Below are 72,089 nucleotides of genomic sequence, written 5' to 3'. Positions count from 1 at the left end.
AAGCCCATTTGGGCTTAAAAACATTGGACGTTTCTTGGCTGAATCAGGTGTGTTGGCATGATTGGTTGTACTACCACTGCCTCTTCCTTCTGCGCACAATGGTCTATTATATTGCCACAGCCTCTCTTGCCAGTCCTGTATTGTTGGTTTGTTGCCCCTGCCTCCCTTTCCACTGCCCTCCACAGTCTGTTGCACTGCCACTGCCCTTCTTGCCTGCCCAGTGTGGTCAAATTGTTGCCTCTACAACCTCTTACCTGCCTTCAATTTTCAGAGTCTGTGCCCCTGGCCTCTGCCTCGCAACAGTATCCTAATACATAACTTAACTGCTAGCATTCTATATTTATTACAAAAATCTGGAACGCCTGACGTCATCTTGATGTAATCAAAACTGTAATACCTAGAGCATTTCCTTCAGAAATTACATATATGAGAGGGTCTTATGTGCATCAAAATTATGGTTAGTGCTCTAAAAAACTAAAATGAGGACATATTTTCTGAGTTCTCAAATAGCGACAATGCACTTTTAAATTATTTGGTCTCTTTATTTTTTTATTCAGTTGACCACTTGATTAAATGTTGCACTTAGGGGAGAGGATGTGGTGTTACTTCCAAAGCTGCAGACTTTGCAACTGGGGAACCAGGTTGGAGTTTCTGCTTCACCTCGACATTCTGTGATTCTGGTCAAATCACTTAATCTCCCTGTGTCTACAACCAAAATGAATGTTTTCTTGTGATGTAACTAATGCTTATGTAAAGCACTCCAATACCTGACAAGTCTGCACTATATAAAACTGCAAAAACACAAAAAATAAAAAGTGTTTTGCACACTTCTGTCATTGGGCTACACGTGGGCTACATCTGGGTAATATTTGTGCTACATTTGGGCTCTTTTGTCTCTGCTGGCCATCTTGGGAGATTTATTTGTTATGAAGTTTACTAATTTCCTCATTTACTGCAGTCTCCTCAATAGGAAATGCTTTCAGTTTTGTACTTTGATTCCCTCAAGAAGGTATTCAGATATGTCATACATTTGCCATACATTCTTAATGTTCACACTCTAGTTGCTCATTAGATCACTGTAGTAAAGCTACTGCTCATGATGGACGTCTGCAGCTGGTAAGCTGGTATTAAAGGTGCATGTTTCAGTCTGCATGTCAGAATTTTTTAATGAAATAGAAGAGGATTTGAGAAGTCACTCAAAATGTCTACCCTAATTTTCCTTTCTTCAGCACTAATCATAATTTCTGTGGCAAAATGAACCCCCTCATTGTGTTACTTTTTAAATTACATGTTTTAAGTGTTGCCAGTTTATTCCATTCAAGATGGCTTCAGGTGTGCCATACTTTTGTCATAAGTAAGACAGTAAGTGCTCTAGTTGTTCTTAAGAACACTCTGGGACATTCTGTCATTGAGCTATACGTGGACTACATCTGGATTATATTTGTGCTACATGTGGGCTCTTTTGTCTCTGGTGGCCATCTCGGGAGACTTATTTGTTATGAAGTTTCCTAATTTCCTCATTTACTGCAGTCTCCTCAGTAGGAAATACTTTCAGTTTTTTACTTTGATACCATCAAGAAGGCTTTCAGATGTGTCACACATTTGCCACAAATTCAGAATGATAGCACTCTAGTTGCTTACTCTATCACTGTAGTAAAGCTACTGCCCACCAGGGAAGTCTGCTGCTGATATTGAAAGTGCATGTTTCAGACTGCATGTCATAATTGTTTTATGAAATAGAAGAGGATTTGAGAAATCACTCCTAATTTTTCTTTCTGCAGCACTAATTATACTTTCTATTGCAAAATGAACCCCCTCATTTTGTCCTTTTTAAATTAAATGTTTTAAGAGTTATCACTTTATTCCGATCAAGATGGCTTTAGGTGTGCAATCATTTGTCATAAGTAGGACTGTTATCGCTCTAGTTGTTCTTTAGAACACTCTGGGAAGCTGCAGTAGAACACAAAGGAATCAACTGACAGTCTATGCCCTTAATGGATGTACATGTTTTACTGAGAATGTCAGACTTCATTCTCACATGACTGAGAAAGATAATGTGAATTAGTTTAGCTTATAAATCAACTTCCAAACCTCTGTGAGAAAAGCATGACTCATAGTAGCCCAGCAGAAGGCTTTTTCACATGGTAAAATCACCTTAGAACACACCACAATTCCTAAAATGAGTATGGTACTGATAGAGCACGCAGGGACCAACTAGCTCAGTTTTACAATACTTACATTGGGCTACTACAGCATTCACACTTTGAACTAGTAGTCCTTGCCTAACTAATTTAATAATCACTCTATCACTTTGCCCAGAGGTCACGATTTAGGACTTATACCTGTAAACCATGAATTACCAATCCTTGTCACTTTACTTATAAGTCCTGGGGATCAGAGAGTTAGCCTAAACAGATAGTATTTAAACACATTTATTTTTCTTATAATAACTACAGACTGGGGGAAAGTTTTAAAACATTAATCTATGATAGATTTTCTGAGTCAAATGGGAAAATGCCACAATCTCGTGACCATAAATTTTACAAGCAAAAATATAACCAGCAGCACATAAAGTTTGTAAGAAATCACAGTAACACCTTTCGAGATTGGTACCTAGGAAGGGTGAGAAAGGGAAATATCACGAGGACGTATCACATTGATAATATTTACCTAGAATGGTGCAACGACCAATCCTGGCCACGGGCTGGGGCAAAAAAAGGCCCAGGACCAGGCTCCCGACTAATCAGGTGCCCACGGGAAAAGACAGGTGCAGAACAGGACACTTGACCTCAGCTAAGTGCAACACCAGCGTCATACCCCTCTCTCCAGATTAGGTAATCAATTATTCTGACAGAGTGCTCCAGCCGGCACCTCTGCTCTCGATCGCCTATTGAGTGCGTTGGGTCAGTGAAAGGTCAGCTATTCGGACAAGTCAGACAATTTCTCTATCTGAGCCTACCTTAGTTATACCATTTCGAGGGCAATGTACCACCCCTAGATGTTGCAAATCTATGTGTTCCCCTTCAGTGTTTGGTTGGAAAGACGAGGAGAGGTCATCACACCATACTAAGATGATGTATTTTCAATTCCAATCATATTGATTGAATCCCCACCCATAATTTACTTTCCCATGACTTTATTCCGCCCAACAATATTGGCATGCAAATCAAATACATTGTATTTATTTGAGTCTCTTTGCTTCCTCTTTAGAGGTCAGTAGAGCAGGTTCCCAGGAACATCGTGGGTAAGAAGGGTGTTGGCAATCACTCAATGCCAATGCTTCAGCAATTTCAGTGCCTGGGTGCGCGTGCGCAGCATTGTTCAAGATGGAAGATATAACAGTAGTCAGGCCCAAAGTACAAGCTAGTAGCAAAGTCAAAAATTAACATATCAGAATACAGAAATACATGAATGTACTGTATACCACTTATCTCTACTCTATCCCCATTACTTTAGTTGAACTTGTGCGTTAATGATTAAGCACAATGAGCAAGTTTAGTATGAGCTGCAGCACAAGCATTAGCATGTGAAATTTAAAGCAGCCATTTCTGGCACTAGTGCGTAGAAGCAAAGTTTTCCCACCAAGAAGAGAGGTATGTCATACCACATGAGTGTGGTAGACGCATGCGCAGAAGGTTTCCCGCGTTTTTGGCGGCCATTTTAATGCATTAGAGTTACTGTTAGTAAAAGCACATTAAAAAGCTTCCCCTAGATACTAGAAATGTCGTGAAATGTAAATATTAGTAAACAAAACATGTTGATTAATATTTTATACGTTATTTAGAGAGGGTTGAGTACAAGCAAGTTTCAGGATATGTGAATCCTTTCTCCATCGGTACCATCAACAAATAATTTATAATGTAACTAAAGTCTTACAACCTTCTCTTAATTGCCATGATTTTAATGAGGTGCTATTATGTATATTGATCTCAAGATGGCTCCCAACACTTCTTGGATGAAGTGCTGACAGCCAATCAGATCTCACGATGAGATGTGTGGTTAGGCTCAGCCCATATACATATATATATTTATTTTTCCATTAATATTTTAAAAACTACTGAACAGATTTACACCATTTAACAAAAAGGGCTCTTTATGAACCAAAGGCTACCTTTTTGCCAAATTTGGTGTAATTTCGTTCTGCAGTTTGGGCTGTAGCCGTGTCTAAATTTTCCTAACAAAAATTGCATGGAGAAAACACATTTTTGGACCCCTCTTTTTTTCTCGGCCCCTGCTTGCTCAATCACCCCGAAACTTTCAGGATAGAAGCGGACCAGAGCGGGCCATAAATTTTGAAAATTTTGCGAAGATTCATCAATCGGTGCCAAAGGTATTGGGAATAGAATGTTGCGATTTTCCTATGGTAACTAGGTCCTAACTATATATATATATATATATATATATATATATATATATATATATATATATATATACATAGTTAGGACCTAGTTACCATAGGAAAATATATATATATTGTATATATATATATATATATATTCACTGAAAAAACCATAGGTTATAGACCATATATAGTTAGGAATTAGCATTTACAAAACCTTGAAAATTCACTGAAAAAACCATAGGTTATAGACCATATATAGTTAGGAATTAGCATTTAAAAAACCTTATTTTACTCACACAAAACCATTGAAATTCCATATATAGTTAGTTGCACTAACTATATATCGCGCACCCGCAATCCACTGCTGATCATGTCACATATTACATCATTCATGACATGGTCAGTGACATCACTGATGACATCACTGATGACATCTCAAATGACATCACTGATGACATCACTGATGACAACATCCAGTGACTGTATGTTTCTGTAAAGTTAAAATGTGTCTTACATATTGAAGAATGAGTGGAAGTATAAGTGTCTGGACAAAGGATTTAGTAGGTGCATGACTGAATGTATGAGTGAGTGATTAAATGTGTCTCACTGAGTGCATGGGTTAGTGACTAAACTGTCTTAATTTGTGCATCATTATGTCTGTTGTTCTGTAAACTGCTGCATGTGTTGATCAGTAGCTATATGAGTAACTATATGGGTTATTGATTGGTTGCCCAAGTATTTGTATGGGAGACTGAGTGTGTGTGTGGGTGGCTGGGAGGTGTATGACTCTGTGCATAGATGTGTGAGCAGTTGATTCACTAGATGTATGGGTTCAAAAGTGCATGTGGAAACAGCTGTATGGGCGGTTGACTGTGTGCATGAGTGTATTGGTGAGTGAATGGATATCTCAGTGCTGCATGTCAAAGTAAGTACATATGTAAAACACAGTACATGTGAGAGTTGACATATATAAATAACTGTGCATAAGAGCCAGTGAATGTGTGAGTGGCTGTATGGATCACTGTGAACTTGTATCAGGGATTGTATAATAGAGTAAATATGTGTTAGTATATGTTTGAATAAGTAAGGTGTGTATAACTGTATAGTTGAGGAAATGGAGGTGTGATTGATTCTTTGCATGACTGACTAGGTGTGTGAGTAACTCCATGGATGAGTGACAGTCTGTGAGTGTCTGTTTACACTGAGTGTATCTAAGGTTATATTAGAGTCTGAAGAGGTTCATCGTATTATCACATGAATGATGTCATCAGTGATGTGATCAGTAATGTCAAATGAGATGTCATCAGTGATGTCATCAGTGATGTCATTTGAGATGTCATCAGTGATGTCATCAGTGATGTCATTTGAGATGTCATCAGTGATGTCATCAGTGATGTCATTTGAGATGTCATCAGTGATGTCATCAGTGATGTCACTGACCATGTCATGAATGATGTAATATGTGACATGATCAGCAGTGGATTGCGGGTGCGCGATATATAGTTAGTGCAACTAACTATATATGGAATTTCAATGGTTTTGTGTGAGTAAAATAAGGTTTTTTAAATGCTAATTCCTAACTATATATGGTCTATAACCTATGGTTTTTTCAGTGAATTTTCAAGGTTTTGTAAATGCTAATTCCTAACTATATATGGTCTATAACCTATGGTTTTTTCAGTGAATTTCAATGGTTTTTTAATAGAAAATATCATAAGCTGTCGAATGTCAAGTACGTGGTAAGTGAAAACATTTTCGTGTTTATGCACACTGATCTGCTTTGAATGGTGCCCCCCCCCTCATTTCTATTAGGAGTACTCTCTCTTTGCAGATAGTGAAAGGTAGTTAACGCAGGCCTTTGCCCCCGTTGTAATCCGTCGTGCCTGCTTCTCTCTCCATTTGATTGATTGTTATCCAAGTATTTACTGTTTTAGAATTAGTTCTCTTTGGTTCATTCTCTATTTACAAACAAACACAGAGTCGCAATACTCTGTTTAGTCTTTGCAGATAACGAAAAATCGTGTAAAAAAAAAGAAAAGGAATCGAGTAAAATCAGTAGGCCACTAATGGGATCTCTTTTTGACCTCGCTAAAATAGAAACATTAGGAACAACCCCTCATGACAAATACAAAACTAGTGAGATGAACTGAACTCCACACAATGATGGCTGCAAAACAGCTTGGCTCCGCCACCCACCCCGCCCAAAATAACGATAAAGAGCGGCTGCCATGATTGGTTGCGGAATGGCCACAACGGAGCTACGAAATGGTGCTGCTCTCATGCTAACCCCAGCTTCAGTCTGAAACATCCAGAAACACTGTAGACTACCAATTCGATCAGTTCCGGTAGCGCCCCAATGTAACCCGGTAGAGAAGAACTAGCCCTCCCCTCTTTGACTGATGGTTCTTGTTGCCTGTCCCTTCTGTTGTCATTTAACAGAACTATTTAGCCTGCTGAAAGGGGTTGTGTTCCGACCGCTGGTTGGTGGAGACATTTTGACTATATTCTGGACCTGCGTTGTCGCGTAATGCGTCATATGACGCGCCGCGTTAGCGCATCCGGAAGTCATCCGGGGCGCGCAGCGCGTAACGTAAGCATAACAAGTCATGTGACTTGTTAATAAAACTTTTCATTGGTTCATTTTACTTTTCTTATTGTAATGATGAAAGGCTTGGTCATATCACCTAAAAATTACGCTTTTCATTACTTCCGAACATTATTTTTTCTTAAATATATGTTATAATGTTCCAGGCTAATGTACTTTCCCGGAAATTTTACAACTGTCCTGCAAGTAAAATATATTCTTTTTTCGAGAAAAAGAGCGTTTCTTCGTCCCATGACGGAGCCGTTGAGCAAAAGAGGGTCGACCTGCTGTCTTAGTCGCCGATACGCCTGAATATGAGATTCTTATCGATCACTTTATGTTGCAGGAATAGAAAACACAACAGCCCTTGACCATTTATCTTTACTGCGTTCCTTCGTATTATACCTTTTACCCTTCATGTAATTGGTCTGCTTTATTTCACTTGCCTTTTAATGATTCTAAAACAGTGACTATTATTAAAAACTTTACCAATGTATATACTACTACCATGTTTTCTTTTAAAAACCTTTATTGTGAAAATTTCATTATACAAATACGAGCCTATAACCACGTGGGCCTGCCACGGAGCAAACTGTAATCGTATATGATGAATAGACATTTACACTGTAGAGGAACGTAACGGGCGGGCCATTAGGTTGCAAGAACTAAGGTGTCTAACAGTTACGGAATCGGTGGACGTACATTTTATAATTAAAATACGACAGGGCCAGTTACAATAAAATTATCTAGATATACATTTGCGGGCAAGTACCATGGGTGACGTTAATTCGAACTTTCAACAGTACAGTAATCAATAACACATCAGAACTTAATATCAATAGGGATGTCGAAATATTCAATCAATTCTCGTCCCCGCCCGCCATGTGCTTCAAAACTGCATACGTATCTCGTGATTTCAAGGTTCTGCAACCAGTACACAACAAGGAGTTACGAGTCCCATTTATTCCGGCGCCATTTTGGGCGAGGACGGGCAGGTCCAGGATATAGTAAAAATGTCTCTACCAACCATCGACTATGATGATGTTCATATGCTGTATTTATTAGAGTAACACTCATCTGTCCACATGAAATTAATTTACCACAATCTAAACATGTCATTTTAATCTTTCCAAAGTTCTTCTAAATATTTGGGACCGTTTCCCTTGCCTCTGAAGCTCTCAGTGCCACTTCTTTGATGAATGTACTAGCAGGTCAGGGGTTCTCCTCCAAATCTCTCTTTTATGCAGCACTATAATTAATTGGTGCCACCTCTCCATATGACGATGCATGGTATAGTTACCACAACTATATTTTTTTTCGGTTCCTCTGGAGAGTTCATCGTGGCAGATGAAGCGTGTAACGTACCGGGCATTTACCTTTTTTTGCATGTACAGGAAAGGAAAATAAAATCGAGCGTCCGAGTTCTAAGGTGTCCCAGGGCCATTTTAGTGGACCAGGCCCAAATCCAAAGAACAGGCCGCCATTTTGAGAGTCCTCTTGCAGCCGCCTGTCGCTGTAGCATCAACAGCAGCCGAAACTCAGCTGAATGGCAACTGAAACGGTAAAGGGGCGCCCCACTACAGCAGACGAGCCTCCACCTAGGAAGGCCCATTCACGCCGGCTCCCCCCCCCCCCTTCGGGCACCCCACGCCGTTATTCGGAGCAGTATTGTAGGATGGCCACACCAGTGCGGCAACTTGCTAGACATCACCCCGGTGGTAACCGAATCTCAACGCCTTGTGGTGTCTTCTATTCAGAAAACATTGTTATGCTGCCTTCGACCTATTCGCCGCAAGTGCGCACACAACTCAACTGCATAGCTTGCTAGACACCACCTCGGTGCCATCCGGATCTTGGAATGTCAGCGCCTTTTGGTGTCTTCTCTTCAGAAAATATTGTTGCGCTGCCTTTGGCCCCATTCGCACATCGGTCCGCAACTTAGACATCACCTCGGTGCCATCCGGATCTTGGCATCTCAGCGCCTTGTGGTGTCAGTCAGAAAATATTGTTGCGCTGCCTTTGGCCCCATTCGCACATCAGTCCGCTACTGACACCATCTCACAGGCCAACAGGGCGCCCCACGCCGACTTTTACCATTGTAGGATGGCCACACCAGTGCCACAACTTGCTAGACACCACCTCGGTGCCATCTGGAACTTGGCATCTCAGCGCCTTGTGGTGTCTTCAATTCAGAATATATTGTTGCGCTGCCTTTGGCCCCATTCGCACATCGGTCCGCTACTGACGCCATCTCACAGGCCAACGGGGCGCCCCACGCCGACTATCAGCATTGCAGGATAGCCACACCAGTACAGCAACTTGCTAGACATCACCTCGGTGCCATCTGGATCTCGGCGCCCCACTGCAGATGAAGTGCCTCTCAACTATGAAACCACCACGGTGACATCCGGATCTTGGCGCGTTGTGCTGCCTTCGGCCTATTCGCACATCGGTCCGCTACTGACGCCATCTCACAGGCTAATGGGGCGACCGACGCCGAGTTTCAGCATTGTAGGATGACCACACCAGTACAGCAACTTGCTAGACATCACCTCGGTGCCATCCGAATCTTGGCATCTCAACCCCTACTGGTATCTTCCATACAGAAAATATTGTTACGCTGCCTTTGGCCCCATTCGCACATCGGTCCGCAACTTAGACATCACCTCGGTGCCATCCGGATCTTGGCATCTCAGCGCCTTGTGGTGTATTCTCTTCAGAAAATATTGTTGCGCTGCCTTTGGCCCCATTCGCACATCGGTCCGCAACTTAGACATCACCTCGGTGCCATCCGGATCTTGGCATCTCAGCGCCTTGTGGTGTCTTCTACTCCGAAAATATTGTAGAAAATATTGTTGCGCTGCCTTTGGCCCCATTCGCACATCGGTCCGCTACTGACGCCATCTCACAGGCCAACGGGGCGCCCCACGCCGACTTTCAGCATTGTAGGATGGCCACACCAGTGCGGCAACTTACTAGACACCACCTCGGTGCCATCCGGATCTTGGCGCGTTGTGCTGCCTTCGGCCTATTCGCACATCGGTCCGCTACTGACGCAAACTCACAGGCCAACGGGGCGCCCCACGCCGACTTTCAGCATTGTTGGATGGCCACACCAGTGCGGCAACTTATTAGACACCACCTCGGTGCCATCCGGATCTTGGCGCGTTGTGCTGCCTTCGGCCTATTCGCACATCGGTCCGCTACTGACGCAAACTCACAGGCCAACGGGGCGCCCCATGCCGACTTTCAGCATTGTAGGATGGCCACACCAGTGCACCTTACTAGACACCACCTCGGTGCCATCCGGATCTTGGCGCGTAGTGAAGCTGCAGCAGCTGCAAATAAGCTTCAGACAGTGTTACAACCGCTGCTCAGAACTCTCAACTATGACACCACTTTGGTGCCATCCGGATCTTGGCGCGTTGTATTGCCTTCGGCCTATTCGCACATCGGTCCGCTACTGACGCCGCCTCACGTGCCAACGTATTTTCTCCGCATTTTATACCCTATGCCGCATAACAGGTCATGTGACTTGTTTATAAAACTTTTCATTGGTTCATTTTACTTTTGGTTTCCTAATGATGGAAGGCTTGATCATATGACCTAAAAACAACACTTTTCATTGGATGAAAACTTTTTTTTTTCCCAAACGATGAAAGCCCCACCTTGTTTCTGGATGTTTCAGACTGAAGCTGGCGTCAGCATGAGAGCACCACCATCTCGTAGCTCAGTCGTGGTCATTCCGCGAGCAATCATGGCAGCCGCTCCCCACCAGAAGCCTGCAGGAGTCGGGGCCCCCAAAACTTTTGATGAATTCTCAAGGCGGAGGGGACGCTTTCGAGAATGGGGTCCAAGACCTAGCAGACAAGCGTCCGATTTCCAAGGTGTCCCAGGGCCATTTCAGTGGACCATGCCCAAAAAGGAAACAGCCTGCCGCCATTTTGAGAGTCCTGTGACAGCCGCCTATCGCTGCACCGCAAGAGTGGGCGCAACTCAGCTGAATTGCAGCTTTTGACACAGTGGACCAAAAACGGACGGAATGGCAACTGAAACGGTAAAGGGGCGCCCCACTACAACAGATGACACTCCACCTGGAGAGGCCTGTTCACGCCGCCTCCCCCGGGGCGCCCCACGCCGTTATTCGGAGCAGCATTGTAGGATACCAAAACCAGTGCGGCAACTTACTGGACATCACCTTGGTGCCATCGTTCTGCTGCCTTGGAACTATTCGCACAACAGTTTGCTACTGATGACCCACCCCCCGCGACGCCCCACGCCGTTATTTGCTGGGTGGCAACTTACTAGACATCACTTTCGTGTCATCTAGATTTCAGCGCGTTCTGCTGCCTTGGAACTATTCGCACAACAGTTTGCTACTGATGACCCACCCCCCGCGACGCCCCACGCCGAAAATCTGGACGTTGTGCTGCGTTGGGACTATTCGCACAGCCGACCGCTACTTCGTTGTTTTCCCTAAAAATGTTTATATGTTATTACTATTTTTGTTTTCTTGTATATATTTATAAATTATTAAAGTTTTATAATCTTACTACTTTGTCGGAGTGCTATATATTTTTAATGTGACACATAATTGTAAAAACTTTGATGTACAAAGAGTCATCCCTGGAATCTTCCGCTTCAGGCTCGGTCCCCTCCCCAATCACAATACAGGATGGTTTTCAGATAATAGCAACGCTTCTGCTGTGACGGATCTCATCGAGTGTGGGCCTTGATCTACTATAACTCCTTTGAAGAGGGGTGATTCTTTACAGCTGTGGCCATAAACTACATCTGCAGGGCTAGCTGATACCCTAGGACCAGCCTGGACAATCGGACACAGAGGAAAAGGAGTGTCAGAGGGTGCGGTAGTGAATAGGGCGAAAGGGAGGTGTCGGGCGGGCACAGGGTGTGATTCTCAGGGAAGAGCAGCGCAGATGGGGGGAGGTTTATTACCCATGCATAAGACAGAGAGCGGGGGTGACCACTGCCTGGGGGAGATGCTTGCGAGGGTGGGGAGCCATGCTAAGGATCGACAGCGTGCACAGAGTGGGTCTGGTCAAGGCATCTAAAATGGCTGCCGTGCACGACAAAAGTGTGGCATTTGAAAAAAGACAAGATGGCGCAGACAATGTTTTTCAACACTTCCTGATTTCCTTCGAATCGAACGTTAACAGACGTTGGGGCATATTACCAAAGTTAAGCGATATTTATCCCTAACGATGCTTAGCAACGATTTTTTTACCGTCAGAAATTATCGCAGATAAACCTTGCTATTATCAAGGTTTATCGCAAATACGATAAAAAACGACCGCAATGCATTAATATCGCTGAAAACTCAGCGATATTCATGCATTACCGAGCTAATGCTCTTAGCCATGTTATCCACCTCCCATTGGATAACATGGCTAAGAACTGCTCAGGGCAGGTGGTAGCTTTTGGAGATATTCGCGCTTATCTCGAATATTTCCAAAAGTTGATAATAGGAGATAGCGATGTTAGCGACTGTTTCCAGTCGCTAACATCTTGGCATGCCCACTTTGCGTGTCATTAGTGATAAATATCACTCACATGCAAAGTGGGGCCCAAGATGGTCGCTATCTTCTACTAGCCGTCGCTAACTGGTGTTAGCAACAGCTAGGTAATACACATATAATTTTATCTCCGCGAAGCGGAGCGCTGTTACAGATATATATCTTGTTTTTGAACGTTAATTTCTCAAAATGCACTGAAGCACATATATTGAGACCTAGCAAAGGCACATCGGGCTACCAGTCCCTACAATTTTGCCAAGTTTCGTGCAAATCCATTCAGCTGTTCGATCCTACCGAGAGACAAGATGGCGGCCGCTACGGACTGTTTGGAATGTTTACAGACACCGGAGAGCCAATCAGCTTCGCTTCGCAAAGCTCCGTAACGCGAAAAGTACGCGAAGCGGTGCGCTGTTACAGATATATATCTTTTTTTGAACGTTAATTTCTCAAAATCCACTGGAGCACATATATTGAGATCTAGCAAAGGCACATCGGGCTACCAGTCCCTACAATTTTGCCAAGTTTCGTGCAAATCCATTCAGCTGTTCGATTATTATTATGATTTTTTTTTTTTGCCCCGCGGGGCCCTTTTAAAACCTCCACATCAAACCTAAACGGTCAGGGAGGATCTACTATGCCCCCTTATGGTCATTTGCCCCTTCGGTTTGGCCTCCGCTTGTCTCTCGATCCTACCGAGAGACAAGATGGCGGCCGCTACGGACTATTTGGAATGTTTACAGACGCCGGAGAACCAATCAGCTTCGCTTCACAAAGCTCCGTTGCGCGAAAAGTACGCGTCCTGGAGCGCTGCCCGGTCCGCTGTTACAGATATATATCTTTTTTTAAACGTTCATTTCTCAAAATCCACTGTAGCACATATATTGAGACCTACAAAAGGCACATCGGGCTACCAGTCCCTACAATTTTGCCAAGTTTCGTGCAAATCCATTCAGCCGTTCGGGCTAAAAGTGAGGCCAACCGCCCTATGGAAAACTCAATGTTAAAAACACGTTTTGGGACCCCCCTTTTTTCTCGGCCCCCCCTTGACGAACCCCCCCCAAATTTTCAAGGGCTACTCAGAAACAAAATGTGCACATTTTGTTTCTGAGCAGCCCTTGAAAATTTGGGGGGGTTCGTCAAGGGGGGGCCGAGAAAAAAGGGGGGTCCCAAAACGTGTTTTTAACATTGAGTTTTCCATAGGGCGGTTGGCCTCACTTTTAGCCCGAACGGCTGAATGGATTTGCACGAAACTTGGCAAAATTGTAGGGACTGGTAGCCCGATGTGCCTTTTGTAGGTCTCAATATATGTGCTCCAGTGGATTTTGAGAAATTAACGTTTAAAAAAAGATATATATCTGTAACAGCGGACCGGGCAGCGCTCTGGTTCGCGGACTTTTCGCGCAACGGAGCTTTGTGAAGCGAAGCTGATTGGTTCTCCGGCGTCTGTCAACATTCCAAACAGTCCGTAGCGGCCGCCATCTTGTCTCTCGGTAGGATCGTGAGACAAGAGGAGGTCAAAACAAAGGGGGAAATAACTATAAGGGGGCATAGTAGATCCTCGCTGACCCCCTAGGTTTGATGTGGAGGTTTTAAAAGGGCCCCGCGGGGCAAAAAAAAAACAAAATAATAATAATCGAACGGCTGAATGGATTTGCACGAAACTTGGCAAAATATTAGGGACTGGTAGCCCGATGTGCCTTTGCTAGGTCTCAATATATGTGCTCCAGTGGATTTTGAGAAATTAACGTTGAAAAAAAGATATATATCTGTAACAGCGCTCCGCTTCGCGTACTTTTCGCGTTACGGAGCTTTGCGAAGCTGATTGGTTCTCCGGCGTCTGTCAACATTCCAAACAGTCCGTAGCGGCCGCCATCTTGTCCCTCGGTAGGATTGAGAGACAAGAGGAGGCCAAAGCGAAGGGGGAAATGACCATAAGGGGGCATAGTAGATCCTTCCTGACCTCTTAGGTTTGATGTACCATTTTGCCAAGTTTGGTGTAATTCCGTTCAGCCATTCAGGCTGTAGACGTATGTAAATGTCCTATGGAAAATTGCATGGGGAAAACACATTTGAAAGTGTTGAAATTTAGAACCAATTAAAATGTTACTTTGGTTTTGTATTTGTGTGTGATGAAAGTTAATTGGTTATGTATATATGTCAAATGAGAGGAAACCACAGCCATTTTGTGATACTACTGTCTGAGGTACATTTGTGAGGAATTTTTGGTGGTGAATTTCTGGTGTTTGATTTACACAGTACTAACACTTCTGCTACTTTTAAAAAGGTGAGTTGTTAATTTGTATGGGGAACTATGTTGTACACTTGAAGATAATTTGAAAAATGTTTTCTGTTATTTATTTGCAGTCCTTCTGTTATACTAAATACTTGATAAAGTTAGTTTTATATTATGTATTACTAAAGACGATAAATGAAAGTGATTATTTTTTTCTGCAATTTACAGCAAGCAATTTCAAAATAAAATGGCTCACAATGAAGAGACCGTGGCAATTTCTTTTGAATTGTCCAACACATTGATTGAAATTGAGAGCACCAATAATGAAATATTGTCACAAGGAGGACATGACTTGTATGATTCCATTAGATTGATTGAAATGGACAGCACCAAGAATGAAATATTGTCACAAGGAGATGACTTGAATGATTCCACTACATTGATTGAAATTGAGAGCACCAATAATGAAATATTGTCACAAGGAGGAGATGGCTTGTATGATTCCATTAGATTGATTGAAATGGACAGCACCAATAATGAAATATTGTCACAAGGAGGAGATGACTTGAATGATTCCACTACATTGATTGAAATTGAGAGCATCAATAATGAAATATTGTCACGAGGAGATGACTTGAATGATTCCACTACATTGATTGAAATTGACAGCACCAATAATGAAATATTGTCAGAAGGAGGAGATGACTTGAATGATTTTTTTGATCAATCTCTTGATGGCGAATTTATCGAGTGTTTGGAGACCATAGAGTTACAAGAATCATCATTGGAGACTTTTAATGAGGACATTGCTGATGAGGACATGTTACTAGTTCTTTCAAATTTAGAAAATTCTGAAGAATAAATTTATATTTAGAAATCAAAAATTGTTTGAGACATTATTCATTTTTATTTTTAATTTATGAGGTTGTAGCGAAGTGATTGTAGTATAAAATGAGACTTATAGTATAGAGTGCAACATTTTTATGTTACATGGTAAGTTTACTCATATTTACTTCCCTTCTGCCACTATATTATCTCCAATGTGTATTTGACATGTCTTCTTCATCTCCGGCCTCCTTTCTCTCACTGTGTGTCTCCGATGCATCTTATCGCTGCTATTTTGTGTAATTACAGAAGAGAGTAAAATAAAATAGTTCGGAACGTGAAAAGGGGGCAAAGTAGAGTACTCCTCACCCCCTAGGCCTTTTTAGGCGGTCCCAAAAGGATCAGTTTCTGCTTTCCTGAAAGATTATGGTATGAGTTCCATATACCACAATAACTTGCATTACAACATGCAAGATATCTATCTCCTATTACCAACTTTTGGAGATATTCGCGCTAAGCGCGAATATCTCCAAAAAGTAACACCTGCCCTGAGCAGTTCTTAGCCATGTTATCCAATGGGAGGTGGATAACATGGCTAAGAGTATTAGCTCGGTAATGCATGAATATCGCTGAGTTTTTAGCGATATTCATGCATTGCGGCCGTTTATTATCGCATTTGCGATAAACCTTGATAATAGTAAGGTTTATCTTCGATAATTTCTGACGATGCTTAGTGGTAAAAAATTGGTTGGTAAGCATCGTTAGCGATAAATATCGCTTAACTTTGGTAATATGCCCCAACGTCTGTTAACGTTCGATTCGAAGGAAATGAGGAAGTGTTGAAAAACATTGTCTGCGCCATCTTGCCTTTTTTGAAATGCCACACTTTTGTCGTGCAGGGCAGCCATTTTAGATGTCTTGACCAGACCCACTCTCTGCACGCTGTCGATTCGTAGCATGGCTCCTCACCCTCGTAAGCATCTCCCCCAGGCACTGGTCACCACCGCTCTCTGTCTTATGCATGGGCAATAAACCTCCCCCCATCTGCGCTGCTCTTCCCTGAGAATCACACTCTGTGCCCGCCCGACACCTCCCTTTCGCCCTATTCACTACCGCACCCTCTGACACTCCTCTTTCTCTGTGTCCGATTGTCCAGGCTATCAGCTAGCCCTGCAGATGTAGTTTATGGCCCCAGCTGTAAAGAATCACCCCTCTTCAAAGGAGTTATAGTAGATCAAGGCCCACACTCGATGAGATCCGTCACACCACACGTGTTCCTACTATCTGAAAACCATCCTGTATTGTGATTGGGGAGGGGACCGAGCCTGAAGCGGAAGATTCCAGGAATGACTCTTTGTACATCAAAGTTTTTACAATTATGTGTCACATTAAAAATATATAGCACTCCAACAAAGTAGTAGGAATATAAAACTTTAATAACATATAAATATATACAACAAAACAAAAACAGTAAAAACATTTAAACAACGAAGAGACCGTGGCAATTTCTTTTTAATTATCCAATAGATTTATTGAAATTGACAGCACCAATAATGAAATATTCTTGTCAGTAGCGGTCTGTTGTGCGAATAGTTCCAAGGCAGCAGAACGCGCTGAAATCTAGATGGCACGAAAGTGATGTCTAGTAAGTTGCCGCCCAGCAAAAAACGGCGTGGGGCGCCGCGGGGGTGAGTGAGTCCAGTAGGCACCACAGCTATTCTTACCGGCATTGCAGAATTACTGCTGGGGACAATGCCTGTGCTGTAGCAGGGTCACAGCAGAAACAAAAAGGATTCTGTTGAAGATGTTGTTGGTTTTCAATTTGAAAACAGTTCTGGTGTCAACTGCTATGCTAATGTAGTGGTTAATGTTTTGTTTTCTCTAGAAAATGTAAAAGAGGGGGAGGCAGTCCAAAGTTCCGTTAAAAGGGCAAAGGAAAGGATCGGTGGTTTGAACTATCAGTCAAAAAGGGGAGGGGGTGCAATAATTTTTCCTACCGGGTCACACTGTGCTTTCACCGGAAGTGAGGTCTGCAGGATTGTAGTAATTCAAAGTGAGGCTGGCGCCAGCATGGGAGCGCCGACGTCCCGCGGATACAGTTTCGTCACTCCACGGGCGATCATGGCAGTCATTCCCCATCGGGGGTCGGAGACTCCCGCGGCTCCTCTAGAATCTTCAAGGTCGTGGAGGACTACGGTGGTGGAGTCAACCAGTGACCGGGCCATTTCTTTATGTTGGGCCCGCTCTTGCCAGGTCGACCGCCATTTTGAGAGTTCGGCAGCTACCGGCGATCGCGGGGTCACATGAGCGGACGGGCTCCACCCTGCCGGGCGAGACGTTGCAGCATGGCCACAGTGGAAGAACCGTTATCTAGGTCGTTCCGAAACTGTGCAGCACTGTAGTTGTTAGGATGCCACCGCCTGGAGCGCTGAGGGTGCAGCTGGAAAGTCTCCACCTGGGGAGGCGGGAGAGGCCTGTTCGCACCGTCTCTCCCTCCCAGTGCACCCCACGGCGTCTCGCTTGAGATTTGTTATGGCCGGACCAGGCGATGAGGACGAGGGGGGGGTCGGAGGCATGTGCAAGACATCCCCCCCCAGTGTTGTCGCAGCCATTATAAAAGAAAGAAGTGTCCCGTCCGTCTTCGGGCCGGGCTTCCGGTGGATGTCGGCCGGACGCCCCTGGCTCTGGCCCCATGAACGGGTTTCTTGGTTTATCGGCTGCAGCCGGATCCCGTCGGCCTCGGCCCCCCGACCGTTGGTGGTCGGACCGGAAGAGCATGTGGCGGGACTACCTGCAACTCTCAAGGGCCACCGCGGCCGGACTGGGAGAGAGAGGGGAGGGTCGAGGAGACATTCCCCCCCCCTGCAACTGTTCAGCGTTGTAAAGGCAATCCCCTGGCCGGGTCCCGCTGGTCTCGGCCTCTCCTCCGGCTACACCCTACGTTAGGATCTCCTGGCCGAGGCGTGGCAGCAGGACCTGCCTTATATGGGCTGCTCCCGGCTGGGCGTAGCCGGAACCCTGCCCCACCTTGGAAGTTTCCAGAGTGGGGGTGGATGTTCTACTGACTTGCATTTTCCCTAGTCTATCGATTTTTTTGGCGTGGCAGGCGGTGGGACAGCGAGGGGTGATTTGGTTTCTCTTACTGTTTTTCTGGTCTCTCACCACTGGCATATTTTAACGTTTTCTTGTTTCTAGGACATTAATAGGTTTTATCATTACGTTATGTTATCGTTTCTTTGTTCGTTGTTTAATAAAAGTTCATGTTCATCAGTGGCCTACTGATTTTCGTTTTCCTATTTTTTTCTTTCCAGGTTGTTTCATGGTAAAGTTTCTGTTAACAGGATACAGTGATCACTTCGTTATTATTGCATATGTCCTTTTCACTAGGGGTGCTCTCTGGTCGGGCCAGATGACGTATCTCTAGTAAATGGTCCGGGTGAAAAAGGTGCATCAATCAGTGGGGAGTAGATAGGCATGACGGATTACAACGGGGGAGAACGGTCCGCATTACTTACCCTTTCACTACTTGCAAAGATTTTCCTACGTTTATTTGCAAACAGGGAATACCTCCAAAAAGAACTAATTCCCAAACAGTCAATGTTCGGACAATCAATCAATCAATGAGGAATGAAATAGGTACGACGTGTTAAAGGCTTGCGTTACCTACCCTTCACTATCTGCAAAGGGAGATAGAATATTCCTATTCTTCCTCGTTTGCAGGTAGAGAAGATCGTTAAGAGAATTAACTTCGAACAATTCAATGCTCGATTGAAACAATCAACAAGGGGTACTGTGAACACAAATGAACGCCGCTTATATACATACGCATTGCTATTTTCAACAGGTTGTTCCTAATGTTTCTATTTTAGCGAGGTCAAAAGAGATCCCATTAGTGGCCTACTGATTTTGCTCGATTCCTTTTGTTTTTTTACACGATTTTTCGCTATCTGCAAAGACTAAACAGAGTATTGCGACTCTGTGCTTGTTTGTAAATAGAGAATGAACCAAAGAGAACAATCAATCAAATGGAGAGAGAAGCAGGCACGACGGATTACAAAGGGGGAAAGGGCTGCGTTAACTACCCTTCACTATCTGCAAAGAGAGAGTACTCCTAATAGAAATGAGGGGTGGGGGGCAGCAATCAAAGCAGATCAGTGTGCATAAACACGAAAAAAAAAATTCTTACCACGTACTTGACATTCGACAGCTTATGATATTTGCTATTAAAAAACCATTGAAATTCACTGAAAAAACCATAGGTTATAGACCATATATAGTTAGGAATTAGCATTTACAAAACCTTGAAAATTCACTGAAAAAACCATAGGTTATAGACCATATATAGTTAGGAATTAGCATTTACAAAACCTTGAAAATTCACTGAAAAAACCATAGGTTATAGACCATATATAGTTAGGAATTAGCATTTAAAAAACCTTATTTTACTCACACAAAACCATTGAAATTCCATATATAGTTAGTTGCACTAACTATATATCGCGCACCCGCAATCCACTGCTGATGATGTCACATATTACATCATTCATGACATGGTCAGTGACATCACTGATGACATCACTGATGACATCTCAAATGACATCACTGATGACATCACTGATGACATCTCATTTGACATCAATGACCACATCACTGATGATATCATTCATGTGACAATACAATGCATCTCTTCACACTTTAATATAACCTCTGTTACACCCAGTGTTAAATACAGAGTATAATTTTTGAAACCATTGACACACCAATACTAGTTACTACATACGCACTCAGTGATTCCTATGTTTACACACACATTCACTCATTTACCCATACAATCATTCATACATACAATCACTCATCTTTACAACACTATCATATGCACTCATACACCTATACAGACTCTCACACTCTGTCACTCATCCATGGAGTTACTCACACACCTAGTCAGTCCTGTAAAGAATCAATCACACTTCCATTTTCTAATCTATACAGTTAAACATAGAGCACCTTACATTTTGAAACATATACTAACACATAATTACTCTCTTATACAATCATTGATACAAGTACACATTGATCTGCACAGAGTCACACACCTCCCAGCCAGCCACACACACACTCAGTCTCCCATACAAATATTTGGGCAATCAATCAATAACCCATATAGTTACTCATATAGCTACTGATCAACACATGCAGCAGTTTACAGAACAACAGACATAATGATGCACAAATTAAGACAGTTTAGTCACTAACCCATGCACTCAGTGAGACACATTTAATCACTCACTCATACAGTCAGTCACGCACCTACTAAATCCTTCATCCAGACACTTCTACATCCACTCATTCTTCAATATGTAAAACATATTTAAACTTTACAGAAACACACAGTCACTGGATGATGTCATCAGTGATGTCATCAGTGATGTCATTTGAGATGTCATCAGTGATGTCATCAGTGATGTCACTGACCATGTCATGAATGATGTAATATGTGACATCATCAGCAGTGGATTGCGGGTGCGCGATATATAGTTAGTGCAACTAACTATATATGGAATTTCAATGGTTTTGTGTGAGTAAAATAAGGTTTTTTAAATGCTAATTCCTAACTATATATGGTCTATAACCTATGGTTTTTTCAGTGAATATATATATATATATATATATATATATATTGTTTCAGCAAATGTCCCAATACGAGAGGAGCAACTTGATGGCTGGTGCTCTCGGCGAGGTCCGGGACGCCCTCGCAGTCAATGTTTAGAACAAAAACCTTCCAATGGAAGATGCCGCACACCACTTTGTTTCTCAATCCTTATTTTATTTTCTGTAGGTTCCCCACCTACGTGTTTCGGACAGCAACTGTCCCTGATCACGGTACAAACAATTGTCCTTCATTACTGTTTACTATTTAACTGACGACACCACTTCACGTATTAGAATGCATTGTGGGCTCAGTAGTTAATATGTGGATTTCACACAATCTGGCTATTTGTTTCCACGGACTGTTGCAGTTTTCAACACAAACGGATATGTGATTATTCATGTTAGTCATATAAAGTGATTGCGCAAAATGAAGACAGGTAAATCCTTGTCGACATTTCTATCAGTTAAATGGCGCGCACGTTATACATTTATGGACTTAGTGTCCAAGTTAGAGTTACGGCTAAGTGCCTGAATAATTCGATTGTGTCGTCGGTGCCCCAATCACAGTATCAACAATGCCAGAAGAAAATTCTTTATCAATTTATACATTAGTCGCATAAGTTTCATTCTTTCATTTCGTTTTTCACCACCCATGTCTAAACTAGTTAGCATGAATACATTGCATTTCAATTGTCATTAGATTCAGTCAAAAGTTCAAAGTTATTTAATTTAACCAAAGTTTCATAAATGAACATATAGTTCTTCATCCGCGTTCAATCACCACGGGCTTCTAGTTTTAAATCTTATTATAAGCTTGGATTCCAAACGTCTCAAATTTCTAATCCGATCCCCTCCTCTTTCATTCTCACTCACCATGGCAATCCCAGCATACTTCATGTCTTTCCAAGTTTTACCTGGGTGAGTTTTTAGGTGTTGAGCAGTCGCATAGCTGAAATCATTTTTCTGAATAGCTCTTGTGTGCTCTAATATTCTCTTCTTGAGCGGACAGACTGTTGAGCCTATATATCTTTTACCACAAAAGCATTGTATCTGTTATACCACGAATTGTGAATCACAAGTTATTTTGTCTTTAATTTCGAAAATCCTGCCCTATGATCTTTTAGGGTCTTGGTGTTTTGTCCGATCTTACATACTTTGCATGTTAGGCATTTGGTAAATCCTCTTTGACCTTTCTCTAGCCATGTCACGGTTCTCACTTGTTTAAAGTGACTGTTGACTAGAGTATCCTGAATTGAGGGTGCTTTCCGATATGATATCAAAGGTCCATCACCAATTAGTGTGCCTATTTCAGTGTCTTTTTTTAGCACATTCCAGTATTTCATCAGGATTTGTCGTATTTTATGACTTTCTTTTGAATAAGTCAAGATTAATCATGGTTTGTCATCATCCATTTTTATTGAAGATCTATTTTTGGATATCAGAGTTTCTGCTCTTGATTTGGCTCTTGCTTTTTGTTCACCTCCTATTATGTCTGTATGTTTGTTTCCTCGTTTAGAGAAACGATCTTTAGTTTCATTGAATTTGTTTTCCATTTCACTTGATTCAGAACAATTGCGTTTCATGCGTATAAATTCTCCGTATGGGATGCTTTGTTTCAATGAGACAGGATGAAAGCTTGTCCCGTGAAGAACACTGTTAGTAGATGTCTTTTTTCTGAATACTGTAGTTTCCAATTTGTTATTCATTATATAGATTTTTGTATCCAGAAATTCTATCTCTTGTTTCTGAATGTTGGAGGTAAATTTCAGTCCTACCTCATTATCATTTAAGATGTCAATGTATTCGCTCAGTTTTTGTCTGGAGCCCTTCCACAGGAGAAATAGGTCATCGATAAATCTGAGCCATAACACCACGTCCGTGGTGTATGGCTCGTTTTCATCTCTCCAAGCTATGTTTTTCTCCCACCACCCCATGGTGAGATTGGCATAGCTTGGAGAGAATGAAACACTCATAGCGCAGCCGCATATTTGAGTATAGATGGACTTGTCAAAAGTAAAGACATTATTTTCAAGACAAAAGGTTATCATGTCCAATAGCATATTCGTATGCCGTAATGCTGTTAGAGGTCTTTGACTCAGAAAGTATATGATTGCAGTCAGACCTATGTTGTGTTGAATTGAAGTATACAAAGATACTACGTCTATGGTGACTAGCCAATATTCAGGTTGCCATTCTACTCCCATGATTATTCTTAAAAAGTCGCCAGTGTCTTTTATAAATGAATTCAGGGTCGGTACTATCGGGGCCTGAAAATGATCTACATAAGAAGCAACATTCTCGCACAATGATCCACAACTGGATATAATTGGTCGTGCGGGTGGTTTAACTAGAGTCTTATGTATTTTCGGCAGAAAATATATAGTTGGCATGATGGGATGTGATACTGTCAGATAGTTTTTCTCTTCCTTGCTAAGTAATCCATTTTCATGCCAAGTCTCAATGCGCTTGTGTAGAATTCTGGTCATTTCTGGAGTGGGATTTCGTTGTAACAGTTTATAATTAGTTACGTTGTTCAGTTGTCGATTTGCTTCTTCCAGATCATCAACTTTATTTTGAATGACGATATTGCTGCCCTTGTTTGCTGGCTTTATTTCTAAAATGGCATTTGACTGGAGATTTTTTAATGCTATCCGTTCTTTTTTGGATACATTTTCTTTCCCATTGATGGTATTTTTCATAGTTTCTAATTCTGTCATCACTAGGTCATGAAAGACATCTATGCAATTGCCTGGATACAAAACAGGACAACATTTTGATTTATTTTTCAAGTTTGTTTTGGGATGAGAGTCTATCACATGTCCCATTTGAGAAACTATCTGAGTGTTGGTCTGTTCTGTTTGTTCAATTTGATGTGATAATTCATAAGCAATTTGGAGACTGGTTGCATCCGCAACCAAAAATTCTTCTGATTCTCTATTGACAGTGGATTTATTTATTTATTTATTTATTACATTTATAGGGCGCACATCTGCCCAACAAAGGGTTTCCCGGCACAACAGATCCAATAATAGTGGGTTATAGCCTGCTAGATGTCAAATAGCCAGGTCTTTAAGGCTTTCCTAAACTTGACATAGCTCAACTCCAATCGTAATGTCAGCGGCATTGAATTCCAAAGTGATGGTCCAAGAAATGAAAAGGACCTGCCACCCATGTGTGACAATCTGAACTTTGGAATTTCTAAAAAAATAGCCACAGAGAATCGAAGAGATCTGGTGGGACGATAGGGACGCACTAGATTTTGCAGGTATTTGGGGGCGTTATTGGTGAAAATTTGGTGCATGAAGCATAGAGATTTAAATTTAACTCGGTTCTCGACCTTTAACCAGTGGAGCTTTCTTATGTATTTTGTAGTGGGCTTCGCAAAGGGAATTTTGCATAATAATCTTGCTGCAGCGTTCTGAATTGTCTGTAATCTACGGACTGTGATCTTATTTGCCCCCAGATACAGAACGTTTCCGTAGTCAAGCCTTGATGTTATTAGAGCATTGACAACAGACTTTTTGGTGTTTTCGGGTAGCATCCAGCAGATCTTTTTTAGCCATTTAAGTATGGTGAAACAGGTAGCCGAAGTTTTCACCGCTTGTTTGTGTAAATTGAGCGAGTCATCAATGATGACGCCCAAATTGCGAGCATGTGTAACAGGGGTGGGGGGTACCCATTTCAGATTGCCAATGTTGAGGGCCCGATAGCCCTGTGTTCTTTCCCAGCAAAATTAGTTCAGTTGTACCGCCGTTCAATTTAAAAAAAATTTGTTCATCCATTCTGAGATTTTGCTGAGTCCGAGCTGTAGCGAGGAGGAAGTGTTCGGGTCAGCTGATGAATGAGAGAAAAGCAGCTGTGAGTCGTCTGCATACGAAAACATAAGCAGTCCTGTTTCCTCCACTATTTTTGCTAAGGGGCTCATGTAAACATTAAAGAGTAACGGGCTAAGAATAGAGCCCTGTGGTACTCCATGTTTGAATGACATGATATCAGAACAGGCGGTTTGTGAAAAAATTTGAAATGTGCGGTCTTTCAGTAATGATTTTATCCATTCGGGAGCCGCGCCCCTGATGCCTATGGAATAGAGTGTCTGGGCGAGGACCACGTGCGACACGGTGTCGAACACCGCGCTGAGGTCAAGCAGCACAAGTGCTACTGTTTCGCCCTGATCAACCAAACGGCGGATGTTTTCGGTGACGCCCAACAGGTAGGTCTCGGTGGAGAATCCTGAACGGAATCCCGACTGATGGGAAGGTAGTAGGTCGTGAGTGGTGATAAAATCCGTGAGGCAACGGTGGACGTGCGTTTCTAATATTTTGGCAAAGGTGGGCAGCAATGAAATAGGGCGAAAATTGGATGGCAGATTAGGGTCAGATCCGGCTTTCTTTAAAAGAGGATGGATCATAGCGTGTTTCCATTCACTGGGTACAGTTGCTTCAGTCAGCGATGAGTTCAGAAGATCAGTGATGGTTTCAAAAACATTGCCACTGAGCAACCTTAAAACAGTGCATGGCAGCGGGTCTTTAGGTGAGCCTGATTTAATTGTCTTCATCAACTTCTGAACCATGTCAGGGTTAAAGAGAGGCCATTCTGCAAGAATAGCGATCGATGCATTTGATGAAGTGGAGCAATCTGACATATATATGTCATTGATGGGTTTGGAAAGTGCATTATTAGTTATGGCTGAAGTGACTGGAAAATGGTTATTGGGATCTTGGTTGATGTCTTGATGAATTAAGTCAACTTTATTAATAAAGAAGGTGGCCAAAAGGTCACATTGTGTTTTATTAAGTTCCGGTGGGGGTTGTGACGTGTTGGAGCCCGCCAACTCCTTCACCAATTTAAAAAGTGTTCTAGATTGGTCCAAGGCATTCGTAATTTTAGTATTGACGAAATCTGCTCTGGCTGTGCTACACATCTTTTGATATTTTGTTAGCTGTGTTTTATATTTATCCTTGTCTTCAGGAGAGTAGGTCCTTCTCCATTGTCTCTCTAGATTCTTACATCTGTTTATTTCTTGTTTTAAGGTTTCATTAAACCAGGGGGCAGGGCAACGATGTAAGTTTTGTTTTAACTTTGTTTTAGGTAAGATATGGTCAATGGCTTCTAAGAGGCATTTCTGAACTGTAGAAGAAAGCTGTTGAACTGAAGACTTGGTGCAGGGACTGTGTTCTTCTAGGAGAGCGTTGAGACTGTCCGTGTCTAATTGCTTCCATTTCCTTATGTACTCGAAAGGTGTATGCATGTTGTTTTTATTAGTTATATCACCTTGAAATGTAAATTTAACCAAGTAATGGTCTGTCCAGGGCAGGGGCAGAGCAGGGTATATAGTGATGTTGTTAAGGGAAGAAAATATGGGATCTAACAGGTGGCCTGCACGATGTGTTGGTCCTGAGTTTCTAAGAATCAGGTTCAGAGATGCTAGGTCACCAATCAGGTTTTTTGCCAGAGAACAGTCCTCATCCTCAAGATGTAAATTAGTGTCCCCCAGGATTGTGAAATTCGCAGTTTTTATAACAAGTGGTCCCATGAGGTCTAGAAGGTTAGTCAGCCATTTGGACGCTGACCCTGGGGTTCGATAAATGAGGGGTCCTGAGAAAGTAAAATTTGGTTGTTTTGTCTATTGTTTCACCACTTTTATTTTTAGAAAATAATTTTTTAAGTTTTAGCTTTCGGATGTACTTGTATACATCGATTCTTGTCTCCACTTGGTCCTGGTGTTTATCTGGACAGAAGGTTAATCCTTCTATGGTTTCAAGTCGCAATCACTTACCCGGGAGACTCCCGTCGCGGACTTCAAAGCACGAATAATTGGTGACACGCAGGCAATAATAGTCTGGTTTCTACCGGTCGATCGCCGACTGGATGTGTCGGAGGACACCTTCAGCGACGGGAGTCTCCCGGGTAAGTGTTTGCGACTTGAAACCATAGATTTAATTGCCAACACCATCTGTAAAGCTGTGGCGTGTGTCTTCTAGCTTACGACTTTGACCACCAAAATCGTATCTTTTCTGATCCTGCATTTAGTCTCAGATAGAAACTCACTTCGACTACACCTATTTTTCTGCAAAGGCTAAGAACTAATTTGTTCTGCATCAAACACGCTATTAAATTCCCACAAAACAAACTTTTGTCACAGCAGGAATTGCATAAAAGTTTCACAGCGATTGTAACCACTCTTTTGACACTTGTCAGACCTTACTACCTCTTAAGATAAACAACATGGAGCAACGAGCAGCAAAACGACTGAAAAAGGCAGAAAGTATGTTTGCCAAAAACGTGATGGGTTCAAATCCATCAACTGCGAAGGATACGACAAAAAAAAACGTCAAATTAACCACCAAACAGTTGTTTCAACAATTAGAAAAACTATTAAGAAAAGAAATTTCAAAAAGTTGGGAGATCATAACGCTAGAGAAATACATCGAACTGGGTTTAGTCCCAAGGGGACTACGTATATTCACTCTACCGAATCATCCAGACACGAGCTTGGAGATGCTTGAAGAGTGGGGACAAAATAATATGGATTGCTCACGGAGAATTATTCTCATGATCTTGAAATATGCTAAAAAAAGATGTGGAACAGTTGCATTATAAAAATAAACGAACTTGAAGACCAAATCCAAGTACAAGGAGAAAGTGAAGATACCATCAAGAATCTACGTCAAAATATGGACAAAAACCTAGATAGACATGACAGCGAGATTCAAGAGAGAAAACAACGCAAATTTAGACGTGATGAAGCAGACTTTGAGAATGGCACCATATTTACGTTTGCAAAACGCTTCGATGTTCTTAAACAACAACAACATTCAGGTCCATTAAACTGTCAACAAGACACAACCGTCAGTGAAACAGAATCAGAAGTGAGTGACGGAGAACAGAGGAGTCAGGGACCAAAAAAGCTGACTTTTTTAGAAGAGATGGAGATTCTCTACAAAGATCAACAAACTCCAAAAATAAAGGGAAGAGGACAAGGAAATGGAAGAATGAGAGGAAGTGGAAGGGGGCAAGTGGTGAACCCTACCCAAGGAGGAAGACCAGGAGAGGTGGGAAATCAAAGATATCCTCTCCGAAACAGGACAACCAAAAAATAATTAAATCAGACCCCAAATTGATCATTAATCTATCTGACTACAAATTGACAACAACTGAAGAGAACCTACTGAGAAAAGGATTAACCTTCTGTCCAGATAAACACCAGGACGAAGTGGCGGCAAGAATCGATGTATACAAGTACATCCGAAAGCTAAAACTTAAAAAGTTATTTTCTAAAAATAAAAGTGGAGAAACAAGAGACAAAACAACCGAATCCACTGTCAATAGAGAATCAGAAGAATTTTTGGTTGCGGATGCAACCAGTCTCCAAATTGCTTATGAATGATCACATCAAATTGAACAAACAGAACAGACCAACACTCAGATAGTTTCTCAAATGGGACATGTGATAGACTCTCATCCAAAAACAAACTTGAAAAATAAATCAAAATGTTGTCCTGTTTTGTATCCAGGCAATCGCATAGATGTTTTTCATGACCTAGTGGTGACACAATAAGAAACTATGAAAAATACCATCAATGGGAAAGAAAATGTATCCAAAAAAGAACGGATAGCATTAAAAAATCTCCAGTCAAATGCCATTATAGAAATAAAGCCAGCAGACAAAGGGCGGCAATATCGTCATTCAAAATAAAGTTGATTATCTGGAAGAAGCAAATCGACAACTGAATAACGTAACTAATTATAAAGTGTTACAACGAAATCCCACTCCAGAAATGACCAGAATTCTACACAAGCGCATTAAGACTTGGCATGAAAATGGATTACTTAGCAAGGAAGAGAAAAACTATCTGACAGTATCACATCCCATCATGCCAACTATATATTTTCTGCCGAAAATACATAAGACTCTAGTTAAACCACCCGCACAACCAATTATATCCAGTTGTGGATCATTGTGCGAGAATGTTGCTTCTTATGTAGATCATCTTCTGGCCCCGATAGTACCGACCCTGAATTCATTTATAAAAGACACTGGCGACTTTTTAAGAATAATCATGGGAGTAGAATGGCAATCTGAATATTGGCTAGTCACCATAGACGTAGTATGTTTGTATACTTCAATTCAACACAACATAGGTCTGACTGCAATCAAATACTTTCTGAGTCAAAGACCTCTATCAGCATTACGGCATACGAATATGCTATTGGACATGATAACCTTTTGTCTTGAAAATAATGTCTTTACTTTTGACAAGTCCATCTATACTCAAATATGCGGCTGCGCTATGGGTGTTTCATTCTCTCCAAGCTATGCCAATCTCACCATGGGGTGGTGGGAGAAAAACATAGCTTGGAGAGATGAAAACGAGCCCTACACCATGGACGTGGTGTTATGGCTCAGATTTATCGATGACCTGTTCCTCCTGTGGAAGGGCTCCAGACAAAAACTGAGCGAATACATTGACATCTTAAATGATAATGAGGTAGGACTGAAATTTACCTCCAACACTCAGAAACAAGAGATAGAATTTCTAGATACAAAAATCTATATAATGAATAACAAATTGGAAACTACAGTATTCAGAAAAAAAACATCTACTAACAGTGTTCTTCACGGGACAAGCTTTCATCCTGTCTCATTAAAACAAAGCATCCCATACGGAGAATTTATACGCATGAAACGCAATTGTTCTGATTCAAGTGAAATGGAAAACAAATTCAAAGAAACTAAAGATCGTTTCTCTAAACGAGGATACAAACATACAGACATAATAAGAGGTGAACAAAAAGCAAGAGCCAAATCAAGAGCAGAAACTCTGATATAAAAAAAGTAGAGCTTCAATAAAAATGGATGATGACAAACCACAATTAATCTTGACTTGTTCAAAAGAAAGTCATAAAATACGACAAATCCTAATGAAATACTGGAATGTGCTAAAAAACGACACTGAAATAGGCACACTAATTGGTGATGGACCTTTGATATCATATCGGAAAGCACCCTCAATTCAGGATACTCTAGTCAACAGTCACTTTAAACAAGTGAGAACCGTGACATGGCTAGAGAAACGTCAAAGAGGATTTACCAAATGCCTAACATCCAAAGCATGTAAGATCGTACAAAACATCAAGACCATAAAAGATCCAAAGGGCAGGATTTTCGAAAATAAAGACAAAATAACTTGTGATTCACAATTCGTGGTATAACAGATACAATGCTTTTGTGGTAAAAGATATATAGGCTCAACAGTCTGTCTGCTCAAGAAGAGAATATTAGAGCACACAAGAGCTATCCAGAACAATGATTTGAGCTATGCGACTGCTAAACACCTAAAAACTCACCCAGGTAAAACTTGGAAAGACATGAAGTATGCTGGGATTGCCATGGTGAGTGAGAATGAAAGAGGAGGGGATCGGATTAGAAATTTGAGACGTTTGGAATTCAAGCTTATAATAAGATTTAAAACTAGAAGCCCGTGGTGATTGAACGCGGATGAAGAACTATATGTTCATTTATGAAACTTTGGTTAATTTAATGAACTTTGAACTTTTGACTGAATCGAATGACAATTGAAATGCAATGTATTCATGCTAACTAGTTTAGACATGGGTGGTGAAAAACGAAATGAAAGAATGAAACTTATGCGACTAATGTATAAATTGATAAAGAATTTTCTTCTGGCATTGTTGATACTGTGATTGGGGCACCGACGACACAATCGAATTATTCAGGCACTTAGCCGTAACTCTAACTTGGACACTCAGTCCATAAATGTATAACGTGCGCGCCATTTAACTGATAGAAATGTCGACAAGGATTTTCCTGTCTTCATTTTGCGCAATCACTTTATATGACTAACATAAATAATCACATATCCGTTTGTGTTGAAAACTGCAACAGTCCGTTATAGCCAGATTGTGTGAAATCCACATATTAACTACTGAGCCCACAATGCATCCTAATACGTGAAGTGGTGTCGTCAGTTAAATAGTAAACAGTAATGAAGGACAATTGTTTGTACCGTGATCAGGGACAGTTGCTGTCCGAAACGCGTAGGTGGGGAACCTACAGAAAATAAAATAAGGATTGATAAACGAAGTGGTGTGCGGCGTCTTCCTTTGGAACGTTTTTGCTCTAAACAATATATATATATATCCTATGCTTAAAGACTTTGCTGTTTAAATGGCAAAAGACTTTGTCATTTTCTATCTCGGCGTGGATAGCACTGTGCTAATCCTATGCTTAAAAACTATGATAGAAAAACAGACATTTGAGGTGAGCAGATCTAGAGTGTCGCTGGTGTGGAGAGTGCTCTAACAAGAGCTGCTTTCCACCTAAACTGAGACCTACCCAGAGTTCTCTCCTTCTTTTTTGCATATATATATATATATTGCAGCACAAAACAACTTCATCAAGTTGCAAAAATGGTCAGCATGCTGGTTTCCGATTTCCAAAATTATTTATTGCAAACCCCCCCTCACCCAGACAGACGCGTTTCGCTCTACTAGCTTCGTCAGTGTCTATTCGTGTACTACCAAATTGCGCCATTTTAAACCCTGCCCACCATCATTTCATTCCACAAAATACAAAAAGGATTTCATTTGTAAAGGCGGTGGCCATCTTGCAGTGTACAAAATTTACGTAACATTTCATGGGTTTTCAATGGCGATCAATAAAGTGCTTAAGTGCTCATTTTAAAAGAAACATGAATTTTGGAACCACAAACATTTCATTTCTGAGTACATTCCATAGATATAATGTAAATGTGCATAAATCTCTGTTAGATCACAATAATATGCTTATAATGTTATTGTCGTCCCCTGCATGGGTATTCTTAACAGGTGATTCTTACCCTGTATGGGCAATGTCTACACTTTTATTCTTTGCTGAACTATTTTGTCTCATTTTGGGTATCACAGGGAGCTAAATTATATTTGTGTTGGAAGATGTTTCTGTTCTCTTGTTCCGGTAGATTGGGCTTTCATTATACATGATCCCATGTATTAAATTAAAGGTGAACCCACATCTCATCATCATTGTTCAGACCCCATGGTGTCAGTGTTTTGAGGTCAATGATGTATCTGGACTCTAAGGTTCGGAGTGCCTTGACCCTGTCTCCCCCCCATTCTGATCGGGTCACTTGGTCTATGCAATAGTAACTCAGAAGATCCCTATTACTTTGATGACATTCTAAGAAATGGCGAGCGACCGGATAGGATCTATCCTTGTTAGCGATCGCTCACATTTGTTCTAGGATCCTGAGCTTCGTGGGATTGGTGGTGCTCCCTATATAGCGCTTTTTGCAGGTACATACTAGGCAGTAGATTGTATAGTCCGAATTACAATTCAAGAGTTTAGTTATTTTCCTGTTGGGTTCACCAGTCCCCGTTCTACCTGGGTAAGAAGTGGCTTTTTTGCTGAATTTGTAAGCTTTGCAACGGAGACAAGGAAAAAATCCATTTACACCTGCCAGATTTTGGGGTTGAACTCTAGATGAAAAGTGGCTGTGGACTAGATGATCAGACAATGATTGGCATCGGTGGTATGTTATTAAAGGCCCGTCCGAAAGATGTTTCTTTAATACATTGTCTGTGGCTAAAATGTGCCAATTCTTTTTGAAACTTTGGATCAGCTCACCCGACTTGGTATTGAAGTTGGTGATCATTCTAACCTGATCTTCCTCCTTCTTGGCCTCTTTGTCCACCAAGAGGTCCCTCCTGTTCACTGTTTCTACTTTCTCTGCAGCAGATTTGAGAATGTTACTGGAGTACCCTCTGTTTTGAAATCTTTTAGTGACCTCTATTCGTGCCTGTTGGTAATCGGTGTTTGCTGAACAGTTTCTTTTTAGTCGCAGCAGTTCACCGTAGGGTATGTTTTTGATCAGACTTTTCGGGTGATAACTTGCCGAGTGTAACACGGTGTTACCCGCTGTAGGTTTTCTATACAGTCTGGTCTGTAGGGTATTATCTTGTATAAATACCTCCAAATCCAAATAACACACACTGGTTGCACTGATTGTACTAGTGAATCTCAGGTTTAAGTTATTATTGTTTAGAGTGGTGATGTATTCCTCAGCCGAGGTTTGATCCCCCCTCCACACAATAAACAGATCATCAATATATCTAGTCCACAAGAGTATTCTGTCACTCCATCTGTCATTCATTGCTCCCCATGCCTTGTGCTTCTCCCACCAGCCCACGGACAAGTTTGCGTAGCTGGGGGAGAAGCACGTGCCCATTGAGGTTCCCCTGATTTGTTTGTACAACTGTCCAGAGAAAATAAAGATATTTTTGTACAGGCAAAACCGTATCATACTTAACAACATATTGCTATGTGTCCTGTATTTCTCTGGTTTCTTATCAAGGAACCACTTCGTCGCTTTCAGGCCTTCTTCATGTGCTATACAGGTGTAAAGATTTACCACATCTAATGTTATAAGGAGCATGTCCGGTTCCCAAGAGATATTGTCCATCATCCGGAGGAAATCCTGTGTGTCCCTCACGTAGGAGGACAAGTCCCTGACAAATGGGGCCAGATAAGAGTCAATGAAGCGGGATGTGTTTTCTAAAAGACCACCAATTGCTGACACAATAGGTCTCCCTGGTGGCCTTTTGGCATTTTTGTGGATTTTCGTTTAATGATAAAATGTGGTGAGTACTGGTGATTCACATTGAAGAAAAAGAAACTCCTCTGTGCTTAGCATGTCTTTGTTTATCCATTCTATTAGCATTGCTTGGTATTGCGTCAAGCTATTGGCATACTCAGCTCTTTGTATGACCCTGTAACAGTCTGTGTCTTTTAATTGCCTGAGTGCCTCTTGTTCATAGTTTTCTTTGCTAAAAATCACTGTTTCCCCCTTTGTCCGAAGGTTTTATTTTTATGGATTTATCATTTTTGACGGATTTAATTGCCTCCCATTCCTTTCGTGTGATGTTTGACATCCTCATGTCCATCTTATCCTTTGCCATTCTTTCCAAATCAGAAAACACCACCTCACTGAAAACATCTATCGCATCATGACAAGCATTTGGCAGCCTTTTAGATTTGTTCTTAAGATGGCTGGGATCTCTTGTTTGTGTTCCTGATACTACGACATTTCCCTCATTTTGCGTTCCTCCTTCGAGGAGCTCTTGAGTGGGAGTCAACAAAACTTGTAATAAAGTATTGGATTGTTCTTCTGCTGATTCCTCCGTGGCGGATTCAGAATACGTTCCCACTTCCGTATTTTTTGGATTCAAGAGAAAGATTTTTTTGAACTTGAGTTTGCGTGTGTATCTGAACAGATCTATCTTTGTATTCACAAGGTTAAATTCACTCGCCGGACAAAAGCTTAGTCCCTTTTTCAATACCTTTATTTCATCACCCGTTAGTACTCTTTTAGACAGGTTGATGACGCTGTTATCTTCTTGTGATGTTATCTTCTCTTGCGGTTGGCCGCACTCCACGTTACTCTTGGTGAGGTGGCTGGTTGTGTGTTTGCCTTTGCCCCGCCTTGTCCTCCTTTTTGGCTTGTTGGTGGAGGGTGATTCCTTTGTTGCGGTCTTAGGCGGGTCTCCTTCATTATTTGGTATTCATCGAAAAAAGGTTGTTTAGTTGTTTTCTCTTTATTTGCCTGTGTTGGAGGTTGCTCTCCATCCGAGACTTCTACCTCCCATTCTTCAGTATCCACAGCGTTGATTGCTGCATTGCCTTGGGCAAGTCGTCTCCTTGTCGCATCAAATTTGCGAGCAAAGGTTAAGATTCTGCCTGTTATATATATATATATATATATATTCACTGAAAAAACCATAGGTTTCACACACGTTATAGTTAGGAATTAGCATTTAAAAAACCTTGCAAATTCACAGAAAAAAACCATAGGTTTCACAAACGTTATAGTTAGGAATTAGCATTTAAAAAACCTTGCAAATTCACTGAAAAAAACATAGGTTTTCAGCAGTGCATTGCGGCGCGCCAGTTATAGTCAGTACAACTAACTATAAAGTGGGAATTTCAATGGTTTTGTATGAGTAAATTGTCCGGCTAACTATAACTGATGTGAAACCTATGGTTTTTTCAATGAATTTGCAAGGTTTTTTAAATGCTAATTCCTAACTATAACGTGTGTGAAACCTATTGGTTTTTTCGGTGAATATTATATATATACAAATCAACATTTTGTACAACTATATTTTTAACATTAATATTTTTAGGGGGGTATTTTTTTTACCTGTTTAAGTATATAGAGTCAATTTTTCTGCATTTTTTATTTTTTTTATCAATATTTTGTACTTCTATATTTTTAACATTAATATTTTGTCAGTGAACCTATAGTAATCTACTCACTTTTGGACCACCAGGAATTCTCAAAAGGTCAGAATCTCCCTATGCTTTGTGTTCATGTCATACAGTGAGTCAATCCTCTTAATATTGTGGGGAACAAGCTTCATTTTTCATTATCAATAATACCAAACTTTCAATGCTTAACATTCATCACGGATTTAGCTTCTGCAGCCATGCAATTATGTTCAATTACATTCTATCTTAATCAATGATGTACCCCTAATAATGAGACAAGGGAAATGTAATTTGGTTTTATGTTCCACCTTTGTTACCTTAACCTTGTATAATCTGTGGTTATCAATGATATATCAGTGATCAACTTATAATGTAACCTTGGTTTGGATTCTGCAATCACATACGTGATTTAGCTGAAGGGGTTCTTATATTTCACATAACTGCAACTGATTTTCAAACACTCATCTTTTGAACAGATGCTGACCAAAAATAAATCTGAATTCAAAATGTGCCCTTAAGAAAACTTTCTGAAGAGCCATCTTCACATCCTTATTTCGTAGACTGTAGATAATGGGGTTGAGCATTGGTGGAGTCACAGTGTAAAACACAGAGATCAATTTATCCCAATCTTCAGAGTTTTTAGACACTGGTTTCATGTACATGTAGATGGCGGTGCTGTAGAACATGGTGACAATGATCAGATGAGGGGTACATGTAGAGAAGACTTTTAATCTGGCTTTGGAGGAGCGTATTCTCATAACTGTGATAATGATTCGGATGTAGGAGATTGCAGTGAAGAAGCTCGGTATCAAAAGTACAAAGATTCCTAAACAGAAGATGATCTTCTCTGTGACATATATATCCACACATGCCATCTTCAGAAGAGCAGTGGACTCACAATAAAAGTGATTAATTTTAGACCCACATATAGGCAATCGCAGTATAACAAATGTGGCTGTGAATGCTATTACACCGCCACATACCCAACAGCATGATGCTAATGTAATACAAATAGATCTGCGCATGTTGACTGTATAGTGCAGGGGAAATGCGATGGCTACATAACGATCATATGCCATAAGTGCAAGGAGCACACATTCTGTACCACCGAAAATCAATGAAGTGAACATCTGAGCGGCACAGCCAGTGAAGCTGATCCTACTTCTAACAAGAAGTTGGGCCAACATGTTAGGAACCGTCACAGATGCATAACAAATGTCCACCAATGAAAGGTTTCCCAGTAAGAAGTACATTGGAGTATGAAGCCGACGGTCACTGATACAGGCTATGGTAAGGCTTATATTTCCAATGAGAGTCAAAGTGTATACCATCAAAAATAAAAGAAAGAGAAAAATCCTTACAGTCGGGTCCTGAGATAGGCCACTGAGTAGAAACTCTGTAATCAAGCTTTCATTTTTCATTTTCATTGACTCCAATTTTTTATCAGCTATGAAAAAGAACACATACATTGTGAATAAAAGTGGCATGTGATCAGATAGAATGCATACAGTAGTAACACATCTTATGGACACACACACCACGCACACTTCAACCTGCACTCATCAATGCACACTCTTTAGTACTCCATTCTACATACTCCAGACTTACCAATATTTATCACTTATTACAACAACAATGCATTTTTTTAAATCACTGAAACATGGATCATCCTAATGTCCTTGTACATCATAATAATCCTCATTCCCACAGGTTACATCATTCAACATGTGGACCATGGTCAAAAGAAAGAATGTGGCCCTCACAATCCTCAAACTTCGGCTAAAATACAAATATCTTTATATTTCGGAGAGGTAGAGATGCAGAATCTGCAGAGGTCCAAAAATGTACAACCATCCAGCGTTCCGGCCATTCTCCTGATAAAAGTTGTATCCTATTTGTGTGAAAGGGACTAATATGTGCAACAGGAGAGGGTCCAAATCACAACATGTACACATCAAGATATTCTACTCAAAACCACGCAGTGGATTAGGGGCCCTAGCTCAACCAGCACCCAGGGAAACCTATCAAGCCTGCATGTTTCTGAAAACTATACTCGTGGAGAGTCTAGGGGGGTGTAATTTTGTCTGAATGTCAGCAGGTTTTCTCACCCAGAAGCATTTGTAAACCTCAAACTTTAATGGAAAAATAACTATCAATAGACCGAACACCAGGACATTTGACTGCCAAATTGTTTTCCCTTGACCGCAGATCATGCCCTCCTTGTGGGCATGATCACACCCCATAGGGGAAAACAACCATGCAAAAAAGTCCCCCAAAGGGTTCAGCTTTTATGCTACAAGGGCCAAGGCCCTAAAAATATATTTCTCATTTTGACTTCTGCAGGGGAAAACAAATATGCTGCAGAAATGGTATGTACCATCCAGGGGGTGACCTCGTATTCCAGAGGGCCATTCATTATGGTATAATGGGGTGACCGTACTAGTCCACGGACCTGGGTAATAATCGGTATAGGAAACAATGATCCTAGACTGCCTTATGACTTTGATTCTGTGTTGAAAAACAATCATTAGTCGAAAAACATAAATGTACCAACATTTACATGTAAATAGCAATATCCTCAGAAACCTCAAAAGGCACACAAATATCGCTACAAATAGTGACTGTTTATTATTCAAATTCTCTTATGACAGGTCACTATATTCAATATTCAATCTAAAGTAAAAGGTTGCTCCAAAGGGGAAAAGTGCTTGTGAAGTAGGATAGGTAAAAATAGAGGAGGGAAATCCAAATGGTAGATTCAATAATCATTCAATGTGTACATTGTAGAACTGGTCATAGTTTATAGTGGTGCCAGTTTATACATATCAGCCTGTCCATTGTGGATTCACAAAATATTATTATTTATGGTTTTCCGCTGTGATACAGAGAAGATTCATCTTTGGAAAGGCAAGACTGGGGTGCCATCAGGTACAGGCTCAGAGGGTGCGAGTGTTGACATTTCGACCCTGGTGCACTCGAAGAGGCCAGCTGGATCCCCCAGAATCCATGATTACTGCTCCATGAGATGCTATGGGTGATTAATTCCCCTGTGTTTAAAACTATCAACACTTCTGTTTCCACTTTCCTGAAATCAACTTAATATGCTGCAATTCCTCTGCGGGGCTGTATCCTGACTGAACCTCACTCTAAGTTGTCCCCTCTTCTCCCGCTCTCCTTATGTCCTAAGGAAGACCTGCCCCTAGAGGACTAAATTACCCTTATTGCAACAAGGTCAAAACGAACACTATCTCCTGTAGCTGTAACACCTCAGCAACCCTCAAATTAGGATACTTTTATAAACATTATGCAAACAATGTGACAGAAAGGTAACACAATTAACTAAATGCCTTCACTGGAACAATTGTGGACACCTTTCCTCTTACTAAGAATCCACAACTGTTACAGTGAAGGCCTTTAAATTGATTTTGTTATCTTTCTGTCACATTGTTTGTATAATGTTTATAAAAGTACCCTCATTTGAGTAAGATAAAAGTGAAAACATTTCTATATACACCTGTTTTTGCTCTTTATTTGCTCTGCATACTGGTGCATTGATGATTTGGATCATATAGGATAAAAGTCTTTATTCTGTGAACACCATTAGACTGAGGCATTAAAAAGCCGGAATTAACCACCACCTAGTGTAACCATTTATCTGACCTTATAAATTGATTACACAAATAATTCAAGTTAGAATACGTTAATAAATCCCTTGGAGGCACTTTTACCTTCCCATTGAGCTAACAATGGCACACTTATAGCCTTAGTGTCAACACACGGCAGTGAACAGGTCCTATGTAAACTTCAAATCCTCCTTCAAATCACAGTGCAAGTTGCCTTGGTACCAGATTTTTTTACCCAGAGTCTGTGTCTGTCAATCCCAGGATCATACCATGTTTCATTTGTACTTCTAAACAACAACATATGCCTGCAATTGTCACAACTCTTAAATTTCCAAATGAAGAGGATATGGTGAAGAAGCTTAATAAATATCAAAACCAAAGATTACCAATAACACATTGCATAATAGACACATACCAATATCAACTTTTGGAGAACACAGCTCCATAAAATAATGTGAGAGACACAATGTAACTGAGCACAGTTTCAATGTGTTTAAACCTTGAACAACAAACTGATTTGGCCTGAACTTGCCTTTCCTAAGACGTACCACCACATCATCACATTGATAGTTGGTTGAACTGAGAAATAATACCATGTACAGATACTTACAGTCATGAGAAGTTATCAATGATATCTTGAAGTTAGTCAACTCCTTCCTCTTCACCATTATCAACTTCATTTGACATTTTAGGATCCTCACCTGGTGGCTCAACATGGTCTCCATCCTTTGTAATGTAAGTGATGTTCCGTCGCAGGGTGATGCTGTAGAGCATGTAGAAAGCCATGGTTATTTTGACGCACCACCTTTGATCAAACAACAAAATCTGGCCTTTACGAGCCCGAAAGCTCACACCTTTGGCCACCTTGTTCTTCAATGGGCCTCATTGAAGCAGAATTCCCATGGTGTCATTGGATTCCTCAGCCCATGGTCAGTTGGGATAAGCTGAGTCTCTTTCAAATAGTAATACAATTTCAGATTGTTAAACTAGAAATTCCATATAATATATCATGAAATATTGTACTGACCTCAACCCAGGCCCTCCCAGGTCCAACGTGCGACATTTGCAGGGGTATGGTGCGGTTCTGTAGAACAATAGAATCATGAGCATAGTTGAGGAAACTTGCACAGATGCTTGTGATGTAATAATCAGGAAAGCATGCACCTCACACACTAATCAAATGGAAGTGTTTTTAATGCTGGTAAACATGTTACCTGTTGCGTGGTGGCACTAAGGTAATATGTGTGCCATCAATTGCTCCATCCACAATTGGTAGCGACTGAAACTGTAGAAGTCCCCCTACACATTGGCTAAATCCTGCTTTAGTGGGAACTGAATAAAGGTGTGGATGTGTCTCATCACTGAAAAAAAGCACTTGTTATACTGTGTCTTAGTCTGTCTTCACCCCTAACTCTTGTGTCAGGTCTTCTGTGGAATGTGGGGTTATGACATGTGTGGGGGTTCTATGTCAGTTGTTGGGGATACTGTTGATTGGTGTCTGGTTCCTCTGGAATGGGGTACCTATGCTCCAGTAAACTATGTGTTAACCGTTCCTGCTTTGGTGTCTTCCTTGGATGAATTTGCTCACTGCATTTTAGTGACAGGATGGGATGTGCCAGACACCACCATCGAGCCACCAGCTGTCTCCGGAGCCTGGAGCTTGTTAAAGGAACCCTGTGTCCTGCCTATGTTGCTTCATGCTGTCATTGGTGATGTAGGATTGCCTCACTTTCAAAGTATTTGTTCTTTCACTCAAGTGCTGCCCGGCTCAACCTCCGCTTGTCCTCCACTTCAACTATTTGTTTTAAATTAAGACCGCCTTCTTTTTCATACATCCCTCGAACACGCACCTCCTCGCGCCACCTTCCCATCATCGCCCTCTCTCACCGGCTCTGTCTTCAATCGCAAGCATAGTGAATTGACTCTTCTTTCCAACACACAGTACTCACAAGCCAGTGCAGATGTTGTGTCTTCCTTGTCAAGATGAATGGAGCGTCTTGGCGCCCCAAATCCAGACGCACTGCTGTAATCATTAATTTTGCGCTTATTGATATAAGTTCCATTATTTACTCCAAAGGATCCAAAAATACTCCATAGATTCGAATGATGTTATTTCCTTTATTTCCAATGTACTATCAACACATGATTAGCCAATGTTTATCGATGATACTTCTCCTACCACGGATATGCCACAACAGGCCTTTTTCCGGGCACGTATCTCAAACATTATACATCCTTAATATTCAATGCTGATGTAACCCAATGCATTTCAAACTTTTATAAGTTCTTCCTCAGGGGTCCACTGAAAATTAAACAAAAACATTGCTGTAAACATATTGCTTAAATTACTACAATTAAATACAATTTGCACCAAAGTAACATGGTTCTGCTGTTCGTTTAGATCACCCCATGGTTATACATGTTTTACGCGCTGCCCTCAGAACTCGGAGCTAAAATGCTACCGTAATTGCATTAAAGCGAATCACCTTACTGACTTAGCTATCCCAATATTAAACCCTTCTTGATCCAACACTCGGTCTCCCGTATGCCGCCCCCGTTGATAACCTCCAACTCTCAATCCTGGTTTACCTTGCCACAATTTCATACCTGTAATATTAAGTTCTTCAAACACGCACGGTGGCGTTGTCAAACTGCACGCCATCTTCTCCCGTGAAATAAACTGTTAGCATGGAAACCCGCCCTTTTTAACCTAGCCTATCCCAGCCTGTCATTACCTTCCACTCTGCAAGATACTACCTCTCCCATAATACATTTCTGCCCACAACCGGGTCTCTCTGCACCCACGTGATTCACCTGCTATTTTCTCGCTGTTCCCCGCCCACCCTGTTGATCATATCTACTGCGCATAAAAACGATCTTTCTGACCATGTAATGTTTATACATAAGATTTTTTACGTAACACATTCCAACGACGTAAAAAACAGTGATAAACCGCATTGTAAATAATAATTCATAAAGCTCATGTCCTTGCTCAATGAAAGCAAAATGCGTCCAAGCCAGTTTCATTAACTTTTTAAAGATGTGCTTTTCATGTGAGTTTTTAGTCCATCAGACGTGTGTTGATTTAGCTTATTCATTTCTTTCTGTGGGTGCTACTTGCAGGTCGGGCAGAGAAAAATATTCACAAATCTAGTCAAAGTTGCCGTGCACACCTAATTTCCACTGTTTAAACCGTTGTACTCCATTTTCTCCATTTTAAACGTTTTTGCGTGCACCCTGGATGTACGTGGTCCACCCGTTTGCCACGTAAAAGTTTAACATTAATCAAGATGAATGGAGCGTCTTGGCGCCCCAAATCCAGACGCACTGCTGTAATCATTAATTTTGCGCTTATTGATATAAGTTCCATTATTTACTCCAAAGGATCCAAAAATACTCCATAGATTCGAATGATGTTATTTCCTTTATTTCCAATGTACTATCAACACATGATTAGCCAATGTTTATTGATGATACTTCTCCTACCACGGATATGCCACAACAGGCCTTTTTCCGGGCACGTATCTCAAACATTATACATCCTTAATATTCAATGCTGATGTAACCCAATGCATTTCAAACTTTTATAAGTTCTTCCTCAGGGGTCCACTGAAAATTAAACAAAAACATTGCTGTAAACATATTGCTTAAATTACTACAATTAAATACAATTTGCACCAAAGTAACATGGTTCTGCTGTTCGTTTAGATCACCCCATGGTTATACATGTTTTACGCGCTGCCCTCAGAACTCGGAGCTAAAATGCTACCGTAATTGCATTAAAGCGAATCACCTTACTGACTTAGCTATCCCAATATTAAACCCTTCTTGATCCAACACTCGGTCTCCCGTATGCCGCCCCCGTTGATAACCTCCAACTCTCAATCCTGGTTTACCTTGCCACAATTTCATACCTGTAATATTAAGTTCTTCAAACACGCACGGTGGCGTTGTCAAACTGCACGCCATCTTCTCCCGTGAAATAAACTGTTAGCATGGAAACCCGCCCTTTTTAACCTAGCCTATCCCAGCCTGTCATTACCTTCCACTCTGCAAGATACTACCTCTCCCATAATACATTTCTGCCCACAACCGGGTCTCTCTGCACCCACGTGATTCACCTGCTATTTTCTCGCTGTTCCCCGCCCACCCTGTTGATCATATCTACTGCGCATAAAAACGATCTTTCTGACCATGTAATGTTTATACATAAGATTTTTTACGTAACACATTCCAACGACGTAAAAAACAGTGATAAACCGCATTGTAAATAATAATTCATAAAGCTCATGTCCTTGCTCAATGAAAGCAAAATGCGTCCAAGCCAGTTTCATTAACTTTTTAAAGATGTGCTTTTCATGTGAGTTTTTAGTCCATCAGACGTGTGTTGATTTAGCTTATTCATTTCTTTCTGTGGGTGCTACTTGCAGGTCGGGCAGAGAAAAATATTCACAAATCTAGTCAAAGTTGCCGTGCACACCTAATTTCCACTGTTTAAACCGTTGTACTCCATTTTCTCCATTTTAAACGTTTTTGCGTGCACCCTGGATGTACGTGGTCCACCCGTTTGCCACGTAAAAGTTTAACATTAATCAAGATGAATGGAGCGTCTTGGCGCCCCAAATCCAGACGCACTGCTGTAATCATTAATTTTGCGCTTATTGATATAAGTTCCATTATTTACTCCAAAGGATCCAAAAATACTCCATAGATTCGAATGATGTTATTTCCTTTATTTCCAATGTACTATCAACACATGATTAGCCAATGTTTATCGATGATACTTCTCCTACCACGGATATGCCACAACAGGCCTTTTTCCGGGCACGTATCTCAAACATTATACATCCTTAATATTCAATGCTGATGTAACCCAATGCATTTCAAACTTTTATAAGTTCTTCCTCAGGGGTCCACTGAAAATTAAACAAAAACATTGCTGTAAACATATTGCTTAAATTACTACAATTAAATACAATTTGCACCAAAGTAACATGGTTCTGCTGTTCGTTTAGATCACCCCATGGTTATACATGTTTTACGCGCTGCCCTCAGAACTCGGAGCTAAAATGCTACCGTAATTGCATTAAAGCGAATCACCTTACTGACTTAGCTATCCCAATATTAAACCCTTCTTGATCCAACACTCGGTCTCCCGTATGCCGCCCCCGTTGATAACCTCCAACTCTCAATCCTGGTTTACCTTGCCACAATTTCATACCTGTAATATTAAGTTCTTCAAACACGCACGGTGGCGTTGTCAAACTGCACGCCATCTTCTCCCGTGAAATAAACTGTTAGCATGGAAACCCGCCCTTTTTAACCTAGCCTATCCCAGCCTGTCATTACCTTCCACTCTGCAAGATACTACCTCTCCCATAATACATTTCTGCCCACAACCGGGTCTCTCTGCACCCACGTGATTCACCTGCTATTTTCTCGCTGTTCCCCGCCCACCCTGTTGATCATATCTACTGCGCATAAAAACGATCTTTCTGACCATGTAATGTTTATACATAAGATTTTTGTATAAACATTACATGGTCAGAAAGATCGTTTTTATGCGCAGTAGATATGATCAACAGGGTGGGCGGGGAACAGCGAGAAAATAGCAGGTGAATCACGTGGGTGCAGAGAGACCCGGTTGTGGGCAGAAATGTATTATGGGAGAGGTAGTATCTTGCAGAGTGGAAGGTAATGACAGGCTGGGATAGGCTAGGTTAAAAAGGGCGGGTTTCCATGCTAACAGTTTATTTCACGGGAGAAGATGGCGTGCAGTTTGACAACGCCACCGTGCGTGTTTGAAGAACTTAATATTACAGGTATGAAATTGTGGCAAGGTAAACCAGGATTGAGAGTTGGAGGTTATCAACGGGGGCGGCATACGGGAGACCGAGTGTTGGATCAAGAAGGGTTTAATATTGGGATAGCTAAGTCAGTAAGGTGATTCGCTTTAATGCAATTACGGTAGCATTTTAGCTCCGAGTTCTGAGGGCAGCGCGTAAAACATGTATAACCATGGGGTGATCTAAACGAACAGCAGAACCATGTTACTTTGGTGCAAATTGTATTTAATTGTAGTAATTTAAGCAATATGTTTACAGCAATGTTTTTGTTTAATTTTCAGTGGACCCCTGAGGAAGAACTTATAAAAGTTTGAAATGCATTGGGTTACATCAGCATTGAATATTAAGGATGTATAATGTTTGAGATACGTGCCCGGAAAAAGGCCTGTTGTGGCATATCCGTGGTAGGAGAAGTATCATCGATAAACATTGGCTAATCATGTGTTGATAGTACATTGGAAATAAAGGAAATAACATCATTCGAATCTATGGAGTATTTTTGGATCCTTTGGAGTAAATAATGGAACTTATATCAATAAGCGCAAAATTAATGATTACAGCAGTGCGTCTGGATTTGGGGCGCCAAGACGCTCCATTCATCTTGATTAATGTTAAACTTTTACGTGGCAAACGGGTGGACCACGTACATCCAGGGTGCACGCAAAAACGTTTAAAATGGAGAAAATGGAGTACAACGGTTTAAACAGTGGAAATTAGGTGTGCACGGCAACTTTGACTAGATTTGTGTCTTCCTTGTCCTCATATTCAGTCCCTCCGTGCCGGCATCCAGCAAATACTTCAAATAAAAAGTTCACTTGCCTCGGCAGCTAGTCCTCCCTACCGTCAGCTGCTCCCTCACCTCTTTTGAGTTCCTCACACTTGGCATTACCATAGAGCCTGATCCTACAGAGAGGGATATTGCTCATTTGTGAACACTGCCATTCTAAGGGAACTTGCTATAAAGTGCAAATTTGGTCCCATACGAGACCAGTTAATTGTTACAATGCAGAAATAAGAAGATGCAAAAACGACTGTGGGTGGCTGCGGATCCCCCTTTTAAGGAAGCCATAAAAATCACTAAGGGTGTATAAGAATCGCAGAAGTGCATGTAGAAAATGAAAAAAAAGGAGCATAAGGGAGCACATTGATGTAACGGAGTTGGACTATGAATCAGATTTAATTAACTTTGTCAAGATGAAATCAACCACTACTTCCTTTACTCGCAACCCTTCTGCAAGAACTAGTTGCTGCGCAGGATAGACCCAACACACACTTTTGCTATTGATGTGGCAGCAATTTCCACATAGCAGATTCCAAGTCTTGTTTCGCTTTGCAGAGTTTTTTATATAGCGCAAACTAGACCCGAACCGAATCAGGTATCAGAGCGCTTTACATATCACCAGTTACGTTACATGAGGACACACATTCATTTTAGGCACGGGAAGATTAAGTGATTTGCCCAGAATCACAGGAGGTTTTGGTGTCATTAATGAGACTCGAACCCAGATCCCCATGTCCGAGGTCGAGCGCCCTAGCCGTTAGGCCAACTCCTTTGGGCAAAGATTGCCATATGTGTGGTAGGAAGGGCCATTTTGTTTGCATGGCAAGCCAACAAAGCAAAGGTTGCTATGGTTGAAGAGTTAGAGGGTCTTATGGAACATATAATTTTATTGGTGAATTCTGACCTGTCTAATCAATTGGAACAAGATGAATTGGATGATTCAAAGAGGCGTTTATGCCCCAAAGCGGATTTTGTAGTGGATGGAAAGGTGGTGACTCTGATGGTAGACTCTGGCTCTCTGTACACCATCATTTCAAAACAATTGTTTGACACCGTGTGGCCTCGTAAAATGTTGAATAATGCCAATGTTGTACTAAAGGGTTATCAAGGAGTCAACATTGGTGTAATGGGGTATTTTGATGCTGATATCCTGTTTTACGAGCGTCACACTAAGGGGAAGATTCATGTTGCTGCTGATGGTCCACCTATTTTTGGTTGGTCTCATCAGTATGACCTACACATTGTAGTAAATCCCAGAGCAGCAGGCCTTGGTAGTGAGTGAGGATGATATGAACAAAGTATTAGAACAATTTGCACCAGTGTTTAACAGTAAGTTGGGAGTGGACAAAGATTATACCCACAAAATCATTTTAAAGAAAGAAACTATTCCAGTGATAAATACTTCTAGGAAAATTCCCATTGTCATGAGAGAGGAAGTCAAAACAATTGTTGATCAGATGGTATCCAATGGTGGCATTGAACCTGTTGAAGCCATACAATGGTTCTCTCCTGTAGTGATCACAAAAAAGGCTGATGGGTCCTTGAGAATTTGTGTTGACCTTTGCATATTAACTCAGAATGTAGTAATAGATTGGTTTCCCATACCAAGTATTACAGAGTTAGTCTTGTTATTGGCTTAGGATTTTTTTTTCTAAATTGGACCTCAAAAGTGCTTACCACCAGGTAATGCTCCATCCTGACTCTAAACACCTTACTGCTTTTGTTAAAGCTGAAGGTGTCTTTCAATTTAACAGATTGCCCTTCAGACTGTCATCCGCTGCAAGCGTGACTCAGAGACTTATCTCCACAATTCTGGTGGGTGTAAGGAATGCCATTTTCTTTCAAGATGAGATCCTTATATTCGGAGAAAGCATTGACTCTCATAATGACATGTTACACTAAATCTGAACCTTTATGAGATTTACTTAGGAAAGGGTAGACATTTGAGTAAGGATTCTCTCAAGATAATGCATACTCTGGTATTAAGGAAGAGATTTCCAATGCAAAAATGTTGTCTTCATTTTAGTGCAATTTAAAGACTATACTCACTGTGGATGCAAGCACAGTTGTGTGGGTGCCTTCCTATCACAGGTACATTATGGTGTTAAAAGGACAGTAGCCTTTGCATCCTGCTCCCTCTCAAACACCGAGAGAAATTACTCAGTCATCTAGCTGGAGGCATTGGCAGCTGTATGAGCTACTTTCCACTTTCACACTTTTATTTGTGGTTTAGAGTGATTCTAAGAACTGATCACAAGCCTCTGTTGAAGGTATTAGCACCCAATGGTTTTAGAAATTGCTCAACTCGTCTCTCAAGATTGGACGTCAAGTTACAAGAATGTGACTTCACAATTGAATATTTGCCTGGCTGGGAAAATAAAGTGACTTTCCAGGTTACCTGAAAAAACGTGTGAGGGTGGCAAAGTATTCAGTTGTGGCAAATATTGATGAAATCTTAACTGAAGGGCACAGTGCAATCTCCAAACGTGAATGAGTGGAATCTTTAGACAAAGATCAATAATTTAAAGCTGTAACCAGAATGGTCAAAGAGGGAGTCAAGAGGGAGAGTAGATATTCGGATAATGTTGGACCTTATTCTAAAGTGGTGGAAGAATTATCTGTTAATCCTGATTGCATTATCCTCGGGTGTGAGAGATGTGTTCATCCTGTGACTCTGATACCAACATTAATTGCCTTACCACATGAGGGCCACATGAAACAAACCTTCACTCTCAAAAGGGTGAAGGATAATTTCTGGTGGCCTAAAATGGATTCTGATGTAAAGAGGTGGGTTGATATTTGTATCACATGTACAAATTCTGTGAAAAGATTGAAAGTAGGTGGGTCTGTCAAGGCCACACTATTACATATGGGTGAAGCAGACTCCGTCTGGCAAAAAGTCAGCTTAGATGTCATTGTTCCTTTCACATTTTTGTCTGAGCAAGAACGGTTGCTGCTGTTTTGGTAGATGCCATATAACAGTGGTTTGAAGTAGTATTTTTGAGAAACATTAGTACCAAAACCACTATTGACTTATTGGAGGAGATTTTTAGAAGAGAAGGTGTGCCACTGAAACTTATCATCGACAATGGTGCACAGCTTACTTCATCTGAAATGGAAACCTTTTTGGCTCATCTGGGGGTGAAACATATCTGTACTTCCCTGTACAACCCACAGAGCAATGTACATGTTGAAAGAATCAATAGATTGGTGAAGGGTACCTTGAAGCTAGCCAGCAGGGCAGGGCAGAATGTGCAAAATGCTATCAAAGATATGTTGTGGGCATACCACACCACACCCAATGCGTAAACGACAAGACAGCTTTTGAAATGATGAGAGGCAGGAAACCATCCACTAAGTTGTATCCTTCATGGATGTGGGAAAGTGAAAGTAACTCAACTATCAAGGATTCCTTTCTTCGACCAAGGAGGGTATCCTAAGAGTAGGAGACTGGGACAAAGTCAAACCTGGTGGCGTCAAATCTGGTTTAAGTTCCGTGGTCCTTACAAGGTCATACAGATGGGCCATAATTGGTTAAAATTAGACAGTGAACGAAGCTGGAATATGAAAAGGTGGCACTATTTCAAAGGGATGGAGGTAGTCCCCCACTGGGAGGTGTGGATTCAGACTTGTCTTTGTAAGACTTGAATTCTAAAGTCTACCAGGTGATTCCACAAGAAGATGTTGGACGGGATGGCTTTAAAGTCCTGCCTTATGCCAAATTGGAGAGCGGCAGGAGGCCTGTGAGTTCTCCTGAGTGGCTCAAATATTTTGTTACTCGCTGATTTACTTTGCTGTTGTTTTGCTCTTCATTTATTTGTTCTGTGTGGGTGGTGGGTGGTGGGTGGTGGGTGGTGGGTAGTGTCCTGTGTGGGATTCCTTTTGCGTTTGTTTTGTGGTCCAGGTTCTGTTTCATTGAAAGAAGGGGGATGTGTTATTCGGTGTCTTAATCTGTCTTCACCCCTAGCCTTTTCGAATCAGGTCTTCTGTGGAGTGTGGGATTATGACATGTGTAGGGGTTCTATGTCAGTTGCTGGGGATACTGTTTGTTGGTGTCTGGTCCATCTGGCATGGAGTTACGATGCGCCAATAAACTAAGTGTTAACCATTCCTGCTTTGGTGTCTTCCTTGGATGTATTGGCTCACGACAGTACTTCTTGTAGCACACCACAGAAAGTTGGTTGTGACATTCTACCAGATACAGCCACAATGCATTGGAAGTATCCTCAGGCCACAGAATGAAGTACTGCCATGTGTTTGACTGTTGGTGTAATTGATGTGGGATTTCTGTTGTGAGGCTGAAGATCTGGCTGTAGCTGAAGACATAAATGTAATATTGTTTGTCCATTAAATCAGAACTTCTTTACCATATGTCTTTCCTCTGTGACTAGTGAAACAAAACAGGAGTGGGACCCATAAACCACGTGTAAAGGTGTCCTTCTCTGACTCTCCCTCTTCACTGCTGGTTTCCCTCAGATTCTCCCATTCTGCCAATACCTCTCCCCAGAGGTCTCATACTGCTGTTCTAGACCACTGAAGGGCTTACAAGCTGTCTGAATGCTGTCTGCTATTTTGCACATGTAATTTATGAGCAGCACTTTAACTCTCAATTGTACTGTATTTGCGGCGAACTACCAATTTCAAAAACGCTTTAGGTTTTTAAACTCTTTTAAATTGCTGCTGCTATTGGACTAAGATTATTTTGGCACACATACCTTGGCTTTCCCTGAGGCTTCCCCGGTCCCCCGCGGCTCTGCCGATTGCTGCGGAGGGAAGACCTCACAATATCCCACTTCCGGGCCCCTCCTTCCGCCCAGGTTAGCACGCTAGTGCCCAACCGGGCCTATTTAGAGGCGGGCTGGTCGGGACGCGCGGCGGTCTCATAATTCTGTTCTAGACCACTGAAGGGGTTACAAGCTGTCTGAATGCTGTCTGCTATTTTCCACATGTAATTTATGACCAGCACTTTAACTCTCAATTGTACTGTATTTGCGGCGAACTACTGATTTTAAAAATGATTTAGGTTTTTAAAATCTTTTAAATTGCTGCTGCTATTGGGCTAAAATTATTTTGGCACACATACCTTGGCTTTCCCTGAGGCTTCCCCGGTCCGCCGCGGCTTTGCTGATTGTTGCCGAAGGAAGACCTCACAATACCCCACGTCCGGGCCCCTCCTTCCGCCCAGGTTAGCGCGCTAGTGCCCAACCGGGCCTATTCAGATCCGCACTTGCCCGGAAGCGCTGCGGACGCGCGCAGCGGGAGCGCCGCTGGCGCACCAAAGGAAAGTCCGTCTGCGCCAAGACCAGGTCGAGGGCCAGAACCCCTGATCCTGGCAACACTGAAACTACCAAAGTAAGTTACACTGGAGAATCCCTTAGAGCACTACGCCCTCCTAAACAGAATGCATGCCATATATTTATGGGGGAAGATCTTATACAATTCGACTATGTGCAATATCGGGGGTGTAAAGCAAAACTATGCAAATCGCTTAACTTTGTGAGTAATCCAATTTCTAAGCTCAAAGACCTACAGTTAGCCATCATTAATGCCAGGTCCCTTGTAAAACACAGCTACGAAACAGCAGATTTTATTACCGATAATAAAATAGATGCTCTTTTTATCACTGAAACTTGGGGTAATGATGCTGTAGACCCTGATTTTAATTTTGCTGTCCCTATTGGATACAAAGTGTTTAGGCATGATAGGCCTTTGGCTAGAGGGGGTGGCCTTGCACTGATTCATAAAACTGAACTTAGTGCCCACTGCACTATAGTCACCTCAACCAACTGCGAAGCCTTTCATTATAAATTGTAATTTCAGGGCCAAGACTGTGACTGTCTTTTAATCTACCGGGCTCCTGGTTCAAGAACTAACTTCTTGACAAGTTTAAGCTCACTCCTTGAACGTAGTCTCCAACACAAATACTTACACTCTTGGGTGACTGGAATTTTCACCTGGAAATACCAGAGGACAAAGACACCAAGGAGCTATTGGAGTCGATGTCTGGGCTGGGCCTCACACAACTTATCCAAGGTCCCACACATATTGCGGGACACACCTTAGATGGTATTTTCTCCAATAACCCAGCTCTTCATTTTATCCACATCCTCCCTGTAACATGGTCTGATCACCAAGCTATTGTGTTTAGTTATAAAACCCAGCTACGTGATGAAAAGAACAATGCCCCCATTAAGACCACTGGCAGACACTGGCACCGTATCAATCCTGAGGTATTGATAGACCATTTGGCCCAAACCCAGTCCGATCTGGAGCCAAATACCGATTTAGCAGCCCTAAACTACACTTCATGGATGGAGGCTTACTGCCTCACCCTTGCTCCCACTGTGACCATCAACAGTAATAGGAAATTGCCCTTAGCCCCATGGTTCTCTGAAGCATTAAGATTGGATAAACAGGCTTGCAGAAGACAGGAAAGGGTTTGGAGACAACACTACAAAGCTCCAGAAAAAGCTAATTATAAAGCATTACTTTCAGATTTTAAAAGAAAAGTCATCGCGGAAAAAAGCCAGTATTTTACCTCATGGATTGAAAAAGCTGGTCACTCCAGTAAGGAACTTTTTCAAACAGTTAAACTTTTAACATCCAATAGTAATAACGACTGTGCTAATCACAATCAAGATTTTTGTAACGCCCTTGCTCACACCTTTAGAGACAAGGTGGTCCAAATGTTTAATCAATTCACTTTCTCTAATTCCTTAATTTTACCCCCACCTCTGATTGCCAAATAGTCACCTCTATTTCTATGGCCAAATCAGGTTCACCGGAAGACCCTTGCCCTCCCAGAGTCCTAAAAAGTATTGGCCACTTTATAGGACCTTATATGTCTAAATTGTTTAATCAAATGCTGGCACAAGAATGCTTTCCTTCGGTTTGGAAATGGACGTGCATCCTCCCTTTGTTAAAGAAATCCAATCTTGATGTCACTGAGCCCAATAACTATCGTCCTATTGCCAGAATCCCCCTACCAGCAAAAATAAAAGACAAAATCATCAACGAAGAACTCTCTACTTTCATCTCTAATACTGATGTCCTTGATCATAGTCAATTTGGCTTTAGGTCTAATCATAGTACGGAAACGGCCTTGATTAAAACTACGGAAGAAATCCGGTCGTCTCTGGACAGCGGTGGGTCAGCAGCTCTCATACTGCTAGACCTATCCGCTGCATTCGACACGGTAGACCACAACCTTCTGGTGCAACGGTTAAAATCAATAGGAGCTGGAGGAGCTGCTCTCTCTCTTCTCACCACTTTTCTAACTGGGAGAACACAAATGGTTCAGCTTGGCAATTTTAAATCGGCCCCTTTCTCTAATCATAGTACGGAAACGGCCTTGATTAAATCTACGGAAGCAATCCGGTCGTCTCTGGACAGCGGTGGGTCAGCAGCTCTCATACTGCTAGACCTATCCGCTGCATTCGACACGGTAGACCACAACCTTCTGGTGCAACGGTTAAAATCAATAGGAGCTGGAGGAGCTGCTCTCTCTCTTCTCACCACTTTTCTAACTGGGAGAACACAAATGGTTCAGCTTGGCAATTTTAAATCGGCCCCTTTCTCCTTGCCATGTTGTGTCCCACAGGGCTCTTCGTAGAGCCCTACCCTTTTTAACATTTATGTTGCAGAATTGGCCCCTCTTATCAGGAGTTTTAATGTTATTCCTACCTCTTATGCCGATGATACCCAATTGGTTATCTCGACAGTGGACAAGGGTATCAACTTCTCCACCAAGCCTCATGACTGTATGACCAAACTTAGCTCGTGGATGAGCGACCACTGTCTGAAATTGAATTCCACTAAAACAGAGGTAATCATGTTCAGGAATCTCTTTCCTCCCTGGTCCCCAGACTGGTGGCCAAACAATCTTGCCCCCCGCCCCCTCCCCAGGCCTGTGACCAAAGCTAAAAACCTGGGAGTTATTATCGACAATAAATTGGCTCTCAAATCACAAGTATCCAAAGTGGTGTCCACTGCCTACTTTATGATAAAGACGCTAAGAAAAATCTGCCCTTTTATTCCGCCTAAATCTAGAAAGACAGTGGTGACTTCGCTGGTTCTACCCAAAATAGATTACTGTAATGGGCTTTACATCAATATTCAGGCAACCTTACTTAAAAAACTTCAATCAGTACAAAACGCTGCAGCAAGACTTATACTAGATCTGCCAAAATATCATTCAGTCAGAAGTGGTATTCAGGATCTTCATTGGCTGCCAGTTGCCCAAAGGGTAAAATGTAAAGCCTTATGCATCGCCCACAAAGCTCTTCATGTGGAAGGCCCCATTTTTCTACAGGATCTTCTCAAATGGTATACCCCGATTAGATCCTTGAGATCCTCCAACTCTCACCTTAAGCGCTGCGAGGCCCCAGGGCAGTTATGTGCTATACAAATGCAATTTTTCATTTCATTTCATTTCATTTCATACCTATGACCAGTATAAGAAAGGTGAATTGGGGAGGACGTAGCTTTAGTTACAACACCTCTAAAGAATGGAACTCCCTCCCTCGCCATTTGAGGGAAATACCTACGCACCTTGAGTTTAGGAAGCAACTGAAGACATGGCTATTCTAATCACCTGAAGTGGTCTGAAACATAGTTAGGAGTACCAGAAGCGCCAAGACACCTACGGGTATTCGCGCGCTATATAAATTGCATATTACATAACATAACATAACATTGTTCTGCAATTGGGTGCAATCTCACACATTTGGCATCTTCCCACAGCAATGCTCTGCTCTATGCCACAGTCCATGCTATGACATCTCTGTTTCAGACCGCTCCTGTGGCCCTCTGGCTCACTTCCAGTCCATGGCTATCCTACGCTTAGCAAGGCACAGCTCAAGGTCTATCAGGCGGTTTACCACTTTACGCCTAGTGGGCCTAGGGAACAGACCCATCAAGCATATATGATGTGTCAGAGCCAATTCCCTTTCAAGTACATCGTTTATCTTGGCCAGTATCGCTTCCCAGTAGGGACCCACCAATTGGCCTTCCCAGGTCATGTGGGCAAATTCAGCGTCCAGGTGGGCACACCGGGAACACTGTTGCACTTCTCCTCCGTACATCACGTTAAGTCGATGTGGTGTCATGTGGGTGTAGTTGAATTGTGTGTATTTCAACCTGGTATTCCGGGAGACCTTCCCAGCGTAACGCAGAACTCTGCACCATTCGGCGTCTGTATAGGGCCTGTCACTGATCTTTCTCAAAGTGCCCGCAGACCGTCGAGGGGGCCGGTGACAGTCTCCACCAGCCAACATACAGCCATTTCACCAGGTCACCCGCTGTGCACAGGGTGAGCAGCGCATGCAGGACAGGGTGCGTATCAGGCTCCGCCCCCCAGTTCTCCATATTTGAATAAAGGTGCGCGTTAGCGCCTCGTGTAGTAGAAACTGGCCCATGGAGAGGCCACTATCCTCTGCCAGAGCCACAAAAGGAATGAATTCCTTATCCAGGTAGCAATCCCCGAGGCTGTCTAGCCCGGCCTCTGGCCACCTGGACAGCTCCATGCGGCAACCCCACCAGAGGTAACATGGCGGAGTATTTTGTGCAGTGTTGTCGATCGCTGCAGCATCTCCTCCACACCTGGAAGGCTGTGTTTTTGAGTAGGGAGCAAGAGGGGACCAGGGTGGACGGCAGCAAGAGCTTCATAGTCATCAACTCGTGACTCAGCGCTGGATCAGACAGGCACTTGCCCTCCTCATTCACTCCTTCCATCCACTGTGTTAACCATTGTATCTGGGCCACCAGCATCTAATGTTCGAAGTTAGGTACCCCAAGTCCTCCCACTGACATAGGGCACTGCAGGGTCTGTAGGGACACTCGTGGGAGCCCATCACCCTAGACCAGTTACAGCAGGAGTGAATGCAACTGTTAGAACCAGCTTCTCGGCATCAAGACCGGTAGGTTTATGAAAAAGTACAACAACAGGGGTAGTATAACCATTCTGGACAGCATGTTCCTGGCCATGATGGGTAGTTGCAATGTGCACCGGAACTGGACACAGGAACAAAGTATGCGCAACGCTCAACCAAGGTTCCCGTCCTACAGATCTTCTAGGTCATAAAAAATATTAATGCCCAAATATTTAAAGGTGCGCTGTGCACAGATTGTGTTGTCTGGCAATGGTTCCGGTATGGGCAGGGGCCCTGCTAAAGGGAAGGTTTTGGTTTTGGTAAACCGAAGGCCCAGGAGAAGAGTGAAGTCCCCTCGACCGCCTCCGCAAGATACAGCAGTAGTTTGTCTGCATATAATGAAATGAGGTGCTACCGCCCAACCAGCATCAATCCGAGCCCACTCCCGCCCAAGCAAAACCGTTCAGCCAGATGTTCCACAGCCAGAGCAAAAAGGAGCATGGACAGAGGGCATCCCTGAGGAGATCCTGTATGTTCTAGATATAGTTCGGACCGTCTTGACTCTCGCCGTAGGTGCAGTTTAGAGGAGTCGCACCCATCGCCCCCGTTCATCTCCTAGGCCCAAATGGCATATCACCTTGTAGAGGTATTCCCAGGACACTGTGTCAAATGCCTTCTCCAGGTCCACCGACAACACTGCCACCTGCTGGAGTGCGAGTACTCGTTTGTGGTAGAGCACTGAGTAAAGTCTGCGAAGATTGTATGAGGTACTACGTGAGGGATTTAACTTGCTCTGGTCCAGGTGGATCAAGGCCTTCATATGGGGGAGTAGCCTACCCCCAACACCTCACTCAGGATCTTGAAATCCAGGTTGAGCATGGAGAGGGGACGGTAGTCCCTGACTCCTGCATCAGGCTGCTTGGACATGGGGAGGGGTATCACAAGGGCCGACTGGGTGGTATCGGGAAAACCACCCCTCCGTCAAATGATTCTTTATATAAAGTCACCAGACTTGGGGACAGTGTATCGGTGAATTGCTGGTATACCTCAGCCAGCAGACCATCTGGCCCAGGAGTCTTACCAGGTGCCAATGCCGCGATTACCGCCTTGACCTCATGGATAGAGATGGGACCACCCAGGGCCTCCCTGTCCTCCTCTTCCAAAGTACGGAGCCCCAGGGGGGCTAGGAAGTGCTTTATATCTGACAGGGGGGCTGCTGTTGGGGTGCTATACAACTGTTCATAGTAGCAGAGAAAGAAGTCATTAATGGCCATGGGTCAGGGTCATGTACCACCTCACCCGTGTCCAGGCCCAAGCGCGTGATAGGCGTTCTCCCTGACTCAGGTTATATAAGTTGCCCTAGCAGTCGACCTGCCCTCTGCACCCTGTCCAGGCAGTCTTTGTAACTATAGCACTGTATTCTACCTAATACGTCTTTGTATTGGGTCCGCGCATATTTCAAGGACACCCAGACTGAGTCATCCATACCTTGCAAGTTGTCCAATCTACGAATAGTCCCTTCCAAATCCAAGAGTTCTTTATTCAGTACCCTGTGTGCCCCACATTTCTGGGCCATGCAATGACTCACACCACCTCCTTGAATGCTTCCCGCTCCACCTGCACCGAAGAGGCGGTGCCAGCATTGGCAGGGAAGTACATCTCAGTGAGCGACGACAGGGAAGCCCAAAAGGGGCCATCATCAAGCAGCGCGGGGTTTACCTTCCAAGTGGGAATCGGAGGGTGGCAACCCACGGGCTGGAGCACTAGAAGCAGTGAACTATGATCTGATAGTGTCCACCCTAGGTATTCCGTGTGCAAGACCAGGACATTAAGGGTTGGAGAGCAGAGACATGTGTTGGGTCTAGTATGGACCTGGTGGACCAGCAAAAAAAGGAATACTCCCTATCTGCCCTGTGAATAACTCCAGAAAACCAATTTGGTCATGAATAGGAACATAAACATTGCCCAATGTAACCTCCCGCCAGTAAATCGTCCATAAATAAGATGTACTGCCCGTCCACATCAATCCTTTAGCAGTTGAGGACAAAGGGGACCCAAAAGCAGCACCCTCATCAACACCCCCTTGTCGAAGGCTGAGTAGGTATTCGCAAATATCTGGCCCGCCACCTCTTCCTTAACTTCCCAATCTCCTCCCTGTTCAACTGCGTCTGTGCCTTTTGGACATCAATCCCATCCCCTGGATATTCCACGTGTGCCCCCCCCCCCCGCCCTCGGCCTGCACGCACTTGCCCCCGTGCAATGAAGCAAACAAAAAAAAAAGCCCATAACCGCCAATGGTGAACAAATCCCGGACCCCAGGGCAATCTGACAACGGTTATTCCCCTAAACATCATATAAAACATTTCACATAGGGAAACCCTACACTAGTAAGGCACCCAGGAGGGGGTGAGCAAAGGAGCTAATATAGGAAGAAACACAAATGAAAGGGGACACACAAACTGTTCTAGGCATGCCGGCCCCTTCAGTTCCAAATGGCCCAAGAACAGTGTCCCTCAGCGGCAGGCCAGCCATGACTCATGGATCAGGTAGTCCAAGCGGGATCAGATGACATCATCTGCCATGCCCGGGGTCACTACCGCCATCTTCATGCTACCACTGCCAGATGAGTCCGAGTCATTGCCCCCAGTGCCCTTCCATGTGTGGGTCGCAGCCCCCCTTGAGGGGCTCCTGCTCCTCATAATCGCTGCCAGAGCCTGCAGGGCATCTGCCCTCTCACGCACAGTTTGTGACGTAGTCTGTCTTGGGGGCCCCGTACGGGAGTGGCGGTGTGATTGCCATTGCTTTATCTCACCCCTGAGGCGGAGTGCCCATAGGCCGAGAAGATCCAGCCCTGTATGATTCAATTCAGTCTCAGTCCACCTCCGGGCTGTTGCAAAAAGTAGTGCTGCCATCCGGCTCAATCCACAACCGGGCCGGGAACTTCAGTGAGTACTTGAGGCCCTCAACACTTTGTCACTTGTCAACGGAGTAGGGGCCATCTGTCCGCGCCCTCCGCAGGAGCAGGTCCCTAACCCTGAAGTGGAGTAAGCGAGCCACCACCAGGCACGGAGGGCGTCACCACCTCTCGCAGCCAGCGCTCCAGGTAGGACACCATGTCTTTGTCCACAACTCCTTTTGGTAGGCCCAGGATTCGGACGTTGTTCTGCCAACTACAGACCTCCATGTCCTCAGCCCAGCACTCCCACCCCATCAAAGAGGGCTCCCACCTCCAGGGGTTTTTGGGCAGAGGTTATAGTTCCAATGGTAGAGTCGGTCTCCTTCACCTGCTCTTACAACTTCTTGTGATCCTCTTGCAGAAGACCCAGGGCCACCGCCACTGTGGTAATATCTTGGTGAAGGGTGGCCTTTGTATCTGCTATGGCCTCCAGTATCTTGCCCACCTGTTGTTGGAGCAAGCGTCTGGCACGGGCTACGACTGCTCCTGGGCGCTGTCCTCTGGGTCCTGTGAGGCCCCAGCCTGCAGGCCCTGCGGCTTGCCCATGATAGGCAGCAGATCTTTGGTAGTAAACTGTATCAAGACTCCAGAGGGGGCCAACACGCTGCAGGGCCTTATGTGATGAAAACACCCACAGGGCTGACAATAGGCCCACCAAGGCCCATGCACTTCCATGCCACCAGGTGTAGACTGGTAGTCTGGGCAGCATCCAGCGGGTCAAAGGCGACCGCAGTCCTCATCCGCCAGGGTTATGCACATCCCACCTGCTACCCCTCTAAGCCTCCCATGCATGTGGGGCCTCCAAGACTGCTCGGCCTAGCACCAGGGTACTCGTGTGAAAGGAGAGGGTAAAGGCGTGGTCTGGCAAACCGTGGGCCACCCCTGCGGTCATCACTGCAAACTACGGACCACTGCAGGTTCCCACCATTGTGGCGGTCTCCAGTGTGCGCTTCGTCATCATTTGAGACAACTGGACCAGCTCTTCTTTCCTTTACTGCGTGGTCAGCGGCTGGCCATAGGGCTACACCATTACATAGGCCGTGATCTCATGGGCCAGACTGCCCGCACAGCTCTCCCCCACCCAGAATGGGCCTCGGTGTCTGCTTGGTCTGCCCACAGAGCACTCAGGTGAGTGGGGAAGGTGCGCAGGCATAGCCCAAGAATCTGCGGGTTACCCCAAAGGCCGTTACTGCAGACTCCTCATCTCATCTTTCAAATAACACATTCTAAATGTATATTTGACACATATTCCTTTTGTGTGTTCTGTTCTTCTGTATATACTGTCAAGGGAGGTGGGAACAACACAGTGCAATTATTGGTTTTCAACACTTTAACACACTATGTGTAAATGTACATTGTTAAAAATTAGTGTCCTTTGAAGTTTAAATATGTCAATAAACTTCCTCTCAATTTGAGTGGGGTTGATGCGCTTGACAATCACAAACACACAATTTTGAACATCTAAAATGGAGGCTACCTGACCTCGCCGATAGGACATTTGAAAGCAGATGACTGCAGTAGACGTTTCACATGTAAAGGATGGTATACTCTATGACGGACATAGCCCTATGCTATTGTTGAAGACAGCAATGTATGAAGATCAATAGCTGTGTCCGTCTCCCCTGAGGATTGCTAAGTGGCATACTTATATTGGGCTGTTGGAAAAAAGCTCCCTTGCTTCCTAACACTTCTGCTAGTGAGGCCTCCTCTAGATTTTGCTGCTGTTTATCACTGCTGGGAGCAACCATGTCAGGGCAAGCAGGTGAGAGGACCTCTGCCTTCATGCCAAAGGAGTTTGAGGTGCTGGCAATGGAGATGCTTTCTCCATATGGCCAGCTCTATGGCTCACCAGAGAAACAATTACAACTCTGGATTAAATATGTGAATCTGTCTAACTGGCTCTTTTCTATTTATATAGGCTACAATATCCCACTGAGTTCCAGAGTGAATTGTAGTGAGCCATGTTAAGTCTTGCATTACATTGGGCAATTATGGAATGGATTTGTAAGCGCTGTACAATGTCATATAAACAAGATGTGCTGTGCGTTTAAAGACCAAGAGTCAAATTGGAGTGCATGTTCAGATCTATGAATGGATATGTCTGCTATACTTGTGATAATTTGCCAAATACCATCATGGTAAATTGTTAACACATGATATACTCTTTACACCTGGAGATATGTATGTACTGTATGAAAAACAATTCCAAGTTATGTTAATGTAGACAATCTAATTCCTTTAGTCTCTTCCTTTCAAAAAAAGAAGCCAGTAATCTGAGGTCTGCCACATCTTGTATTTATTTTTTAAACGCAGGTGCACATATTCACAGTGCCAGGATGACTATGAACAGAGTTGACATTGTATAAAGATCTACAAGGTTATTTACACATGTTGCATGAGCTGGGCATGGGCAAAATATTTACAGAAGGAGCAATCCTTGATTAGTTAACAAGGATATGCAATTGGTCTAATTCTCCTATCCTGTCAGATAATCAAACAAACAAGTATAAACATCATCAGTGGACATTGCTGGTTCCTCATAAATTGACAGAGAATCAAACAAACGAGTATGAACAGTGTACATGGAAATGTATTCTTCATTCTTATACATTGATGGACAATCGAAAACAATCAAGTACAGACATTACAAGTGAATCTCAGTTAAGCCTTTATATGAAGTCCCACAGACGCCGAGTGCAGGGACAGCGGCACGTCGGAGGAGCAGCACCCAATAATATGCTAGACGGTTGCAAATCTATGAGGATTGCTCCACGCGGGTTTCAACAGTGTGGACCTACGTCAAATATGATAGCTTTTCAATAGCTCCTTAACTGATGTTGGAGAGCAGGAAGGTTTTAACAGAAAACAAGATTCAGACACAATTTCAAATTACACATGGAATTTCTATAAGGGTCATTCAACACTCAAATTCATCGTCCTGAAGATGGTCTAACAGATGCGTACACCATATAGGCCAAAACGTCGACAACTACATCTATTTCCTCTGTGAGCTACCTTCCTTAAGGAATTGTTTTCTATGTTGATCAATTTCAATATTCTTTTATACATACCTAATATTTGGAATAGATGCTAACATTAGTGACCATGAGGTACTTGTAACAACAAATCACTTGTAAACCTCAGTCACTGTGTGCTGTTTTAGTCTTTTGTACCCTGTAATAAATAATTTTTCATTATAAAGTTTGTATTTTGAAAAATTTACACATGTTTGAAGAGTATCTGTAGCAGATTAATTCTGATATAAATGAGAAAATTCAAATTAAATTATGGCACTGAATGGTTTTCCCTGACTTCTTGAACTTGCACTTCTTTTTCATTTGAATCACGTTTAATAGCATGTCATGTCCAAACTGCCGGCCCCTCATTCACAGTGGCCACTATTCACTGTGCTATAGTTATTTATGTTCAGCCCACTGTAGATCACAATCTTTAGCAGTGATAATAAGTAGGTCACATCACAGATTATGTGGGGGCCCTTGGCTAGATGATGTCACAGGCTGGCATTTGTGTGTTTAGGCCATGAAATGGGATGAGGATGGGCAACAGGTCATTATGAAAGTATGTACACATGCTATATGTTATCCATACAGGTCAGAAGCGTAACATATGGAAGACCATCACCAGGAAGTTGTGACCCTGAGCATCTACAGTCTGTGCAGTGCCCATTGCTGCAAGCGGTGGGAGGACCTAAGATGCTAGAACCATAAGATCGCTGAAGGTCAGCTCTGGAAGTCCTCCCAACATCTGAGGGCCATGCCCCCCTAATGGCCCCCATCCTTGCAATGTCCTATCTAGAGCTTGATTGGCTGTTAAGGATCCTACAGCAGCATCATAAGGATACATTCTTTTCAGCGTTATATATGTTACATAACCAATTTATTGTTACAGCCATTATTTATGCCATCAACATTCAGGGTGTCTCATGTCCAATGCTCAAGAGGAGTTCTTTATAGAAGGTCTACGATGATGTGCTTTGTCTATTGTTTTTGCATAATGAGCCCACCTGATTGGACTTGTCTGGGCAGACACATGGCTGCCTAAACTTCACATATAGATAATGCTGTTTGATGTAATGAGGGACAATTGTAACAAACAGGCAACTGGTCTTCATTGTTCAGATGTGATGCTCCCTCACTGATGTGGATGATGTCATGTTGGCCCTAATATAAGTGACATAGCTTACTAGGCACTTATAAAACAGTGGATATACCAACCATATAATTGGTAAGTTAGGTTTCTACAGAAACCAGAGTGAGCATGTGTTTCTACATGACTAGTGACTGCATAATTGGTGTCTACATATTGGTATCACAACATATCCAAATTTTGATCAGCATCAGAAATACTGTTTCATACATGTTAAAAGTGACAGATTTGTATTATGTCTTACTGCTTCACAAATGTGTGTGCAACGCAGTCTGCTCAATTAATTGATATAAGCATACAGTATGTGATGAAATACAGGCAGGAATGTGCACACAATGGTAGCAGGGTGAAAACATACCCCCAAATATTCCTGGATGCCTTTTGTCGTGTCCAGATGAACTATCAATGATGCAGTAAAATTGGAAACTTGAAGGTATTTTGGAAGATGGAATGTTTCATTGTTGCTTGAATATGAATTTTAATTTAAAAAATGAAAAGACAAGAGACGTTTGGCAGAACAGGAACACGTTGGTTTAATAAACTCAGCAGCTGAGAGAGCAACGACATAGTAAGGTCTGAAGACAGTCTCGATGCACGGACGTTTTAGATGATTATAAATACAGTTTTTGAAGAACAATACAATTATTTCACATTCTTAGAACGCATGTGGGATTGGGCTAAGTAATAAATCATAAATACATCCATCTGATAAGGGGTACAAAGGTGACTTCTGATCTCAGTTAAACCTAGTGTGGGCCAATGTGTATGTATCCAGATATCTGGCATGGGGAACGTATAATCACTATGTGTGGCACGCATGCTGTGTCCTGATTGGCTGATTGGCATCTAACTTTGCGGTATTTTGGGAATGTGCTACTTTGGCCAAACATGTTTTATTGGGGCCAATTTTGTCCAACCTGTTTGTGGTGTAACTGCCTGTCTGTGGGATCGATCAGAGTTTTTCCTAGTTAAATATTTGTCTTCGGGCTAAGTGTCACCCCACCTGTTAATTATCAATTTGTTAACCTTGGATTGTATCACAGGCTCTGTCTGACCATGTATCCCTGACTCAGGGTTGATGGGGAGGTCATCTTGGGTGAACTCAACAGCAACAGTATGAGTTCATTATTGCAAGTACAAATAAGAAGGCGGTCATTGATATCATATTTACTGACATTCTCATTATTATGTGTACAGTTGCCATAGTGTACATCAAAATTGTTTTTACTGGTATTTACATTGTAATACATGCATAGTTTATGGTGTACATCAACATTGCATTTATTGGTATTTCCCTTGTTGTACATGCACATATTGTGGTGTACATTTACATCGCATCCACCAATATTAATATTATCACATTTATGTAGGCGTGTCATTTGGCAAATGTTGAAATGCATAAAGATGTAATATGGTGCATTTTTTGATTGACATTGCAAACTTTGATGTAAATATCATATGTGATGTGATGTGAATCATTGTATGTAATGGTTACTGTGATGTTCTACAACGTTTTGACTACAGTGAATGACAGTATATGCAGTGAAACCATTTCCCAAAGAAACAACAACGTTCAAATACATATATGTCTTTTGGAATCAAATGTGAAGATGCTTTTACTCTGTAAGGAAGTTATTTAGAGATGTTTCAAAGTCTATGTATTTCATAATGTTGTAGTAATTTTTCAGTCTCCAAAAATATTGGTTTCAGACTATATTCAACAGCATAGGTATGTAATCAATCAATCAAGAAATTTGTTAAGCGCACTGCATACCTGTGAGGGTCTCAAGGCGCTGGGGGGTGGGGAGCTCCTACTGATCGAAGAGCCAGGTCTTGAAAAGTCTTCTGAAGGCCAGCAGGTCTTGGATCTGTCGTCTGTTGGTGGGGAGGGTGTTCCAGGTCTTGGCGGCGAGGTGGGAGAAGAATCTGCCGCCGGCGGTCGTTTTCCGGGTGCGTGGGACCATGGCGAGGGCGAGGCTGGCTGAGCGGAGGCTGCGAGTGGGGGTGTAGAAGCTGAGTTGTCCGTTGAGGTATATTGGTCTGGCATTGTGTAGGTCTTTGTGTGCGTGATTGAGGAGTTTGAAGGTTATCCTCTTGTTGATGGGGAGCCAGTGTAGGTCTCTCAGGTGGGGGGTGATGGGGCTGCGTCAGGGGAAGTCGAGGACCAGTCGTGCCAAGGCGTTCTGGATGCGTTGTAGCCGTCTCAGGAGCTTGGTTGTTGATTCTGCGTAGAGGGCGTTTCTGTAGTCCAGCCTGCTGGTGACGAGGGCCTGGGTGACGTTTTTTCTCGTTTCGCAGCGGATCCACTTGTAGATCCTGCGGAGCATTCGGAGGGTGTTGAAGCAGGATGCGGAGATGGCATTGACCTGCTTGGTCATGGAGAGGGTGGAGTCGAGGATGACCCCCAGGTTGCATGCGTGGCTGGTGGGTGCTGGGGCTGTTCCCAATGAGGTAGGCCACCAGGAGTCATCCCAGGCTGAGGGGGTGGAGCCGAGGATGAGGACCTCTGTCTTGTCAGAATTCAGCTTCAGCCTGCTGTCCTTCATCCAATCGGCGACGGCCGTCATTCCCCAGTGGAGGTTGGCTTTGGCGTTGAGAGGGTCTTCGGTGAGGGAGATGCTCAGCTGGGTCTCGTCGGCGTAGGAGGCGATGTTGAGGCTGTGCTGTTGGGCGACGTGGGCGAGTGGTGCCATGTAGTTATTGAACAGCGTTGGGCTGAGAGAGGATCCTTGAGGTACGTCGCAGATGATCTCGGTGGTCTTGGAGCGGAAGGGTGGGAGGCGGATGCTCTGGGTTCTGCCGGAGAGGAAGGATGTGTGGTCCAGGTCAGGGCCTTCTCTTGGATTGCGGCGTCATGGAGGTGTGCTGTTAGGGTGTGGTGGCAGACCGTGTCGAAGGCAGCTGAAAGGGACAGAAGGATAAGGGCGGCTGTTTCTCCTTTGTCCATCAGGGTCCTGATGTCGTCGGTGGTGGCAATGAGGGCGGTTTTGGTGCTGTGGTTGCTGCGGAAGCCGGACTGGGATGGATCCAGGATGTTGCTGTCTTCGAGGTATGGGGTCAGTTGTCAGTTGACAATTTTCTCTGTGCCTTTCGCCGGGAATAGGAGCAGGAAGATGTGCTGGAAATTCTTGAGGTCCTTTGGGTCTGCCGTGGCTTTCTTCAGTACGGCATTGATCTCAGCGTGCTTCCAGCTCTCCGGGAAGGTTGCTGTCTTAAAAGAGATGTTGATCGCTTTCCGGAGATGGGGGGCGATTGCTGTGCTGTTTTGTTGAAAACGTGGTGTGGGCATGGGTCAGACGGGGATCCGTAGTGGATGGAGTTCATGGTTTTGATGGTGTCTTTGTCGCTGACATTGGACCAGGCGTTCATCCGCACCAGCCGCCTGAGAGTATGTGATACATTGCTACGCTATGTCTAGTGCACGATACATTGCTAAGCTACTTCAGTACACAATTCATGTATAACTTTTGACACTTGACAAATACTTTAGTGACTCGAAGTGAGTGCTACCATCATGAAATGTCCAAATGAAGGTGACTTGTTTTCAGTGTATGCTAATAGTGGTACAACATTGCAGTATACATTTTGACCAACATTCATTATTAAGTTGATACATTTAAAAAAAATATATATTTTATTGATGTTTCAACATAATCACAACACCCATATGCATGACATCGGGGGCATATTTCTTGATACAGCCATGTTTATCCATATCTTTCACTTGAGCTGGTTTACATTTCATAGCCTTCCCCACCGTACATCTTTGCACCAGCCCAGAGTAGTGCCCCTAGTTTGCATGCTTCCCTCCCTCTCCCTTCCTTTCCTCTTCCACCGGTGTGTTCCAATGAATCTAAACAGGATTAGCAATTGTCACAGATTTGTGAGCGTGAATGGCTTGCTCGTTCTTCCAGTGCAGCGCCCCAGGCTAAGTCATTCTTAACCCTGCATCCTAAACTCCAACATCTATTGTACCCTCATTATATGCGGTGTTCTCAGGGAGTCTCCTGCCGCACCTCCAAAGACTCAGTATCCGATTCCGGCTCAGGCAACGTCAACAACATAACCAATGCTTTCCATGCTTTGACGGTTTCCAGCGCCTTTTCGTTGTTGGCTCTCCTAGCCAGCTGGAACCTAACCACACTCTCGCTAGCTGCCCAAGTAGTGAACTTCGCCCTCCATCGCTCTATGCTGGGTCCCTGCCTGGCCTTCCAGTGCCTTGTTAGTTTCCTTTTAGCTAGCAGCAACCCCATGTAGAGGAACTTACTTGTGACCTTTGTTCGTGCCGTATGGGGATACCAGTGTAGTATGCATGCACCCATGTCGGGTTCTATCTGCCTATCCGTGACTCCGCACAGTACCTCAACCACTTCCTCCCAGTACGTCCCGAGCTGTGGGCAACTCCACATCATATGGTGGAAGTCAGCTGTGTTCGATTGGCACCGGGGACAACAACCTGTATCTACGTTAAAATATTTATTTATTTGCTCTGGAGTTAAATATGCCCTATGTACTGTGTAGAAATGAAAAAGTTGGAATCTAGCATTGTGCATGCCCTTCCACGCTCTTTCCACTATCTTAGCCCACGTCATTTCTGGGATGTCTTTGCCCAGGTCTGCCTCCCACTTCCCCCTCAATCGAGTCAGTGGCTGTAGCCCTTCTTCCGTCATTCTCCTTTATAAGCAGGTTATGGCTTTGACCGTCCCCAGGTTATGGCTTTGACCGTGACCGTCCCCGCCGCCATTATGACATATTGACATGTCAAAAATGTCTGTGGTTCCGATAGCACTCCTCCCCAATGCCGTTGGACTGCCGAGACAAGGGCGGCATGTATCAAGTAAGCACCCCTGGGTAAGTCAAACCTATCTCACAATGCCTGATAAGGCAAAAGGACTCCCCCTTCGTACAGATCCCCAACCATTTGCAGCCCCAATTCCTCCCACTCTGCCAGTGCGTACCAGTCTCCTCCATGTGGGAGGGCCGTGCACATTCCAGAGGAATCCCCGGGGCATATGGACGAGTGACGTCACCCCTTCGCCTGCTTCTGTTCCAGCACAATCTCAACGCTCTCTCTTCGTGTGTCAGTGAGCCAACACGCATCCGCAGGCAAAGGAGAACAAAGGACAGAACATGACCCGGGAACCATCGGTCCTCCGGACCATCCGGGCCCCGGAATTCCCTAGCCACTGCTTGTGTAAGCCACTGCAACTGGGCTGCTAACTAATACAATTCAAAGTCTGGGACTACCCAGTCACCTTCAGCTCGAGGTCTCATCATCGTGGTCAGTGCTACCCACCGCCTGCCGCCTCCCCACAAAAATCCTCCCACCATGGACCGAAGCGTCCTAAACACCGAGCCTGGTATCCAGATCAGCAACGCCCTGAAATAATATGACAGTCTGCACCGAGGGCGGCAACGTCGCCCAGAATGCCAGGCTCCCTTTAATTCCTTGCACCGCTCTGCCCACATTTCCCTCCAATGGGTCCTGCTGCCCATGGTAGATGTTAATCCCCAGGTAAGGCAGGCAGCTGGGCTCCCATTGTACTATGCCCAAGCAGGCAGGGCTCTCCATCGACTGATGTACCAGGAACAGGCAAGTCTTTGCCCAGTTCACTTGTAGCCCTGAGACCTCACCAAACTTTATTAAAAGCGTTGTCGCCTCCGATAAGATCCCACCCCGGGACGGCCAGAAACATAAGCAGGTCATCAGCATACAGCGATATGTACTGCATGTCCCTGCTTAGCTCCAAGCCTACATAATATCTCCCTGACCTAGCTCACGTGGCCGGTGGTTCATGAACAGCAACCGAGAAAGAGAACAACCCTGTCCCATCCATAGCCCTACCGAGCAGGGTGCTGACACCGTCGCTCCCGTCCGCACTCGGGCCGTCGCTGAATTGTATGGTATTTGGGTCCACCCCACAAATGCCTCCCCCAAGCCCATCATGCGCATGACTTGGAACAGATACGGCCATTCCAGGCTATTAAAAGCCTTCTCTATGTCGACCGATAGAATCATTGCAGAGTATGGTAACCTATGACGTTCCACCAGGATTCGAAGTAGCCGTCGCACATTAATTGACATGTTCCCTTAGGAATAAAACCCTACTGATCCTGACGGACCAGCTGCAACATGAACGGGAGTAGCCGAGACGCTAGGATCCTGCTCAAAATTTTGGATTCGGTCGTCAACATTGAAAGTGGGCAATATGCTTTCATGTCAGTGGGTTCCCTCGCCGGCTTCAGAAGGGGGATAATAATAGCCTCCCTAGTAGTCATAGGTAACTGCCCTATCTGGCGTGCTTCCCGATACACTATTTGTTGGCGCGGGGCCAGGCAATCCAAGTATTTGAGATAGAATTCTATTGGAAGGCCGTCCACCCCAGTCGTCCCATTATGGGCCATATGCTTGACTGCAGTCCTGATCTCTCCCACCGTGATCTCACCCCCCCAGCAGATCTTCTTGTTCCTTACCCAAACTCGGCAGGGCAACGTCAGCAAGGTACTCCCCTATGCTATTAATAAGTTGATAATTATAAGTATGCAGATTGATGGGCTTAGTGAACATAAAGTACAAGGTATTGTTGGTGTATATCCTTTTTGATTAAATCAGTCCACTATTCTGTAGAAAAAGGCCCACTATTCTGAGGTGTGAACCAGGTCCTGAAGAGACATACTAATGGATAAGGATAAGAGACAACATCATTCATCATAATGGAGCTATCAAGAGGAATAATATAAGTGTGACCAAGTGTCTTCTGAAAATGTTGCCTACATTCATGTACAGAAGCTAATATTGATCTAAAGTTTGAGAGGCTTGAAGCAGGTGAAATCTGAAAACTTGGTAACTGTTTTGTGGTCAAATATAATGATCTGTTCTGTTAACACAGATACAATAACACAATATGTCATTTCAGCATCATAATGGTCAGGTGAAGGAGAAGTTGCCTTTGCAGGTTCGAAGCATCTGGCCACAGTAGCTCTGGCACTGACGCTGAGGGACACGGTGGCCCAGAGGGTGAGGGGAGTACAATGAAGGCAACACTTGACTCCACATATTGTTCGGAGGCCTCCTCTAGTGGGATCTCCTTCGTGGTGGAGGACCCTACTGCTCTAGTTCCACCTGCATTCTGCCACTCAAATTCCTATCTCTGCCATCCCTCTTGATGCCCCCAGTTGGCTTACCCAGGGCCACGAAAAGGCCTGGGTTCTCCTTTGCTAATGGCACTTAACTCTGTGCCCCTATTTCCCCAACTGCAGTTAATGAGGACTGTAATGATCTCCTTCAGAGCATCCTTGTAAACCAAACTGCCCTGCTGAATGCCATCCAGGGCCTTAGCTGCCGTATGCAACAAATGGTAGCTTACCTAGATGGCATTCACGGGGATCATTTCAAGCTCTAACCTCCTCATTCACCACAGCATCCCAGCAATCTTCACATTCTGCTCTGCTTCCTGCTCCTTCCCCATCCCCATACCAATTCCCTATTCTTCCCTTCCCCAGTCCAAAGCATACGCACACCTTTTTATACACTCACTTAACCCCGCGTGTGTTGATGACGAGCTGAAATCGTCATGGCACACAGTCGCGCTGGCACACAGTCGGGGCTGGCGCTCCCCCCGTGGGCGTTCGATCGGCCCCTTTCTAATGGGGAAGGCAGAGGAAGACCTTCCCCTGTCCCCCCCGCAAAATAAATGGATGTTCCCTTTAGTTTACCGACGCGCAGAATGCCAGGCAAGTCAATAGCCAAGGGCCCAAAACATTTTTTGATAGGCAATGTTGATGTTGCTTCAAAATGTTTTGGGCCCTTGCCTGTCGCGGGTACTTGGGCCTCCCACACAAGTGAGGCACCATTTTCATCGGGAGACCCGGGGAATGCTGGGTGGTAGGAAATCTGTGTGAGCCCAGTGATGCCACACTTTCCCACACAAAAATGTGTGAAAAAACAGATTTTTCCTGCTAAAAATTAGGTTTGCAAGGGATTCTGGGTAAGGGAACGTTGGGGGATCCACGAAAGCCATACCTCCTTGGAAGCCCCCGGGTGTCTACTTTTCAGAAATGTGTGCGTTTGGTAGGTTTCCCTAGTTGGCCGTCGAGCACGGGGCCAAAAACCCAGGTGACCCCCCTTGCAAAAACAGGTGTTTTTGACATTGGCAATTTTGAGGTCGCCTCACTATGTTTTGGGCCCTTGCCTGTCGCGGGCACTTGGGCCTCCCACATAAGTGAGGCACCATTTTTATCGGGAGATCTGGGGGAACGCTGGGTGGTAGGAAATTTGTGTGAGCCCGGCGATGCCACACTTTCCTACACATAAATGTATGAAAAAACTGATTTTTTCTGCTAAAATTGATGTTTACAATTGATTCTGGGTAAAGGAACGTTGGGGGATCCACGCAAACCATACCACCTTGGAAGCCCCCAGGGGTCAACTTTACAGAAATGTGTGGGTTTGGTAGGTTTCCCTTGGTGCCGGCAGGCACTTTACCAAAAAAGGGTAATTTTTCACTGCGAAATTGAGGTGTGACTACGTTGTGTTTTGGGCCGTTTCCTGTCGCAGGCACTAGGCCGACCCACGGGGTACCGTTTTTGTCAGAAGACTTTGGGAAACGCAGGGTCGAAGGCAATTCAGGGTCTATGCAGATTCCAGAACTTTCCACCACAAAATGTGGAGAAAATGTGTTTTTTTTGTCCATTTTTTAGGTTTTCAAGGGATTCTGTGTAACAGACATGGTGGGAGGACTACAGCTAGGCACTTTGTAAAAAAAGGGCCATTTTTCACTGCAAAATTGAGGTGCGATCACGTTGGGTTTTACGCCGTTTCCTGTCAAAGGCACTAGGCCGACCCACACAAGTGAGGTACCATTTTTCTCAGAAGACTTTTGGTAATGCCGGTGGGTGGAAATTTGTGAAGCCACCAGATTCCAGAACTTTTCACCATAGAAATGTGAGGAAAATTTGTTTTTTTTGGTCAATTTTTTAGGTTTTCAAGGGATTCTGTGTAACAGACATGGTGGGAGGCAGTCAAGTAATCCCATCCTGGATTCCCCAGTGTGTCTACTTTTCAAAAATGTATAGGTTTGCTAGGCTTCCCTAGGTGCCGGCAGAGCAAGGGTTCAAAAACTACAACAAGGCACTTTGCCAAAAATGAGTCATTTTTTACTGCGAAATTGAGGTGTGACTACATTGCGTTTTGCGCCGTTTCCTGTCGCAGGCACTAGGCCGACCCACATAACTGGGGTACTGGTTTTCTCAGAAGACTTTGGGAAATGCAGGGTGGAAGGAAATTTGTGGATGCATGCAGATTCCGAAGACTTTGGGTAATGCCGGTGGGTGGAAATTTGTGAAGCCACCAGATACCAGAACTTTCCACCATAGAAATGTGAGAAAAATGTGTTT

The 72,089-nt window shown here is 43.2% G+C and overlaps 1 protein-coding gene across 1 annotated transcript; it reads right to left on the bottom strand.

The window, feature by feature from the left end:
- Positions 1–35,912: 35,912 nt before the first annotated feature.
- Positions 35,913–36,878, bottom strand: LOC144769710 (olfactory receptor 2D2-like). The gene has a single exon (XM_078653891.1). It carries the CDS (start codon positions 36,876–36,878, stop codon positions 35,913–35,915), a length of 966 nt encoding a protein of 321 aa, XP_078510017.1.
- Positions 36,879–72,089: the final 35,211 nt, after the last annotated feature.

This window comes from Lissotriton helveticus, chromosome 7, assembly GCF_964261635.1.
Source record: "Lissotriton helveticus chromosome 7, aLisHel1.1, whole genome shotgun sequence".
Classification (NCBI taxonomy): domain Eukaryota; kingdom Metazoa; phylum Chordata; class Amphibia; order Caudata; family Salamandridae; genus Lissotriton; species Lissotriton helveticus.
Note: the sequence above shows the minus strand (reverse complement) of the source record. Positions and strands in the feature narration are given on the sequence as shown.

Excerpts from the sequence above, each read along its gene's own strand:
- LOC144769710 (XM_078653891.1), bottom strand. The coding sequence starts at position 36,878 with ATGAAAATGAAAAATGAAAGCTTGATTACAGAGTTTCTACTCAGTGGC.